The following is a 72,089-nucleotide window of genomic DNA, read 5'->3' as shown; positions in this document are numbered from 1 at the left end:
TGTAGCATTAGCCCGTTAGCCATGAAGCACAGCCTTAAACTCATTCAGAATCAAATGTAAACATCCAAATAAATACTATACTCACATGATCCAACGCATGCATGCAGTATGCATGATGAAAATCTTGTAAAGATCCATTTGAGGGTTATATTAGCTGTGTGAACTCTGTAAATGCACTGTATTATAGTCGAGAGCTCGGGGGGCAGGGAGCGCATGATTTAAAGGGCCGCAGCCTGAATCGGTGCATAGTTAATGATGACCCAAAATAGGCAGTTAAAAAAATTAATTAAAAAAAATCTATGGGGTATTTTGAGCTGAAACTTCACAGACACATTCAGGGGACACCTTAGACTTATATTACATCTTGTGAAAACTGGTTCTAGGGCACCTTTAAACTATGTTTTTCCTTGCAGATATAAAGCAACAATACCCTGCTATCAGTCTCGGACTCCGTGTCAGAGTCATCGGACGCTCTCCGGGCAGAGGATCTTTTTCTCTTTTTCTTCTTTTTCAAATTTTTCTTCTCATCCTGAAAAGGCAGTAAACAGGAGAATATTCAGTCATAATGCGTTTTAACAATGCATGCAAATAAATTAGCATATAATTAGCAAGACTTACATCATCTTCAGAGTCTGAGGGGGAACTGGAGGAGGAATCAGAACTCGATGAGGAGGAGGAGGAAGATGAGGAATGCTTGACCAAACACAACAGAAGCAGAATTTGTTAGATTTTAAGTCACTTAAAACTGACCCTGTGACCAGTGGATAACAGGCCAGATTGATCCTGAATACTCTACAAAAGCAAATGCCTCTTCCAGTAAGGAACATTATTTGAAACTAGTGATGGGAGAAATTAAGCTTTTCAAAGCTTCAAATCTATTTAACCAAATGCTTTGCAAAATGATTCACTGTTTCGAAGCGTCTGAAACACCACACGCTGGTGGCGCCTGCTGGTCAAAACTGTGTAAATGCAACAAAAACTCAGGCCAAAGAATGCATAAAAACAGCTTTTACAAATCAATTAGAAATGTTTTATTGAAAGTATAATCTATCAGATGCAATTAACTAATCATTTAATACCGTTAAGAATTAAGTGTTTTTATAATATTTATTCTTTTCAGGGCTTGTTTGACTTGATCTATGGATTGGTCAGCTAAACAGACAAACTACTATTATTCATTTTAATTATACAAATCCCTTATCACCCATCAGAGACCAGGTAATAGACACTTAATACTAAGGTAATAGACATACACTGTGTCCGAAATCGGATACTTCTCTACTACATAGTATGCGAAAAACAGTATGCGAACAAGAGTACTATGTCCGAATTCATAGTATTTTCATAGTAAATTCAAATGTAGCACCTACTCAACAGTACGCGATTTTGGATGCAGCTATAGACACTTGTTCAACGATTCACCACTGAGGGGGCGATCTCGGTTAATCCACATGATTCATAAGTTCACAGAGATCGCCCCTAGTGGTGAACCATTGAAATTTTGAAACGTTTCAAAACAGTTATGACAGAACGAAGCCTAGTTGATTGAAATCACGCGACTTTGTCAGTTTGAAACGCGCTCCGAACCACTGATTCGAAAATAAAAGATTTATAAAGGTTTTGAAGCTTCATGAAGCAGTGTTTCATAAGCACCCATCAATATTTGAAACCAATATTCCACTTTACCATTATCAATTAATTACTGGTTTACAGTTGCTCAAGATATGAACATGGAGAGCTCTCCTCACCCTACTGGACTTTTTCTTCTCCTTCTTCTTTTTCTGGAAAAACAAAGATAAATATCAGATAATCATAGCCAAGCTTTTTTACATGCAACAAACCATGAGCCTCATTTATAAAGACATGCATAGAACAATCCTAAAAGTGAATGTACGACACGTTTTTGACACAGATGCTCCTCTGAGTGATTTATATAACATCTGTATGCACAAAAACGCAAATGCATCCCACACTTCATCTTAAATTCAAGCACAATGTGAACAAGCACATCAACTCAAACATTAATATAATTAATGAATTATTTACAGTGACATAATTATCACAAAGCATTTAAAATGTTGCTCATTTGCACATATAATAAAAATAATCTATCATAACAATAATAACCGACTTTAAAAACTTCTTAAAAAGTTTCTGCCTTCATAAATCCTGATTTGTTTCTCACTTTTGACGTAGGATGAAATACATTGAAATTGGGATCAAATCTGACTGTACTTGCGTTTCATACACAAACTCTTACCTCCTTCTTTTCCCTCTCTTTGTCTTTTTCTTTCTTTTCACCTCCACCAAGTACCTTCTCCCTGTTTTTCTCCAGTTCCTTCTTCCATCGCTGAGAAAGATGAGAGAGAGCGCATGTGATCCAAACAGCAGATCTAGGTCTATTGGAAATCCACTGACTTCTGAAATGCAGAAATCATCTCTACCTCGTTCATTCTGTCCTCGAAATCAGCCAGGGCTCTGGAGCCTTTCTTCTTCTTTTCGAGCTGTTCTTTTACCTCCTCCCTGATATACAGAACAGATGCATAAAGAAATATGACATCGTAATCTCATATATCCACAACTGATTCATCAAATTTGATCATAATCATGCCTCTGTCTGTACCATGATGGCCGTGGTCTGCTGAGATAATCCTGAATGGTGGTTCCGGTGTTGGGTGCAGGTCCTCTGGCTCTGGCAGCAGCTATTGGATTCAAGTACGCCTGAAACACAATCATATTTTAACATTCAGCCAGAACACCCTTGAAAATCACAAAACAGAGGCATGGTAAACACCCTTCAGCATACAGATGTCAAAATAACCGCATACTACATATTATCATCATTTCACTTTTGATCAATTTAAACTACGAATGCATTACTTTTCACATGCTCAACAGAAATACAGCAGCAAACAGCCTGTATAACGGGACATTTAAGTTGAATATGTGCTAGCTGAGTTAGCATGTCTGAGCCACATACATTAGCCATACTAGCAAACTATCTAAGCATTAGCCACATTTTACAAGCTGCGTCAGACTGTAAACATAAACACAATGTATAACAACTGTCTTGAGCTGGCTTATTCATTCATTCTGTGAGTGGACGTGGTTAATCTGTTTGGCAAAGTGTTTTTGACGCGTTAGCATTGCGACTTAAAGGCCTCTTGATTATTTCTCTTAAAATATTAGAAAGTTGCGAGTCCGTAAACTATCTTTACTTACCACTCTGTTATCTCGCTTGCCCATCTCTGCAGATTTTTGCCTAAAACATAGAGGCCAAAATCTATTAAATTCGCTTTTTGTTTACATGTCTCTGGTGCTGGCGGTGGCTCCCAGTGTGCAGAGAGGATTTCTGAATAATTTCCAACTAGCGGTTGTTCAGCAACATGATCACTAGGGGGCGCTTCCTCCTCTTATTTGGTAATTAAAGTCACCATGAAATCCACATTAGCGTTCTTTAGAGCTTCCGCAATAATATTAGCCAGCTCGAAAACTTCCAGTGAGATGTCATTTGCTGGTGTGTTTTAACATTAGTAGTGTAATACTTAGTTTATAATCAGAATATAGTCACTTAAATAGTCAGACATAGCATTAATTTAGTTATTCAAACATAAGACAGCATAATAAATAAATAAATAAAGACGTAGCCTACCTCATTGTTCCTTCTCGGCTAAATTCAATTTGACCATCAGTTTTCACACTTTTATGTGAAAAAAAAGCTTCAAAAATTAAATATTTATTGTGCACTTTAATTAGATTAATTGAATAAAATGTGTGTTTTTACAAGTGTGCTGAAATCATTGATTTTGCGCTGCACTGACTGACAGCTGCTGTGATTGTAAAGGGAAAGCACGGTGCTGGCTTTCTGTGTCATTCATTCACAAGAAAATGTATTGTTTTTCTTAAGATTTTTTTGAGTATTTCATATTTCACATTGACAAAAATGTATTTTTAAACCTAGTTATTTTTTTAATGTTTTATATTAGATTAGAGGAAATGGCTGATATATACACAAATAAATGCTACTTTGCCGCCACCTGCTGGTTAAAGTGGTAATTATTGTCTTTTTTATTTTTAAATAAGTGTTTTCTATCAAATGTTGAATTTCCTACATTTTTAAATGTTCGGTTTTACAGTGGTGACAATCTCAGAAGGATGAACAAATAATGTTTATTGGCAAATTAGGTAAATGTGATAACTGCATTAAAATATGAATACAACATTAAAAAGTCAACCATTGAGAGGTTTGTGTCGATGTACAGCGAGTACAGAATGAACAGCTAACAGTTCTCCGGAAATCCCCGAGCTGGCTTAACGACAACCAGTAAGTAACCGTGCATATAGCCGATTGATGTTTTTTTATGGATTATTGCCGTTTTTATTATAAATGATTTATCTGTGCACATCTTTTTTTTTTTTTTTGTATTCATGTGTGATCATAATCTTTAATCAAAATAACTTCCCCTCCCTCTTGCAGTGACATATCTTCTCTTCTCTGATGAAGCGTTTACTGCTATGAGGGCGGGTCAGCCTGTCACTCACATGAGACTGACCAATAGCAAACCACAACCATTCAATCAATTCCCAATGATCAAAATAAAGTCCTGTTTAGAAGATAGAAGCTGTTTCACTCAGATATATGCAGGGTTGCCAGGTTTTCACAACAAAACCCACCCAATTGCTACTCAAAACTAGCCCAAAACTAGCCCAATGGCATTTCAGGGGGGTTCCCTCGGTAAAAATCAAGTTCCAGGGGGTAAAATTCGCGTTTTTGGAGGGGTTCCCCTGGTAAAATTCGCTATTCGGGGGCTAAATATCATGTTACTCGGGTTCGTTTCAACCCGCGAACATGAAAAACAATCCGCGCCAACAGTGTAAAAGTAGCCCAATTCTGCAGGAAAACTGTGGACACTGGATATATGTCACAATAGGAAACAAAAAAAAAAAAAAAACTCTCGCAACTTTCGTTTCATCTCGAATTTAAATGCATTGTATTTGTTTTTTCAATTATGTCATTATAACTAGACCTCGTGTGGTAAAACTACATATTGTTTAGCAAATATTATGTAATCTGGTAAAAATGTTTTTTTTTTGAATTATTAATATCATAAAAAGACATATTAGTCTATAATTAAATATTCTGTCATAAAATGAGAAATGATCTAGTACAATTATTAGATAATCTGTGTTAAAATATGATCTGGAAAAAATCTTTATTGAAAGAAACTAATACTTTTATTCAGCATTAAACTGATCATAAGTGACAATAAAGACTTTAACATTTAAAGTTTTTTTTTATTTTTTTATTTCAAACAGCCTAAATGCTGTTCTTTCGAACTTTCTATTTATCAAAGAACCCTGAAAAAAAGAAAGAAAGAAAAAAAATCACAACTGTTTGCACTGATAATAATCAGAACTGTTTCTTGAGCAGCAAATCAGCATATTAGAATGATTTCTGAAGGATCATGTGACACTGAAGACTGGAGTAATGATGCTGAAAATTCAGCTTTGATCACAGGAATAAATTACATTTTAAAACATATTCACATAGAAAACAGTTATTTTAAATTGTAAAAATATTTAACAAAATTACTATGTTTATCAAATAAACGCAACCCTAAACCCCAAAAGTTTGAACAGTAGCGTATGTCGTAAAATGATACATTTTTGTTTGAAAATAATTTACTTGTTATTATTTATAGAATTACTGTATGAAAGCAATATCAGTTGTAATTGCGCTGTAGCAGCTACTAATATTCTGCTAATAGCGCTAATGATAAAAATCCAGAAGAATGGATTCAGTTTCATATACCCCTAAGCCAAAGTGACACAAAGACTCCTCAGACAGTTGATCTTAGTCCTGCTTTCATAAAAGCCCTCAGAGAGACCCTTGCAAAAAATCAATGTGAAAGCACAAAAGGAAAACTACTGAAGACTGGACAGAAATTACAACACAAAAGGGTATGCTGTCCCTAACCAGAGAACGCCTGACCCTACAAAAAGTCCCTTGCTGTATATTCTTCCCATTGGATAAATAATTCTGGCTTTGGTCTATACAGCTAATTTTGCCCTTCATGACAACTGTGAGGGAGGTGACATTTTTTATAACTCAATGTTTAGATTATATTAAGCCTTAAACTTCTGCATAATTAAAGGCGTGGCCACTTGAGTGACAGGTAAATTGCTGCTGCTTGTCACTACTAGCGCTTTGTCTGCTGTCTCAGCTTCACCCATGTCTCACCTCTTTGCCCATTTTCGGTTATCTGGGAGTGACACGTTGCCAATATAGTGATGGCCAGCTCCGCCCACTTTGGGCTTCAAAAATGCTCTTCAGAAACCTACGGGTGACATCACGCACACTATGTCCATTGTTTTATACAGTCTATGATTAAAACATTTATATACACTATATTGCCAAAAGTTTTGGGACGCCTGCCTTTACGTGCACAAGAACTTTAATGACACCCCATTCTTAATCCGTAGGGTTTAATATGGAGTTGGCCCACCCTTTGCAGCTATAACAGCTTCAACTCTTCTGGGAAGGCTTTCCACAAGGTTTATGGGAATTTTTGACCATTCATTTAGAAGCGCATTTGTGAGGTCAGGAACTGATGTTAGCGAGAAGGCCTGGCTCACAGTCTCCGCTCTAATTCATCCCAAAGGTGTTCTATCGGGTTGAGGTCAGGACTCAGTGCAGGCCAGTCAAGTTCCTCCACACCAAACTCGCTCATCCATGTCTTTATAGACCTTGCTTTGTGCACTGGTGCGCAGTCATGTTGGAACAGGAAGGGGCCATTCCCAAACTGTTCCCACAAAGTCAGGAGCATGAAATTGTCCAAAATGTTTGGTATGCTGAAGCATTAAGAGTTCCTTTCACTGGAACTAAGGGGCCAAGCCCATCCCCTGAAAAACAACCCCACACCATAATCCCCCCTCCACCAAACTTTACACTTGACACAATGCTGTTTTCCTGGCAACCACCAAACCCAGACTCATCCATCAGATTGCCAGACAGAGAAGCGTGATTGGTCACTCCAGAGAACACGTCTCCACTGCTCTAGAGTCCAGTGGCGGCGTGCTTTACACCACTGCATCCGACATTTTGAATTGCACTTGGTGATGTAAGGCTTGGATGCAGCTGCTCAGCCATGGAAACCCATTCCATGAAGCTCTCTACACACTGTTCTTGAGCTAATCTGAAGGGCACACAAAGTTTGGAGGTCTGTAGCTATTGACTCTGCAGAAAGTTGGCGACTTCTGCGCACTGTGCACCTCAGCATGCGCTGACCCCGCTCTGTGATTTTACGTGTCCTACCACTTCGTGGCTGAGTTGCTGTTGTTCCCAATTGCTTCCACTTTGTTATGATACCACTAACAGTTGACCGTGGAATATTTAGTAGTGAGGAAATTTCACGAATGGACTTCTTACTGCACAGGTGGCAACCTATCACGGTACCACGCTTGAATACACTGAGCTCCTGAGAGCGACCCATTCTTTCACAAATGTTTGTAGAAGCAGTCTGCATGCCTAGGTGCTTGATTTGATACACCTGTTGCCATGGAAGTGATTGAAACACCTGAATTCAATGATTTGGAGGGGTGTCCCAATACTTTTGGGAATATATTGTATCTTCTGTGGATCTTATGCTTTCAAAGCTAACTTGCTATTGCTAGCCTCTCCAAAATTGCCTACCCTACCTTTAACACTGGCTGTAATTTATCAAATTACCTCTAGTTTCATTAGAAGAGCTGAAGTAAAATAATAAAACAAGGAATTATGTGTGGGAGATTTAGTGAAGCATTTTGTTCTCTCTCATCACAGAAGTCAATTTCACAACCCAGTTTTACACAGTGGAATATTTATTTTACAAAAATATGAAAACGTCAGGCAGTTACAGATATAAAACAAATGCAAAAGCAGCTTTTTTTTCTCAATGGCAGCAAATTGGAATCTTTAGGTGGGCCAGTTTAATAAAACTCATACAGGAGCCAGAGCCTAAGACAAACATTAGCAGCAAAACCAGTCCAGAAAAAACAAAGATACAAAATACTACCATATCTCATTCACCCTTTTTCAAACAAAAACACACTAATATGGTTCTGTAAGGGCACAATGTCCAACTCTCTCTTCAATTTGGTTCTTGCAAAATCGTACAATTCTTTGCACTTTACAGACAAGAGTATAGCTCAATTAATGAATTTAGCAACAAAACATTTGCTTTAAAACTTAAGAATGTGCTGTTTTAACAAAGGAACATAGCTTAAGAGAGATTCATTTAAAAACTGAATTTCAGTATTTCATAATAAAAGGAGATACATTCTACTTATTGTATGATTAACCATCATTACTAATCATGACTAGATGAACCAGACAAGACTTTTTTTTTTTTAAACAAAATTAAAGGTATGTCACGTGCACGTGATCTACAGTAACAAAACAAACAAACAAAAATATATATATAGATGCTAAAAGCAGAAGAATGCAGAATGATTTAGCAGTAGAATTACATACAGTTGAACAAGACTTTCCAAATCAAAGCGTTGATATAGAAAAAAGTTACAAGTACTTCCATGTACACATTTTTCCATCCCCACTCTAAAAAACGAACCTGACAACATAAACCGCTAAAATCAATAATTTACACCACGGACTGGGTGCTTACAAAAAATGAAAACATCACTCTCCAGCCAATGTAAAAAATAAAAAGAAAACCCTGACCAAAACTTCCCACTTCTAATCAATGTGCACAGTTAAAATAATTACTTTTAAAATGATTACATAAAACAAAGAGCAACATATTATGAGAAATTATAAGATATACATATTATGATTATAAAATGGAGATACATCATAAAACATCAGAAATCATTCCACGCAGTTTACCTAATTATTCAACAAAAGAAGTAGAATGAACCAAATACATGTGATGCAGTCTAAAGTGAGACAACACTTGATTATCCATTAATAAAATATAATAATTAAGCTGCTGATAACATTAAAAAGTCGTAATATAATGGTAATAATTTTCATACACAGTGTCTGTGCAGCAGCTAAACTGAATAAAAACATTGTGCACATTGATTAGAATATGTATTCATTGTTGATGATTTAGCATATTAGATTATTGTGTATAGAATTTTCCAGCTTAATGATTTTCTCTGTCTGGGATACATTATAAATTACTTAAAATCAGAATGGGAAAACATAGCACAAATGGTAAAATATAATACAAATAAAATACAATAAAAAGCAACCAAAATAAAATTATAGAATATTTAAAAAGACACTTTTATTGTCGCTCTTCTCTCGAGAACAAGTTTGCCTAATTGATTACAGTTGTTCAAGTCAGCAGTGACACGAGGTGTAGCACCATTAGTTCATCACTGTCCAAATCAGATACAAATTTGAGTATTACAATTGACAGAATGCCTTCTTAAGCATTCCGGTCAACTAAAAAAGACGAAATGTCAATAAATAAGAACAAAATGTATAGGGAGCAAAACATTATGTACCAATGTCCAGCAATTTCAAGCCGTTTCAAAAGGAATTTGCTTCAAATGATATCCGATTACATAAACCGAATTGATTATAAAAATTACTAACTAAAGAATATCATTTCAAACAACAAAAGACATTTTCTTTAAAACAAAGTTAAATGATACACAACAGATTCACTAAAAAAAAAAAAAAATTCATGGGGAAAAGCACTGAGATGGGTAAATATCAAAGGTGCTATTTTTTTTTCAGCATCACATCATGCCAAAATTCAAATTCCATCACTAACAAGAACGGGTCGTACATTCGAAAGCCTAACATTTAATACATTTATAATGTTAAAACACTATGAATTATTCACCAGGCCAACCAAGCTAAAGCTAAAAAACAAATCAGATTAGTTCTATACAAGACCCACAAACATTAAGGCATACAGTTACATTGTTCGATTTCTAATGCCCTCTGAAATCACCAAATCCAATCACAGACTTATTTGGGAGGAGGGTAAAGCTGTGCCAGCGTATCATCAGTACAGTGGAGATTTGAAAAATGGTGGTGTCATTCACCGATGATCAATTGAAATCATTTGTTAGACTGATGCATTGAACTGATCACAGAATTTATGAAAATGTTAACAGTACAAAAGTTGCCACACAACAGTGATCTAATACATAAAATATAATATTAATAATAATATTATATAAATAAAAATAAATGCTGAAATGACCACCTGTATGTTTCATTATCTTTTCCATTTATGGAAATTTAAGTGAATGATATAAATAACCCAACACTATTGTATCCAGATAGCTTTGAGACCATAAGTATTACTAGTTAAGCTAAAACCTGAACCCTCGTTGAATCTAAAACTAGTCATAAATAGACCTGAGCATGGAATGTGACAGAATGAGTAAACTGATCCTGAGAGAATGAATCAAGCATCAGTGCTTAAAGGGATAGTCCACCCAAAAAGATCATTCTGCCATTGTTTACTCACCCTCATGTCGTTCCAAACCCGCATGACTTACTTTCTTCCACGGAACACGCACACAAAAAAGATATTAAATGTCTCAGTGTTTGTCTTGTCCATATATGGAAGTCAAAGGAAACCTGTTTGGTTACCAACATTCTTCATAATATCTTCTTTTGTGTTCCATAAAAAAAAAAAAAAAAAAAAAAGAGTCATACAGGTTTGATGCAACATGAGGGTGAGTACATGATGTGAGGGGTGAACTATCCCTTTAACTGTGTGAATGTTTTGTAGTACTACAGTGCCTGCCTATAGCTCCTCATCCCTCATCAAACAGCTTCACCTGGATTCACCAGGCTACATGCTAAATCCTGAAGCAGCGTCCGTCCTTCCTTCCCTCCACTTTTTCGTCACGTGCTAAACACAAAGGCACTGAATGGCCAACAGCAACCCATCTATTGCGGTTTGGTACATGTTTTGTGATGATCTATCCGGACAATTAAGTGAAATGGGAAATGGAAGGATGTAGCATTGCGTGTATTTAAATAGGACCTGGACTTAAAGGATTAGTTCACTTCAGAATTCAAATTTCCTGATAATTTACTCACTGCCATGTCAAGATGTTTATGTTTTTCTTTCTTCAGTCGAAAAGAAATTAAGGTTTCTGAGGAAAACATTCCAGAATTTTTTTCCATATAGTGGACTTCAATGGGGACCAACGGGTTGAAGGTTCAAATTGCAGTTTCAATGCAGCTTTAAAGGACTCTACACGATCCCAGATGAGGAATAAGGGTCTTATCTAGAGAAACAGTCAGTCATTTTCTAAAAAAATAAATAAAAATTGATATAGTTTACAGTTTAACTACAAATGTGCCACGCATTACGTAATTACATTGGAAAGGTCACGCGTGAGTCGTGACATAGGTGGAAGTACCGATCCAGTGTCTACAAAGCGAATGTACAAAGACTACGTCAAACGGCCTTTTAAGTTAATATTGAAGATTTTGAAGCTTACGTCACACGTGACCTTTCCAACGTGATTATGTAATGCGTGGCGCAGAGCAGTGCAAGACGAGCATTTGTGGTTAAATGACTGATTGTTTCACTAGATAAGACCCTTATTCCTTGGCCAGGATCATGTTGAAGCTGCATTGAAACTGCAATTTGGACCTTCGACCCCCATTGAAGTCCACTATATGGAGAAAAATTCTGGAATGTTTTCCTCAGAAACCTTAATTTCTTTTCAACTGAAGAAAGAAAGACATAAACATCTTGACATGGGGGTGAGTAAATTATCAGGAAATTTGAATTCTGAAGTGAACTAACCCTTTAATTGATCAATTATGGGATAACACATCACTCTCCGAGCCTCGAACGAATCTCGCAACCTGACTTCGAACATAACACTCGCCAACTCTATAGCTACATTAACTAGACTTTCATGACTACGCGCTAACTCTTTCATACATGTATTTCTGTTACCCATCTCTAAACCAACCCTAAAGTCAACATGCAACCCGGCGCGGGTCATCCTTCGACTACGTCTAAATCCCTGACGACAGGGTGCAGACTGTTTGGTACACATCAACGAGTCTTCTACAACAACCTACACCTTCAAGTTCACTAAAATTAAGACATAACATGCCAAAAAAAAAAAAAAAAAAATGTCAACAATCAACACTGACATAATAAAATAAGTGAACATGATGTGGAATTTATATGGAGAAAAAAAAAAACAAACAAGTTGAATTACATTATAATGTTAAGGAAATGTGGTGTTAAATAGTGCTTCAAAGCGTCTGTCCTGGACAAGAACACAGGACGCTTGTGACATATTAAATGCCATATTAAATAGAGCACTAAATGATTCTGTGTGTCCGTGAGAAAAAGTCACACGTGGAGATGTGTCCACACTCTCCTGCTTGAACTGCAGAGTAACACAATGGCAGAAAACAATACATAAATCCTCCTGGCCTGTGATTGAGAGGACTTCGAAAGCGAGCTCAAAAAAAAGTGAAGTGAATTAGCGATTATATCTTAAGGTGTAAAATAAGAGGTTCCGTTCAACGGGCCTGAATTTGCAGTAGTTGTGGTTCTACATGTGCTCAATCCGAGTGAGACTGACACGGTCCCACGTAAGACCTTGCTGGTTCATGGCAGTGATATGCAGCTAAGACTCAGTTTAGACCTGTACACGTACTGTGCATTGCATTCATGGAAACAGACGGACAATCCCTGGCAGTGTTGTGATGCACATTTTCCTCTGAGCAGACAAACTTCCTTTGAGGAAGGCGGGTGGGAGACGAGAGCAGCTTTTGATATTGTAAAAAATGTAACTCCAGGCAGCATGTTGTTGGTTTGTATTAGCTGGCAGTAGTGAGGGCAAAGAAAAAATACGATCGACCAATAGTTGCGGTGATATTTCTAAAAGCAGCATGTGACATTATGCTATGGAAGACTAGTTCAAAGGAGGGGGGACCGGATGGGGGTCTGTGTCTACAGCGGGGAAACCACGTCTTTCAAGCAGCTCTCTCCTCCAGGGAGGGCTTTTTGCTGGGGAAGGGTTGGGCGTACAGACTCTTGCTGGTGCTGTCGAGACTCTGGAAGTATGGGTGAGACAGTGCATCATAAGCTGATATCCTTCTGGAGGGGTTAAATGACAGGAAACGCTGTGCAGGGACAAAACGAGAAGAGAGAACAATAAGTAAACAGTCTATGGCACCTATACAAACCCACATGATAGAGTGATAAACACGACAGCAATTAAATCTTGCGTTTAGAATGACATCATCATCCTTTCATGAAATTAATTCTTCAATGACAAGTTAAAGTGCCCCTTTTATGCTATTTTAAAGGGTTAGTTCACCCAAAAATGTTAAATTCTGTCATTAATTACTCACCCTCATGTCGTTCCAAATCCATGAGACTTTCGTTCATCTTCGGAACACAAATGACGATCTTTTTGATGAAATCTGAGAGCTTTCTGTTCCTCAATTGACAGCTACGCAACTGATATTTTGACGTTTCAAAAAGTTCATAAAGAGATCGAAAAACTAATCTATATGAATTGAGCCGTTTAGTCCAAATTTTCTGAAGAGACTCGATTGTGTTATATGATGAACAGATTGAATTTAGGCTTTTATTAGCATATAAACATTAATCAGTGAACATAAACAGAAGCTCAACCAAACCTGAGTGACGCACGAGATCAAACCTCTTGCGGAAGATCAAACGCTGAGTAGTACACGAGAATGAACCTCATTGGTTCTCGCACGAGTCAAGGAAACATGCTTGAGCTTCTGTTTACCACAACTGATGTTTGAGTTGATGAATGTTTATATGTGAATAAAAGCCTAAATTCAAACCGTTCGTCATATAAAGTGATCGAGTCTCTTCAGAAAATTTGGACTAAACCGCTCAATTCTTATGGATTGGTTTTACGACTACTTTTTGAAGCGTCAAGGTGATAGTCGTCGTAGACTGTCAATGGAGGGACAGAAAGCTCTCAGATTTCGACAAAAAGACCTTTATTTGTGTTCCGAAGATGAACGAAAGTCTTACGGGTGTGGAACGACATGAGGGTGAGCAATTACAGTGCTCTGCTCTGATTGGTCAGACGGCCCACTCTGTTCTGATTGGTCGACCGCTTACAGTGTGTGTCTGAAACCAATTGCCCATTACCATATCTGAATTTCAGCTCTGGAAGCTTCCTCAGCACAGTTATACGAACAAAGACGGTAGCAGGACACTTCTAAGTGGTAAGTATTTTGTTTAGTTTGTTGTACACTGTAGATGAGATGTTCACATCCTCATCCTCAGACATTTGACATTCACATATAGCTTATATTACACATTACATAAAAGGTAACAACCGAAAAAGCATAATAGGGACACTTTAAAGTCTTCTTTACCACTTTCTTTTATTGTTATGATTGTACCCTATAGCAAGTGACTGAAGATGATTAAAAAGAAGCTACCACGTAGTTTCACAACATATAATATTTACACTGTAACAGTCCATATTTTCTTGAAGAAATAATTGCGTCCCAAAAAATAAAATATTTACTGAAATTATTCAAATGCATTCATTTAGCACAATGCAATTTATTAACAATAAAACATCATGTGATAATGTATCAAACTGGAAAAGGTATCTTTTCACAGAATGACATTCAACATATCCTCAGCTTTGATATCTCCTACTTACAAGTAAAAGTGATTTGCCCAGCTCGTCCATGTCAGGCACGAGGTCCTCTATGGGCTGGGGAGGGCGAGGGGAAAAGGCACTCTGGGGCAAACCCACCTCCTGTGGCCAGTCCTCTGGAGAAGGGACCCCAACCACACTGGAATATCACAATCAAAACAATCAGGTACTACATCTCAACGCTGTCTTCATAAACACATGGTCAACATGTTATTAGAGCATCATATTATTTTCATTAAATAGCACTTACTCAAAAATCTTGCCTAACTGGTCAACATCAGAGTTCCCACGGAAAAGAGGGCTGAAGGAAGAGAAAGGTGAAAGACTGCAATTAATTTCATGATTGATTTTACAGCAGTAACTAGACCTAAAATAGATCAATTAAAATAAATAAATAATCTTGAACAAATAAAACGGAATAAAGAAAAATAAAGAAAGAAAAAAACAGTTATTATAGTTAACTGAAACTAAAACTAAAGCCAAAAAAAGTTTTGTTGCTTGAAATAAAATAAACGTCAACTCAAATAAAATATAATATAAAAAAAATTAAAAATGGCAAATGTTTTCTTGGCAACTAGCTGAAATAAAATAAGTTTATGTAACTACATGTACTAAAATCGAAAAGAAAAAAAAACCGATATATATAAAAATTATATATAATTTATAATATATATAATTTTTTTTTTTTTTTTAAAACCTAAAACTTACAAAAATGACCAAAACACACAACAAAATTAATAATATTAATAATTAATAATAATAAAACTAACTAGAATTAAAATAAAATCGGAGATATAAAAATAAAAACTAATTTAAAATATTTTAAAAAATGATAATATTATCTCAACGACACTAAAATAACACAGAAATAATAAAATAAAATTAAAATAAAATAAATTAAAAGAATATACATTGATCTTGATCTCAATAAAATGCAAATGAATAAACTAAATTAAATAAAAATAAAATATATTATCTTAAATATATAAAACCAAAATGAATAAACAAAAATGAAATAAACAAGCAAATAAATAATTAATGCACAGATTAAAACACCATATGCCAGGCTGCAGGCCGGTGACAGTCATAAAACAAACAAAGGTTATGTGTTTAGATGTTCGCTCCTAATTCTGCAATAATCATGAATGTCTCCTGCCTGTCTGCCAGAGGCAAAGAAGGCAAAGAGAAAGAACATCCTTATAGGCTGCACTGTATAAATAAGGTCCTAAAGCCACATAACAGACATTGGTCCACTGTATATGTGTTGTTTCCTGGCCAGCCCGAGGCTGAGAAGATCTGAGGGCTTTTTCAGCACATGCTGGAGTCCACCCGCCCGGACTGCTACTGGTGCCTGTGGCTTCAGGCCAGTTAGGACACCCGTGGGCGGGCATGCTTCCCTTGGCATGCACACAAATTCCAGGAGCCACAAGCACAGGGCTCAGTCTCCAAAACACACCACACCGAGTAAAAGAGACAGAAAAAAGCTATTTATCCCTGCCGTCTGCTTTCGCTCTCCACAAACCTCTACGTGAGAGAGCAAAAATGAACCGTGTGAAAGAACAAAACCAAAGTACAGAAACAGAGACATACGTGAATTATTAACTAAATTAAGCTCACTCTTAAATAATTTCCATAGTCAAGTCTTTGAATCAGCTGCAAGAGCTGCACTTGCAATTCCCCCTGTCGCCACCAGATGTCGCCCTACAGCAAGTCAAGCAGCAAACTCTCAAAGTCACTTTCTTCACAGCCACAAAGAGCAAACTTAATCTCAACTGTAATCAGACAAAGGGCCAGAAGTGAGCACGTGCACGGTTTCCTTACGCCTCCATTATTGCATGATGAGGTTCAAAAGCAGCCCTTAAGACTTTATTTAAAGATTAGTGAGAAACAGACAGACAAAAGTCTGCATATTTTTCAGTAAAAAAAGAACGATAACTATAACGTTACTACGTAAGCGTAGCGTACACACTAACGGAAGATAACATATGGTTATCTTCCTGGCCTGACCTGACCCTTTTCACAGACTGTGATGAAGCGTTTTAACAGTCACCAATGTGGTAAATCCTGCAAAGTTTTTTTATATTTTCATTTTTTTTTAAATGTATGTACATTTAACACTATGTTTAGAATTATATTACATTATATTATAGTATCATATTATTTATATTACATTACAAAAAACTATTTAAAGTCCCCCTGAAATCAAAATTTAAGTTTTTTAGCTTTTAGTATGAATATGTTAGCCTTAAAGGTGCCCAAGAATGCTTTTTCACAAGATGTAATATAAGTCTAAGGTGTCTCCTGAATGTGTCTGTGAAGTTTCAGCTCAAAATACCCCATAGATTTTTTTAAATTAATTTTTTTAACTGCCTATTTTGGGGCATCATTAACTATGCACTGATTTTTCAGCGCGCCGCCCCTTTAAATCGCGTGCTCCCTGCCACACGAGCTCTCGACTATATTACAGTGCATTTACAAAGTTCACACAGCTAATATAACCCTCAAATGGATCTTTACAAGATGTTCGTCATGCATGCTGTATGCATGCTTCGAATTATGTGAGTAAAGTATTTATTTTGATGTTTACGTTTGATTCTGTATGAGTTTGAGGCTATGCTCTGTGGCTAACGGCTAATTCTACACTGTTGGAGAGATTTATAGAGAATGAAGTTGTGTTTATGAATTATACAGACTGCAAGTGTTTAAAAATGAAAATAGCGACGGCTCTCTTGTCTCCGTGAATACAGTAAGAAACGATGGCAACTTTAACCACATTTAACAGTACATTAGCAACATGCTAACGAAACATTTAGAAAGACAATTTACAAATATCACAAAAAATATCATGCCATCATGGATCATGTCAGTCATTGTTGCTCCATCTGCCATTTTTTGCTGTTGTTCTTGCTGGCTTACCTTGTCTGTGCACAGATCCAGACGTTAATACTGCCTTTCCTTGTCTAATGCCTTGAACATGGGCTGGCATATATGCAAATATTGGGGTCATACATATTAATGATCCCGACTAATACGTAACAGTCGGTGTTACGTTGAGATGTTTTTAATGACATCACATCTCACTTCAGTTTCTCGTCAGATTTTCCGTCCAATCAAATGCTCTCTAGAATCTGAAGTCCCGCCCCCTCCTACACTATCAACAGACGCTGAAGCTGTGGCTGAAATCGGTCACTTGTTCACACATTAACTATTTTCTACATGAATGCACTATATAGAGAATAGTGAACGATTCAGACAGTATAAATATGCTTTCCATTGACGCGAATGAAGTCCGTTTTCACTTTAGTGGCACGTGAACCACTGCAGCGCGAGCACAGTCTGCTCTGGTCCAGAGACACGAGAGCACAGAGCGGATCACATTCGCGGACCGCGAGTCGGCTCAGACCACAAAAGGTATCGGACCCATTTGAATACTGCACAGAACGCTGTATTTTAAAGTGATATGGAGGAGATTATGAGGAGAAACCATAGACTGTAAAAAAATATGGACGACGCACCTTCACTCTCCCATTGTAGTAACTGAAGCCACCTGTGTGCCAATATGGCGCTTGAGTCTCGAGTCTGCGCACAGTGAACGTGGAGCCCGAGTCTGCGCAGTAGTGAGCACGAAATGGAGCCTATCCATTCCTTGGAGAATATCAAGGTCCCGTCCAAATTCAGAACAACTCATTATTTTGGTGTGAAATAAACAGTTATGGAAATGTAGAAATTAAAGTTATAGGTCCAATCACCTCGCGAAGATCCAGAAAAAAGTCAGTTGGCGCCTCAATGACTACTTCGCTCAGAGAAGCTATCAACCTCAGCTGTCAATCATGACGTCTCACCCCTGTTTTTATAGTATCAAATAACTAACTAAAAACAAACTTATTTAAAGAACAAACACTTGAACTAACACCAGGGTGAAAAAAACAGGAGAAACCGTCTTTGGAAAAAAATGTTTAAAGTGTAAATTGATTGTTTAGTTTGTCTCGGGTCCCATTGCATTTCGTGGAGAGGGCAGGGTTTATGACCTATACTGCTTTCAGCCACCTGGGGGCGATCGAGACGCTTTGGCTTCACTTTTCAGGACTCGTGTGGCATGCTTGGGAGAAACGGTTAGATATTAGAAGGAAACTGAGGTTTTACCGGCTCTGGCCGAGCTGTGGTATAAACGAAACGCTACTGGCTATTTTTAAAAAGGGGCGGAGCTGTTTGATATGTCCCGCCCTGTCTTCCTGTTTCATGCTGTGCATTCCAAGACACTTCAGCGGGCCTTTAACACTGCTGTGAGGGTGTTTCTAATACAGAAGCTATGGGAGTGATGGTAAAAATGACATCTTTCTCTCTTCTGACTGCCATTATCATTCGCTCTATTTTTTTCCGTCTTTTTGAAAGTTGTGAAAACACTATTGTGGAGCTTTTCTTTTGCTATGTGCAAATGGAAACACACACAAAAATATATATTTAATGTAGTCTCTCATTCACCGCTATAAAAGTTTACACATTTATGACAACTTCCGCTTCTGAGAAACACCCAAGTCCCTTTCATGGAAAGTCTGTTCACTCGGCGGCCATATTTGGAATCCTGAAATCTAAAAAACTGCTGGTGAACTCACAATTAAATAACATATTTCAAATCAACAACAAAATCTGACATGAATTATCCCATAAATATTAAATCCCATAAATGATATTTGTGATGTGGACTTTGCTATTCTTTTAAAGGTGCCCAAGAATGCTTTTTCACAAGATGTAATATAAGTCTAAGGTGTCTCCTGAATGTGTCTGTGAAGTTTCAGCTCAAAATACCCCATAGATTTGTTTTAATGAATTTTTTTAACTGCCTATTTTGGGGCATCATTAACAATGCACTGATTTACACTCGGCGCCGCCCCCTTAAATAGCGTGCTCCTTGCCACATGAGCTGTCGACTATATTACAGCGCATTTACAAAGTTCACACAGCTAATATAACCCTCAAATGAATCTTTACAAGATGTTCGTCATGCATACTGTATGCATGCTTCGAATTATGTGAGTAAAGTATTTATTTGGATGTTAAAGTTTTATTCTGAGTGAATTTGAGGCTGTGCTCCGTGGCTAACGGCTAATGCTACACTGTTGGAGAGATTTATAAAGAATGAAGTTGTGTTTATGAATTATACAGACTGCAAGTGTTTAAAAATGAAAATAGCGACGGCTCTTGTCTCCGTGAATAGAGTAAGAAACGATGGTAACTTTAACCTCATTTAACAGTACATTAGCAACATGCTAACGAAACATTTAGAAAGACAATTTACAAATATTAGTAAAAATATCATGCTATCATGGATCATGTCAGTTATTATTGCTCCATCTGCCATTTTTCGCTATTGTTCTTGCTTACCTAGTCTGATGATTCGGCTGTGTGCAGCTCCAGACGTTAACTGGCTGCCCTTGTGTAATCCCTTTCATAATGTTGGGAACATGGGCTGGCATTATGCAAATATTGGGGCGTACACCCCGACTGTTACGTAACAGTCGGTGTTATGTTGAGATTCGCCTGTTCTTCAGAGGTCTTTTAAACAAATGAGATTTATATAAGAAGGAGGAAACAATGGGGTTTGAGACTCACTGTATGTCTTTTCCATGTACTGAACTCTTGTTATTCAACTATGCCAAGGTAAATTCAATTTTTGAATCTAGGGCACCTTTAAGTTTAGAACAATTTTTTAAAACTATATCATTAGCTAGCTACTATGCAGAGACATCTTTTTACGGTTCAGATGCTGAACATTCCTCACAGGTGAGACGAACGCATTAGATGCTCGCGCTCCTTTTCTCTTTGAACTCGCTCATTAAAAAGAAAATTGCCTTTATTGTGCCGTTCACATGCCGCATCAACTGCTGAAACCCTCAAAGGCAAAAAGTCAGTCCCGAGTAGTTAAGGCAAGACAAAAGCTGTTCTATTTTCTAACAGTGAAGGGGGGAAGATCTCACCTAAAGCAGTGTCATGCCAAAACAAGTATGGCTGAATATCTCTAGAGCACATTTTGCCTTCCCTTGGGCTACTTGGTAGTTTGAATGAATTAGTGGCTTTTTGCACAAGGCAGACATTATGCCTGGGCAAAAGCTTCCTGAGTGAGTGGGCACAGCACACACGGCGCTCACACCAGGCCAGTACACGCAGTTGAGTCACGCTCCAAGTGCCAGTGTCTCTATCCACATTCCACCCGCGCGACCTCTGGAATGCATCGGTGTATCTGAATCTGTGAAAACTGGTTTGCCTGGCGAATAAGAGGCAAATCTAGTTTAAAACACACATGCCAGTTTCTTAAAAAAGTGCTCATTTGTGTCCATGTCGGTTAGTTTCATATGGTTTTGAAAGACTTTTATACCATTTCAAGAAAAGTCTAAAATGTCATGTGGTATATCCATTGAGTAAAAAATTTATATTCATACACATACATATTCCTATACACATCTCTGCAGGGGTCCTCTCTATAATGTCATTTCCTGTTTTATGTTTTTTCCCCCTACATGTTTCTGATTTGGCGAACAAAGGTCAAAATCATTAACTGTAGTGCAATTCTGCATCCTACTGAAAAATACTAAACATTTAGGGAGGTGTGTGCTGGAATAAATTAATATATTTAATTCATTTTTGAATAAATTAAAGGGCCAGTGTGTAATATATAGGAGGATCTATTGACAGAAATGCAATATAATATACATAACTATGTTTTCAGTGGTGTATAAAGACCTTACATAATGAACTGTTATGTGTTTATTACCTTAGAATGAGCCATTTCTATCTGCATACTCCGCGGGTCCCCCTACATGGAAGTCGCCATTTTGTGCCGCCATGTTTCTACAGTAGCCCTAAATGGACAAACTGCGTTTGCTTGACTGGCTACTCTCTTCTGTCTCAGACAACGACATCTTTGTCCTGTGTCGGCCACCGTAGCTTCTCTATGTGCTTCAAAAGGGAAGGGTGAGTGCTGGACTAAGCCTTTGGTTGCAATTCGCAACCTCACAGCTAGATGCCGCTAACATTTACACACTGCACCTTTAATAAATGACAATAAATGACATAGTTGTTATCTATACTTTTTGTGAGAGCAGCTTAAGGTTGTGAGAGAGCAAATGAGGATCTGAAAGCCGTCGCATGTTGATCCTTCACGCAATATGTTCAACCCTTGGAAAAGCAGAATGTCCAAAGCACTTTCTGTCATTCAGAAACACACTGACTGATCACTACATCCTCCAAAAGATACACACTTGCACGAAGTATGTCTGATTCTAAACTTTGCACACTGTGAGCGTCAGACAAGTAAAGATCTTTTATAAAACCCTCAACAAAACAACTGAGTCAGAGCAGACTCTACAGCCCACATTACGCACTCCCTCTCCAGGAAAATGCTGTCCCCTCAACAGTTAAAGTTCCATCTTAAACAAAGCCATACAATATGTTGCTGGCTGAGGCGTGCTACATCTTTATAACTCTCAGGTGAATCGAAAACATCCATTACTGGGGTTGGCGCTTACAGCGCGGTGCACTTCTCAAACATCAGAGGAGAAACCTGGTCCCAGGTGCCCTTTAATCTGCAACAGGTGGCCTTTTAAAAAGCATTCTTAATCACCTGCAGGAGGAGAAAAGGTGTGCTGGTAGCAGCAATGAAAGCCCCCCTTACCCTCCCACCCCCAGGCACTAATGGAGGCATGCCAGGAGCCCAGCACAGTGGCGTTTTTATGGCACATGGCTTTAGAGAGTGGAAACCAAACACTTGAATGGATATAACTGCTGTTTTAAGGTTTCCATAGTAATTAACAAATGCAAAGCCACTATTTAAACAGATAGTTATGTGCCCGAAACTAAACATAACTTTCCTATCTGAACTATGGGATTATTGTATTAAGCACTGAGTCAGCTAATGTTTATCTACCGTTCCTGCAAAGCAAACACCATCAATGGATGGCGGAAGGCGCGGACAGGTGGGTCCGTTAGAATGTGAAACACAGGATGTGTGTGAAAGTGTGTCCGTGCTCGTGTGTCTGCGCTTTCCATTACAAATCTCCCTGTTCATCCGATTATGCACTTGTTATGGCGCGTCAGGAGAGGAAAACATCAGCCCACGCAATCGCCCCCAGCGGCACGAGGAGGGGCGGGTAATTCAACATCATCGACAGGCTAGAATGAAATGGGTTAACAATGCATTATTATCGGTGACTAAAACTTTTCTGATAATTGAAATCAGGCTGAAATAAAATATGTGACACGTGCTGGCAAAATGAGTTGCAATTATTTTCACACTCTCTATTAAAAAGGCAAAAAAAAAAAAAAAAAAAAAAATGACAGAGTTACACCTGTTTGAAGTCGATAGAGTCAGCAAAGTCAATTTTGAGAAAAATCGAGTTAAAGTTTTCTGAAGGTTCCAAAACAAAATCACCTAGCAACCATACCTTCAAATCCCTGGTAATAACACCAGATTTGGCACACACCAAGTCAAAACCAAATATCTATAGGAAAAATATATATTCAACTTATTTTTTCCATGATACCACAATTGTTTGATTAACATGAAATGAAACAGACAGCCTATTTATTAAGACCTACTGTATTGCACGGATCTACACTGCGTTCCAAATTATTATGCAAGAGACAAATCAGTAAGATTTCTGTACAATAAACATTCAGATTTTAGTTTTTCTAAGAAAATGTTTGTTCGTTTATTTATCCATGTCTTTTTAGATAACAGGTATCAATCTCAGACAAAATAATTTGCCAGATCTATGTGAACCCTACTTAGAGGTTGTTCCAAATTATTAAGCAAGTCACAGTTCTCATGAAATATGGGGAGGAAGAAAGATCTTTTTGAAGATGAAAAGCATGAAATGGTGCAATGTTGTGCAAAAGGCATGAAAACAACTAATATTGTGTGAAACTGAATGGAGATTATCGAATTATCATTATCATTAGAGCACAGCAGAACTCGGTCAGATAAAGGCTTATTGAGGAAAGTTCCTGTCAAAAAAATTAATTGTATTAAAAGGGCAGCTATAAAAAAAGCCAGTGTTGAGCAGCAAACAGGTATTTGAAGCTGCTGGTGTCTCTGGAGTCTCAAGATGCTCTCCATGCAGGTTGGCAGTTGTGTGTAAAGATGCATTTCAACCACCCTAAACCAAACCTCACAAAGAGAAACATTTACAGTGGGTTTTGAAATACATGAAGACTCATTTTTAAATAGTTTTATTCACTGACTAATGCCGTAATACAATGGATGGTCTAAATGGATGGATTTCTGGATGGTTGGTGAATGGCCACCACGTTCCAACAAGACTGCGACGTCAGCAAGGAGCTGGTGGGTGATGATTTGGGCTGGAATACTGGGAAGTGAGATGGAGGGTATTAAAATGACTTTTGCAAGATATATGGAGTTTATAACTGGCCATTTTCAGCTATGGTATAAAAAGGAGGATAGTGCATAGTACAATGCACTCTTGTACAATGCACTATGCACTATCCCATGCTGCACAAAACACCACAGCAATAAAACTGTTTGAAAATGTATTTCTACAGCCACTGTAAATGTTTCTCTTTGTTAGGTTTGGTTAGTGGTGTCTAAAATGCATCTTTACGCACAACTGCCACAACCTGCATGCATGGAGAGGTTCTTGAGACTCCAGAGACACCAGCAGCTTCAGATACCGGTTTGCTGCTCAACACTGGCTTTTTTATAGCTGCCCTTTTAATACAATTAATTTTTTTGATAGGAACTTTCATTAATAAGCCTTTATCTGACCGAGTTCTGCTGTGCTCTAAATCACTCACAAATCTTATGATAATTCGATAATCTCCATTCAGTTTCACACAATATTAGTTGTTTTCATGCCTTTTGCACAACATTGCACCATTTCATGCTTTTCATCTTCAGAAATATCTTTCTTCCTCCCCATATTGCATGAGAACTGTGACTTGCTTAATAATGTGGAACAGCCTCTAAGTAAGGTTTCCATAGATCTGGCAAATTATTTTGTCTGAGATTGATACCAGTTATCTAAAAAGACATGGATAAATAAACAAACAAACAAACATTTTCTTAGAAAAACTAAAATCTGAATATTTATTGTACTGAAATCTTACTGATATGTCAATTGCATAATAATTTGGAACGCAGTATAATGTATAATACACATCAGATGTTTCCCCCCAACAGTTAACCAAATGTTCACTTAAGACACAACAGATAATGATTGTGTAAATACTCGCCAAGACAGACAGATATTTTGAAATACTGTAATTCTGTGTATATCGGGACTGTGCGCTGTTTGAGGCATCTTTGCATCTTCGGATCTGTCAGTCGGTAAGATTGTTTTGTTTACATCAGCACGAGTTTGAAAATCACATTTCATTGGTTCAGACTCATGCTATTGAGAATTCACTATGAATACTCACAAAGTTGGAATGCGCTTTACAACAATACCAAACGTCCAGAAGTGAGCAGAGAAAAACTGCAATTTTCATGGACAAGGGAAAGGTACTCCTCTCATAAAACGTACAAATAAAGATACTTTTAGATGTTTAATTGCTATTTGGAGCGTTGGGATCACTAAACGAGGGCTTAATGAACTCAATTTTGTGAAAACCTCAAATTCGACAAAAATGTATTACTTGTTTTGCCTGTAGCTCGAAATTAGCCTGTGCGCATTCCGACTCTTTTTGCCAACATGTGACACATAAATATTAGAAGAAAAACTTAAACTAAACAATTGTTGCCCTGGCAATAACTGAAATATTTAAGTTGAAGCACTAAAGTTGAAGTCTTGGCAAAATTGATCTGCTATGCTGCTGCTGCAGATCAAGTACGGGACTTGCTACTGCCAATACAAACACGACACACTGCTGTGAGCAAGTAAGACATACTGCTGCTGTACAATATAGCATACATGAATTACCCATAGCAGATCTATACAGGTGGAGCTGGGGAAGGTGGAGGGTTTCTGAAAGCATGCTGCAAACTGCTACAGCAAATGCTGACCAAGTATTTGAAGGTTGAGCAGCGAGCTCATTGGCTGCTGATGTAACAGGAACCAATCAGTTGTGTCCTATAGAGAATGATGTGATTGCAAGCAGATTCATGACAGAATTTTGTATTAACTGGAAATAAATAAAAAAACCCCTAAATATCAATAATATCAAAACCTAATAAAATGACAAAAGCACATAACAGAATTACTACAAATTAAACAAAAATATTAACTAAGCTAATTCAAAATATTAATAAAACTAAAATAACACTGCAATGCATATACACTTGTATCTGTTTTGAAATCCGTGCCTTTCTGGTGCTTAAGAAGGGATTTCTCACATGTTTGAATTGGTCAACAATTTAATGAGAGAAATTGCTTTACGCACCTCATCTGGATATTAGCATCTCCATCTACAGTATTCTCATTGAAATAAGAAATGACAAAAAAAAAAATAATTTGCAAAACTTAATCTTTAATATTTCTCTCTTCTTAGAGCCTTATAATATGCTACAAGCTGATGAAGTACATTAGAAGCCACAAAGAAAGAACCGTTGAACCATTAAATCCTGCTGTCACTAGATTGAGCAGCTTTAATAAATGTGCCAGTGTTGAGTTGAGCAGTTGGAAAGATTCGTTAAACCGCACACAGATGAACGGATCACTCCAGGTCTGCAGTGCCTGTCACAACCACAGTGACGGTTTTTTATGTCTGTTTTAATAACCTCAGCCTCCTGCAAAAATGTGGTCAGAAGCAGTGTGGCACTACAAAATCCATTTTATTTATTTTCAAAATTTCGTTTGATCTTTTAGCATTTCTGATTTTTCTTTTCTTTTTCAGATTTTGATAAATACCATGAATATTAAAAAATAAAATATAATATTTAAACAGTTTCATAAAACTATAAAAGGGGGAAAATATCTAATTTCTCTCTTGTTAAAAAAAAAAAAAAAAAAAAAAAAAACACATACACACATACATATAAATAATAAAAATTAGTATAAAAATAGTTTTCAGAGTCTTCAACATACATGTAAAGACATATTGTGGCACAAATGTAATATATTATAAAAATGTCCAGGCTTATTTTATAGCTTTATGTCAGATCAGTGATTTTCAATTTCATATATTATTTTATGTCAGATTTCCATTTTAAAGTCTGGATTATGGACCAAAAAAAAAATATATATATATAATAATAATAATAATAATAATAATAATAATAATATATATATATATATATATATATATATATATATATATATATATAAAAATAATATTCTTCAGTGTGAATGGAAAGTTGGCCGTATCACTAATAAAGTGGACCAAAAAGATAGATATTTTTTAAAAAAGAAATGAAAGTAATATTTTGCACTTTAAAATATGTATTTAAAATATTTTAATTTTAAGCCTATTATTATTCAAGACACACCCTGTGCAATATTTATAGACACAAGGGAAATCATAACACTTGTTGCTCCCTGTGTGCCAGACACATGAAAGCAATCAGGTCATCCATGCTTGACTTTGTTTAACTGAGCATCCAACATCTTTCTTCATTTTACGGTCAGCTAGTCAGGGTTATTAGTGAGCGAGTTCGATAACGATGCTGCACAAACTTACCGGCGTCTGAACATCTCAGCAAAGATGCAGCCGACACTCCACAGATCCACAGGAGTAGCATAGCTGGACTGAAGCAGCACCTCTGGAGCTCGATACCATAACGTCACAACCTGCAAACATACAAAAAATAATGAGAAAAATTACATCACTAACCACTAGGGGCCAGATTTACTAAACAGGGCAAATTAGTGTGAGTGCGCAAATTCACAAATGCACCAATGGGAGTGGCAAGTTTTGTGTGTGATCTACTGCAAATCTAACCAACGCAATCTAACAAGAGCAGCGCAAATTAGCATTGGGTCACAAATAAGCGGAACAGATGCTCATCAGGTGCAGGTCGACACAGGCGCAACTTGTTACATGTAATATACGGATAACTTCTTCCTCTGGCATTCCAAAGAAATTAATATGAGTGGAAAATATTTTCTCCCTTCTACCACACGCTCTCTGTTCTCTGCAGTGTCTCCTCCTAGCAGCAACAATTGCAGCCATGTCACAAAATGGGTTAAGACATGCTTTTTTGGCCGTTAAATAATGCCACAAATACCAGTAATTTGACTAGCGCAAACATTAGTAAATCACATTGCGTGATTCATTTAAATACTCTCCTCCCATGAATTTTGCGTCTGAAAGGGAAAGTCCTACAAATGCATATGCAATAAGGTCAGCCGCAAAAACAACTCAGTCCATGCCTTTTCAGCGCTAATCTTGCACTGTGTGTCTTTAGTAAATCCCGACAGTAGTTTTTTTAACGCCAAAAAAGGGTTTGCGCTGGCGCAAGCTGTTAGTAAATCTGGCCCTATAAGTCTAAAATGGCAATAGATGCTCGTCTATATGATCAGTGACGATTCTTTTAGAAAATTAGAAAATATAATACCATAAACATAAAATACGATTTAAGTATCGTACAATATTATATTATATTTTGATATAGACATTCTTCTAACTTTAAGTAACTTTTCAACTACATGTCAACTAACTCTCATTAATTTGCAACTACATGTCAACTCTCAGAGTATTAGAAGAACAAGTTGACGTAGTTACTTCTGGTCAGTAAATGTCTGTTGGGAGCATCAAAATAAAGTGTTAGCAGATGTTAAGCAGACAGTCTATTAATACTCTAATGACAGCTAGTTAACGAAGTTGTAAAGCTACTTATAGTTAGTAGAATGTCTGAAGTGGACCATCGAAATAAAGTGCTACCTTATATTTTGAATTAATTTTACAATTTCTTAATTGTACTGTATAATCAATTGGAATCACAAAAGATTGAAATCACTGCTGGCAATGTCCACACAAAAGCATTTGTTCATTCTATATTGTATCTCTAACTCTAAACAGACCCCACTGACCAATCGAACTCCTTATACAGGCTGCAGGAGCCCAGGAATACTCAGTATGCATGATTCTGCTGTTAACAGCTACAGTAGGGAGAGCCTCCAGACAAAACTCAGTGACCCTGCTCCAGGGTGGACGGCTTCCAGGTGCTTTCCCTCCTCAGCGCTCTCTCGCTCTCCTCCCAGTAGGCTCTGGGCCCAGAAACCCCCAGGCTTATCAGCCAAATCAGTCAGGCCTGTGTTTGTAAGCAAAGCCTAGAGCGTATATCAGTGACTCGTATCCTAAAACGCGCAGCGCTCGAGGGTACGCCAGAGGAATTGAAGGAAAAATACTTACAGCGAAACGCGCTGTAACTGGCATTATAAATATAAGCTGCATCAACGACTGGTTTGGATTAATCAATCAATCAGACGTATCTATACTGTAAAAAAAAAAAAATTAACTTTTACAGAAAAAATACTTTTCCATATACAGTGAAAAACTGTACATTTTTTAACATTGTATTATATGTAATTTTACTGTAAAACTGTCAAATTTACAGTTTTTGAAAGTAAAAACTATGAATTTCCATATAATTAATGGCGAAAACCAGTAAAAGGACATTCCCAGAAGTCCCTGCCTGACAGATCACATATGATTATATTTTATATAAATAGTTTTGTTTCTTCTTATTTTTGTGATCTTTATTTTAGTGCCATGTGTGTTACCATGATGATGTTTTGTCTCTGTGAGTGTGACCTTGTGCATCGTCCCTAAACGAGTATTGCCAATGCAGAAGTAAGCCATTTTCTGTGAATGTGCAAGACTTCCGATTCATTAGCCGCTATAGGTAAATAACTAGAAGAATAACTTAAATTTGCAGTAAATGGTAAACTATTTGCGCTAAAATCCAGTTTGTTCATGATTGCAATCATAAATTAAATATCATAAATACTAGCTGGCAATGTCAAGCAGCATAACGAACTGTTTTTGTACAGCTAAAATAACTGGAAGTGGATGATAATGGAAGCTTTGCACATTCAAGTTACAAATGAGTTAAATGAGTCTTGTGTTAAAAATAAGGCAGATTTTACAGTCTGTATTCTGGTGGTAAGAGTGAAATATGAGATAACATTGTTAAATATAGGTCTAACAGAGAGAAAGAATTTGGAGTTGCATTGTATACAATGTTTTTTGTCTATTTTTAACATTGGGGTGGGGGTGTGGGGAGCCTCCAACTGTTTCTTTAAAATGCACCTCCGAATGGCAAAGTTGATTATCAGCGGGGATGCACATAACTTTTCTGGTCTGGTTCTCAAGGGAGCACCTGTTGATTGGTACTCACACTTTACACAACACACTTATCCTAAAAGATGTCCTCATCACTTTCCTCCTGACTGCTCTCCTTACTATCTTTTTTTCTCTCAAACATGGTAGATGATGATAATGAATTTTTTTTTTAACATTAATGACAGACAACAGCAAGAATATTAGGCTGCTGTCACTTTAAGAAGGAAAGCGTGGACCGAATAACTGATACACATCCGGTTTCTTTCTCAACTGTTCACTTATGACATAACCGAGAGAATACTTGCCGAGACAGGTATTTTGACATAATTTTGTGTGTATGTGTCCGTTCAAGTGCATGTAAACGTGAAAGAGGAATTAATTCAGTGTTTGAGCGCTGTCTGACTGTCTCTCTCTGTGTGCACACGTTTTGGGGGTGTGAGGCTGTGCTCACAGATAACAGCTCACAAGTCCCGATTTTCACCTCTTCTTCCACTTTTAAAATCGTTTGAATGTGTTAATTGGTGAGACAAAACACATCCAAATGATAAACCCCTGATTATCAGTACATTTTAAAGTGAAAAGCAGGTTTTAGTACTTTAAGTTGATTGGTATATTAACATTGTCATTTTAAAAAAAAATATACGGTACAAAAATGCTGGGTTAAAAACAACCCAAGTTGGGTTGAAAATGGACAAACACAGCAAATGGGTTGTTTTTAACCCAGCGGTTGGGTTAAATGTTTACCCAACCTCCTGGGTAGTTTACTTAACTATTGTTTAAAAATTACTGTATTGCTTGCTTAAAATGAACCCAAAATATGTTGGAAATTAACTTTTATTAATATGTTTAATAAATGAACATTTATGAAAAAAAGTTTAATTAATAATAATTAAACATTTATTAAAGGTGCCCTCGAATGAAAAATTGAATTTATCTTGGCATAGTTATATAAATCTCATTTGTTTAAAAGACCTCCGAAGAACAGGCGAATCTCAACATAACACCGACTGTTACGTAACAGTTGGGGTGGACGCCCCCAATATTTGCATATGCCAGCCCATGTTCCCAACATTATGAAAGGCATTAGACAAGGGCAGCCAGTATTAACGTCTGGATGTGCACAACCAAATCATCAGACTAGGTAAGCACGCAAGAACAATAGCGAAAAATGGCAGATGGAGCAATAATATCTGACATGATCCATGATAACATGATATTTTTAGTGATATTTGTAAACTGTCTTTCTAAATGTTTCGTTAGCATGTTGCTAATGTACTGTTAAATGTGGTTAAAGTTACCATCGGTTATTACTGTATTCACGGAGACAAGAGCCGTCGCTATTTTCATTTTTAAACACTTGCAGTCTGTATAATTCATAAACACAACTTCATTCTTTATAAATCTCTCCAACAGTGTAGCATTAGCCGTTAGCCACGGAGCACTATCAAACTCATTCAAAATCAGAAGTAAACAATATAACAGTATACAATACTCACATAATCCGACGCATGCATGCCACATGCATGACGAACACTTTGTAAAGATCCATTTTGAGGGTTATATTAGCTGTGTAAACTTTGTTAATGCACTGTTTAAAAGGCAAGCGCGAGCTCTGTGGGCGGAGAGCACAGGATTTAAAGGGGCCGCAGCATAAAATCGGCGCATTTATAATGATGCCCCAAAATAGGCAGTTAAAAAAATTAATAAAAAACAAATCTATGGGGTATTTTGAGCTGAAACTTCACAGACACATTCAGGGGACACCTTAGACTTATATTACATCTTTTAAAAACATAATCTAGGGCACCTTTAAAATTGCTTATTAATAAATATTCACCTTTTGATTATCACTGTTACCTCTATAATTATGTCTGATTATTTATTTCCAACCAATTTTGGGTTCATTTTAAGCCAGACATATTTTTAAACAATTGTTGGGTTAAATAAAACTGCCCAGCACGTTGGGCAAACATTTAACCCAACCGCTGGGTTTGTTCGTTTTCAACCCAACTTGGGTTGTTTTTAAACAAATTTTTTTGGAGTGTATATAAGTTGTAAAGTATAGATACCTCAATATGCCATCCCGTAATAACAAACACTATCACCATATTTTTTAAAAACAACCCAAGTTGGGTTGAAAATGGACTACCCAGCAGGTTGGGCAAACATTTAACCCAACCGCTGGGTTAAAACTACCCAATCGCTGGGTTTGTCCATTTTCAACCTAACTCAGGTTGTTTTTAACCTAGCATTTTAAGTGTATAATTTAATATTAAGCCCAATCCTGAATTAAAATGTAATTTCAATATAATATCTTGGGGGTCTATAGGCAATGAGAAAACACGACATGACAGTGAATCAATTCTAGATGACGACATCATCAGCTCCAATTCATTTGAACTGAATGCAAATCATTCTGATTCAGTCTGTAAATCATTTTTAGCAGCAAATGACTCATTGATGTTACAATGGTCGCGGTGCGAAATGCGATCACGTATTTCATATGTATAACAGACTATATTTAGTGAGGGGACCGCATGTGCTGTGTTGACGCTTTCTCATTTAAGTCTTCCTGGTTTAGTGGAAATGGAGAGGAAGTTGAAGGTGAAATAAAAAGGATGAAACATTTTGGCCTCTTTGTTGCCATGTGACCACAGAAAAAGCACATAACATATTCTAAAATAGATTACTCTGGTGAATTTCATTTCATTAAGCAGCGCTTTTTTTCTGACTTTTAGAAGTCCCAGATCAGACACGTGGTGCGTCAAACCATTTGAGTCAGACTTAGACTCAAATTTGTTTATTAATATAAAAAAAACACACTATGATAAGGACAACAAAGTTTATGTTGGCTCATCTAAATGCCTCCTTCAATATTAAACTCTAAAGAATTTTAAAAGCCGGTTTTTATTTAGCCAAACGTGAACAATCATTTCAGAAGGCTAGTCTGCAGGCCCAACCTGACTCTGTCATCTTTAATCCAAACATTTTGGCTCAGCTGAGTATGTTAACTGCATTTAAACGAACCCTAAGCTGATATCTTATCTAAATGTACACTACCAAAGTATAAAAAAAAGAGGGTACGCTGCTTGACTTCTAGGAAGAACCACACACCGCTGCTAACTGATGTTCAAGCTGAAGTATATCCGCTTGTATGACAGTGTTAATAAAAGGCCACACCGCAAACACAGACACGCACTCGCTGGCTCACACAGCATCTTGCTAGAAGGCTGCAGCTTACTTAGCAAGGATAAGATACACTGCAGTGATTAAACACTGTAAACCCTCAGAAGTACAAGATGAACTAACTGACAGCGCTACAGATGAATTATCATAACAAGAGGCGTAATAAAAATGCACTCTGAAAATGTCAGAATACACGCAAGAGCTGTGGTTTTCTTCGATGTTTCTTTCAAGGGTGACACTCGAAGATGGCAACAGAACATTTACCCACAGAGTTCCTCTGTCAAACGGCACATGCCACAGTTTGCATCACGACACCAATGGAAGCGCACGATGCAGTGTACTCGCGTCACTCGAGCTCGTCAAACGGGACAGATCAGAGCGGTTGTACTCTATGACCTCAAAGAACACGCATGTAAGCTTCTGACGTAAATTGACAAAGACAAGCAGAAAAAGAACAGTTTCATCATGATCATCATACTGTATGAGTTAGATGAAAGCAAAGCAGGTTATGCAAGTTAATAAAAGTTTTGGGGAAGCTTAAAATCAAGATTAATCTGACTGGCAACTAAATTTAAAGTGCCTCTATTATACTTTTGTTTTTTAGAGGTCTCCTACAATAGGTTTACATGCATCCAAGGTCAAAAAACACTTTAATGGTGCTTTCACACTTGGTTCGATTGCCTGGACCGAACCCGAGTTCGATTGCTCCCCCCTCCCCCTGCGCCCACTGGACTGTGTTCACATTATATTATTTGGGTCCGACCCGCGGTTCGTTTGCGTCATCAAACCAGCAGCTGTTTACTACGTTGCTTAGTAACGATGGCACATAGAGACAGAGCGCATTTATGTTAATCTGAAAGCCACGCCCACCGGGGGGGGGGGGCAATCCAACCGTCTCCATTGAGTTTGTATTGCGTGAGGCTGCCTCCTTGTCTTTTCTGACTTATTACAAAAAACAGAACAATGTCTAAAAGCTGCTGTGTGACAAGGTGTACAGCTAACAAACTTAAAAAACCCAGAAATAAGTTTTTATAAGCTGTCGACCCCCAAAAACGAATGTTTAAGGACATAAAAGTGGATACAGGCAGTGAGACAGAGAGCAACGGGTCATATTACTATAAGAAATGCATTGGAGGGGAACGTAATCGGCGACAGGTGAAATAATTCTTTGACATGGTAAAAAATAATGAATGGTTTGTTTTTGTTGGTTTGTTTAGCATATGTTGTCGCCGATTACGACCCCCTCTAGTGTATTTCTTAAAGTAATTATGACCATTTGCGCTCTGTCTCACTGCCTGTATCCACTTTTATGTCCTTAAACGTTCATTTTTTGGGATCGACAGCTTATAAAAACTTATTTCTGTTTTTTTTTTAGCTTGTTAGCTGTGCACCTTGTCACACAGCAGCTTTTAGACATTGTTCTGTTTTTTGTAATAAGTCAGAAAATACAAAGAGGCAGCCTCACGCAATACAAAGTCAATGGAGACGGTTGGATTGTTTTCCCCCCCCCGGTGGGCGTGGTCTTCAGATTATGACGCGTGTCGCTCTGTCTCTATGAGAAGGCGGCAAAATGCATAATGTTGCTCTCCTCACATTTATATTTTTGAACCGTTGGTTTTGTTCATAACGGCTCTTGCGTCTGCTGCGAATGTAGAATGCTGAAGGCGAGCAGAAATGAGAAAAGCTACGCTACAGCTCTCTGTTTGCAGCACGTCAGTCACGCTCGTCGGGAAAGTGAGTCAAACACACACACAAACACACATTTTTATCAAATTATACGGCATTAATAGCGGTTCACTTCCGCAATTTGGTACGTTTGCATCCATATCAGAAGCGAGCCGTACCGGAGTTCACTTGAACCGCGCCCCAGACCACCCTTTTTAAGTGGACTCGGGTACGGTTCGCGGGTGCGCACCCGAGTTCAGAAGACAGTGTTCACATCATCCAAACGTACCGAACTCTGACGTCAATCGAACCCGGGTGCGCACCAAAAGTGCTAATGTGAAAGCACCCTAATGGACCCTTCGCTAAGCCCCGCCCTCTATAGTTACTGTTGCTACGCCTGTCAAGCTTTCGCGTCTGGCAAGTCATTTACAGTGCGTATGCACCGGTGTCAGACATTTTCAAGGAGATAATTAGTCATTTTTGGCGAACAGGTGAAATATCTGAGAGAGCAAGACAAAAGGGACTGCAGTATGCTTTCGAGGGATATATCCACGACATATTATGCAACCGATTAGAAAATAATTTGATCAAAATTGAAGCTAAAGCTCCCAGCGCGAGCAGCAGCCGCTTCATACTCTGACCATTCAAATGGGAAACACACAGTTTATTGAGGAAAAGCTTTGTTCATCCACAGCAGGTTAAGTGAAATTTGTGAAAATAACCTAATACTTATAAATCAAACAGCTTATCCATAAGTTTTATGGAATAAACACATGACGTTAGCCTGACCACTTAGCAATTATAACATTCTCCCGCTTATAATTTTAGCACGCCAGGCTAACGTTACTCCGTCTTGCCTTTAATCATATTATTTCACATTCAAATATATGCATTTTGAACAAAGAACCGTCATTATTTCCAAGAAATGATGTGCCAAGTTAGCTAGCTAGCTAACCTACCCGGACTTACTGCATATGCATACATCAATATTACATCATTGTCATCATGATAAATAACACACAATTACTGTACTTGCATTATTGTTAAGGGTAGGTTTAGGGTTGGGGAAAGTGTAGATGTTAATAAAGCCATAAACCACGTTAATATCACGCTGGAAGTACAATCTGATAGGTAACGTTAGCATTTTTCAGATTTTGCTAACGTTACCCACTGTTTCAATGGGAGATAGTAAAATCTGACAGGGTAGCACAAATTGTCAGAACACTGGTACTTCTCCCCTTGGGTTTTAGGTTTCGAGAAGGAAAAAAAATTCCACCACCCCGTCTAAACTGTTAGGATACCGGGTATCAGATTAACACAATGCATAAGCACAACGCTTCGGCATGTTCCCTCGCTCGAAAGCTTGACAGACCTCCCGCGCCTAGTAACGGTTGCTAAACCACGATTGGCCTGCGGCGGTTTTCGGGTGTGGCTTAGCGAAGGGTCAATTGTCTCATAATATACACTGCACATCACCTCTTTTCTCAGAGTCATAAATGGTTTGTTCAAAGATTTAGGCTCATTAAACCACACCATTCCGAGAGCCTACTCTGCTCTGATTGGTCAGACGGCTCATTCTGTTGTGATGTAACGATGTAACGATGGCGTTGGTTTTTCCGTATAAATTCCAGCACAAGTCCTCATCCTTTTGAATAGCATGCAAAGTGGATTTGTAGTACGGAAAATGGCATCTTCTCGACATGTCTAAAACATGAACCAAACTCTTCCAGTTTCAGCTACAACTACATTGTTAAAAGTAGACGCTGTTCGCAGGCAGCCGATGAGGACCATAGACTGGCATTATGCAAATTTGTTACATTATTATGGAAATATGTAACCGGAAGTGAGAGTGGAATTGCTGATGACTCGTTTCAGAAGTTCAGAATTGATTGTTTCTTTTAGGAGACTATAACTTTATTTGTTGTGTGCACTTTAATCTTACATTTTACAACCACAAACAGCTATATTACACACTACATGAAAGGTAATATTCGAAAAAGCATAACAGGGGCACTTTAAAAAAAAGTTCTACCACTCTTTTAGCATCTGTAAGTATTGTATTCAGTCTCAGATGTCTGATGCATAAGGCACACAAAATGGGAAACACGTCGGGATTTTCAAAGTCATCATCTGATTTCCAGGAGATGTGTGTGTCGCATTCTTTAACGGTCCATCTGGAAACAAAGCCGTCATGATGCCAAAAGCCCTTGTGTTTACAACTATGACAATATGCGCTTATCAGGATCAACCGAACACTGGATTTTTAAAAGTGTGCGAAGTTCACGGCATAGACTCCTGTCCAAGAGTTTTACATGCCGGTCTGTTGTCGTAGGGACAGTGACTTTACATTTTCACGCCCCTAAACATGATGCTGAACAGAACAAACTGTGATTGGTTGCTTTATGTCAGTCAGACAGCCTCTTGGGTGGTCCTTGGCCACTGAAAGCTGCTAAGTCTTTAGCGGCTAAGAAGATCTGGCTACGCGAGACTAGGCGACTTTTTAAAGTCAACTTGCATACAAGCAGACAAACTTTGAAAGCTTTTGTACAAGTTGCTGAAGAATATGGTGGTGTTTAATTCATGCTGTCACACCTGGCATATTTAGTGACCAGTGAGGAAAATGCCAAATTATCTCAATGTCTGCATAGTTTCCAATGAGAGGTTCTATTCTAGGCATGTGTGCCCATCGGTCACTAAAGTTGCCAAATTGAAATTGTCTTAAAAATTGCACGAGAACTGTACAGTATGTTCACAAGAAAGATTGTGCAAATAATTCTAATAAAGACAAGGTGCGTTCAAAAACAGCTGCAATGTAGTGGAACAGAAAACAGGAGTTATTAGAAGTTAATTAAAAAATAAAGTTTGGGTCAGTATGATGCATTAAATTGATCATTATAATGTTACAAAAGATTTCTATATAAAATAAATACTGTTCTTTTGAACTTTCGATTCATCAAAGAATCCTGAAAAAAAAATGTATCATGGTTTTTCCACAAAAATATGAAGCAGCACAACTGTATTCAACATTGATAATAATAAAGAAACATTTCTTGAGCAGCAAATCAGCTTATTAGAATGAGTTCATAAGGATCATGTGACACTGAAGACTGGAGTAATGATGCTGAAAATTCAGGTTTGATCACAGGAATAAATTACATTTTAAAGCATTTTCAAACAGTAAACAGTTGTTTTAACCTGTAACAATATTTCACAGTATTGCTGTTTTACTGTGGTTGCTTTTGATAAAATAAAGCCTTTGTGAGCAAAAGAGAAATCGTATACTGACCCCAAACCTTTGAATGATAGTGTATATGTAGCATAGCATAACATCTAGATTCACAAGTCAATCTTATTAATTGGTTGTTGGGCTATTAGTTGAATAGTCGACATCATGAATGTGAGCATTAACATTGTGAAAATATTTCATCTTTGGATATGGTTTGCTTTTGATTTGACTGCATATAGCAGTTGCTTTTGAAAGAATGTCCTTTCAGTGAGACAATTCCAGTCTGTATCCTTTGGATTGAGCATGAATACATGCTAGCATTTAAAGTCTCTCTCTCCTCCTCTCTAAGTTTCGAACCATGCAAGTGGTTGTGCGACAGGATAGCCTACAGAGGTTTTTCTGAAACTGTCCGCTAATAAAAGGGTCAGATAAAGCAGCTCTGGCTGACTCCAGATTAAAAGAGAGCATTCTGTGCATTCCTATCTGGTGAGACAGTGTGGGCCGTCTCAGCACGAGGGAAACCAAGAAACTCTTCTCAGCGCCACTGACCAAGCATATCCACAACGGCCCAGCGGCTCAACTCTTGCACTGGGCCACCCTGCACTTCTCCATACCCCACTCCAGCTAATGCACTCTAGCACCCATTACCCAAACCCCTCCTTTTTATTCACCCCAATAGATTTAAAACAATAGAGACACAATGTGATTCAGAATAAGCCTGGCTGATGGAGTTGGCTTGGAGCCTCTGTTTACATTGTCTCTCTCAAAGGAAGCGAAGGATGAAAGGCCCCTTCAACACAAGACGTTCATCCGCATTCTTTCAGGCCGCCCCCGGACACTTTTAAAGGGGCAAGTCCACTAACTTGGCAGAGCACAATGCCGCTCGCTAAAAATGAGCCTCCATGATGACCCATTATTCAGCTGGTAATAGATCAGTGAGTGATATCATTAGCTAGCTCCTGAAAGTCCTCTGAACATTAGCCATGTACAAAACAACATATGCTCAAAACTGATAAGTTGGTTGATTGCATGAATGACCAGTCAACAAGCCAGACCTAAGAAATCCTTGCATATTTATGCATTTCTTATGGGGGAATGAACATAAGACGTTCTTATATTCAAAAACGCACTGGGGCGCACTGGAATGGAACAGAATGCAGGAGTTTGTAAAAGTTTATTACAACTATTTTAAAAGTTGTTGTTTGTAAAAAATAAGTAAAAACTGATGCATATACACATGCACCAATCAGGCATAACATTATGACCACCTTCCTAATATTGTGTTGGTCCCCCTTTTGCTGCCAAAACAGCCCTGACTCATCGAGGCATGGACTCCTCTAGACTCCTGAAGGTGTGCTGGGGTATCTGGCACCAAGATGTTAGCAGCAGATCCTTTATGTCCTGTAATTTTTGTGAGGTGGGGCCTCCATGGATCAGACTTGTTTGTTCAGCACATCCCACAGATGCTCGATTAAATTGAGATCTGAGGAATTTCAAGGCCAAATCAACACCTCAAACTCGTTGTTGTGCTCCTCAAAGCATTCCTGAACCATTTCTTATTTGTGGCAGGGCACATTATCCTGCTGAAAGAGGCCACAGCCACCAGGGAATGCCGTTTCCATGAATACCGTTTCCGTTTACATAGTCTGCAACAATGCTTAGGTAGGTGGTACGTGTCAAAGTAACATCCACATGGATGGCAGGACCCAAGGTTTCCCAGCAGAACATTGCCCAAAGCATCACACTGCCACCTTCTTCCTATAGTGCATCCTGGTGTCATGTGTTCCCCAGGTAAGTGACGCACACGCACCCGGCCATCCACGTGATGTAAAAGAAAACGTGATTCATCAGACCAGGCACCTTCTTCCATTGCTCCGTGGTCCAGTTCTGATGCTCACGTGCCCACTGTTGGCTCTTTCGGCGGTGGACAGGGGTCAGTATGGGCACCCTGACTGGTCTGTGGCTATGCAGCCCCATATGCAACAAACTGTGATGCACTGTGTATTCTGACACCTTTCTATCAGAACCGACATTAACTTCTTGAGCTACAGTAGCTCATCTGTTGGATCGGACCACATGGGCCAGCCTTCGCTCCCCATCAATGAGCTTTGGCCACCCATGACCCTATCGCTGGTTCACCACTGTTCCTTCCTTGGACCACTTTTGATAGATACTGACCACTGCAGACCAGGAACACCCCACAAGAGCTGCAGTTTTGGAGATGCTCTGACCCAGTCATCTAGTCATCACAATTTGGCCCTTGTCAAACTTTTTCCTGCTTCTAACACATCAACTTTGAGGACAAAATGTGCCTAATACATCCCACCCACTAACAGGTGCCGTGATGAAGAGATAATCAGTGCTATTCACTTCATCCGTCAGTGCTCATAATGTTATTCTTGATCATTGTGTATATACAAAAATGTTAAACTAAGATCATGGCGAGATGCATGACTGGCTGAAGTGGTGGTGCTTTAAATATAAAATGTATTAAAAATAAAATATTACAAATTACAATATGTCATGTCATGTCATGTCATGTCATGTAGCCAAGTTAAACTAGCTGACCTCACTAATTGGTGACATTCCCGTACACTATTATATATGGCGCTCTTTAAATATCATGTATTGGCCATGCCTATGAACAGGTGCATTTTTGCATTGTTTTTTTTTTTTTATCATAATTTAGTAGTTATGATGGCAAAATAGCTAAGATGAGCTATATTTTGGTGCAGAAAGTTTTCAGTAATAAAATTTTAATTATACACTCACAGTTGGACTAAAAACAGGCTATTTTTGTGTTCGCTGTGCTTGCACATTGCAGTCGTACTGAACAAGCTTCCCTCCTCACCTCCAGCCATGTTTTGTCTTAGGACAAGCCATTCTTTCCCTCCCAGCCAAACGGGCTGTAAACACTGTTATTGTGAAGCCCGAGGGTTTTCCCCTAAAAATCCATTTAAAATGGCAACAATACTACCAGGTTTGGAGATTGGAGAAAGATATATGAAAGCTCAAGTAAGCAGCATTCATAAACTGTATACAGTAAAGAAAAAAAAAAACTCCACAACTGTTGCCAAAGTATGCAGAGCTTACAGGAATGCTGTATGGGGCCCTCTCTGAGCGAACAAAGAAAGCACAGTCAGACTCCTTTTCCCCAGCGCTACCACATCCGCACATCATTAGTTGGAAAATTCCTGATATATGCTGTAATTTTTTTTTTTTTTTTTTTTTTTGCTCTGGTACAGGCAAGGCATTAATATCCAGATGCCATTGGATCCTGCAATGTACCCCCAAATCAGTTCTCTTTTCCCGGTTGGCCTGCATCCATCGGCCCGTCAACAAATAATCCTGACAAGGTCCTGGAGCAAGGGTTCAGCGCTCTCTGTGGACCGCTAGCAAACGAGGTCACACAGGAAATACCAAATAAGACCTTCCCCTGTGCATTGTGCTGCTGCACTCTTTGTGTGTCTGTTGGTGTTTGGAAGCCCCCCGCTTTTTCCGCTGGATTTTTTTTCCTCTTCCTTTCTCCTTTTTGGAATACCGGGGGAGATATCTAAACATTCCCAAAGTGTGCCGCACGTGCTCTCCTGCGTGCCATGTTTTCCTTTTTCCAGACATGCCGCTGCCTCTGAGTCTGTCCAAAGCAGAAGCACATTGTCTGGCAACGAACAAGCTGCTGCGCTCAGCTCAAACCAAGACCGGTCTAAAAAAAAATCTGGATGGATTCAGCTGAACCTAAACAATTTTTCATAATTAAGATTTATGATTTGGACAGAATGTCTTGCTAAGAAACACAACTATTTAGGAAAACTCAATGTACCAACCCCCCAGCGCTTTTCAAAACTTGTTTCAATGGCAAACACCCAGAGCTTGTTTCAGCCTGGCTGCATTTTTTGCAAGTTTCATGGTCACATGAAAGGTTTAACACGAACGAAACTCTTTTGGACAAGTAGAAACACTAAAGCGCATGTGTCCCGCGTATCTCCTGCAAAAGTGTGACCTCTTTTGAAGTGTAGGAGTGGGACAAGGGGTCCTGCCAAGCAATGATGAGAATGTGATCTCGTTCCAAACTTGTATAAAATACTTTCTTCTGTGGAACACAAAAGATGATGTGTCTGTTTATTTATTTATTGTCCCTACAATGAAAGTCAACGGAGTCCAGTGTTATCTTATTCTTATTGAAATATCAGTAGAAGAATGTTACACAGGTTTGGAACAACATTAGGGTGAGTAAATAACAGAATTTTTATTTTTAGCCGAACTATCCCTTTAAGAAATATTTAATAGAGCATCACTAGCTTTTCGTTGTCATGACACACAACAAACGTTTCCAAACACAAAGCTAAAATGGGACGTACACTGTTTAAACATGTTTAAACTATTAAGTTTCTTTAAGACTTCCGTTAGCAAGCTTCATCTGGGCATCATACTTATCCCTCGCTGATCTAGCAAGCTACATACCAGTTTAAAGGGGAAGATCTGATTGGATACAGTTGGTTTGCAGTGGACAGTGAAGCTGAGCTCAAAATGGAAATCCCATTAAGCAGATTCATTTCGTAAAAGGGGTTGAATAATTTCTGCTGTCGAACAATGAGTCATTTCCCCTGCCCACACGTGTATTGAAACAACTACAGGCTCATTTAAGGATGGCTAGCTTCATTTTCAGTCAGAGCAGGGACTTTTAAACACAACAGGTTGTCTGTGCGCCTCTTCCTATTCATACTCACATCACAATGATTATCATCTGCAACAGCCTGCATCCAGGACAGATTAGAAGAGGCGTGAGTCTCCGACTGCAAATCTGACCAGACGTGCTTAATGAGAGGACAGATGGAGTGGACCGTTAATTGCATTATCAGTTTTTTGGACTGTGGCCCTTCTCTGTCAAGCTGTTTGGATAGCCAAAAAAGCCTTGGCTCATCTCATTCATCTGCCAGAATAAGTAGCTACTATACACGATTGTTACAGTTGTCATGAAAGGATTAAGAAGTGCCAGTCAATTTTTGTGTAAGTTGATCAAAACTCAAATATTAACAAAGTTGCAAATGTATATCTTTACACATTGTCATATGAACAACAACAACCAGTCAGAAATTATATTTATGAACTTAAAGGGATAGTTCACCAAAAAATTAAAATTCAAGTCATTTGTTCATAGGGCTGTGCAATTAATCATATTTTTCGATTTTGACTTCCAACAATTATGAAAACAAGATAATCGATGTAAAACGATTACTTTACCGCTGCCGCATTCTGTCCAGCACACTGTTCTTCATAGCGGTGCGCTTTCATTCCTCCCTAACACAAACTTAACATCCAAATCAGCCGACTAAGAGAGGGATGTAAAATGCAGTCTACTGTTGCTAAACTTCAGGACGTGCTTGATATTAAACAAACAGTGCTATTAAAAGCACATTAAGCAGCGAAACGGATGCTGTTCCCTAGGCGGCCACCGAGACGGTGCAGAACGTGCATTGCAAAGGGCTTCAGATACGCACCTAAACAGTCAAATAGCCAACAGAAATGTAGAGAAATGCCGTTTTTGTAAGTATCCTCGTAAACGCAGTCAGTTATGTCTTAAGTGAACACTGAGAAAGTGCGTGTGTGTATTGCTGCCTTCTCGTGCTATTGGAAATTTGATAATTACCACCTCTGAAGTCATGATTATGAACTCATCGCATTTATGTTTCAAAAATAAAAAGGGTGTTCATGTGCAATTTTTACCTAGGAAAACTCGTATTTACCATAATTCCGAGACCTCGTGAAGGCAGCATAACAGTGGGCTTATATTGGGTCCGTGCAGCTTTTAAAGGGACAGCAGCCAACATTAATGGTTGCTAAAGTTATTGTTACTCTAACGAGAAAAGACAAAGATAAAATCTACGGAAGAGGATTAGGGCCAAGCAATAATAAAAAAAATAAAACCATCTCGAGATTAAAGTTGTTAAATTTCAAGAAAAAAGTCGAAATAAAATGTTGAGAATAAACTCATTAAATTACAAGAAAAAACTCGTTAAATTTCGAGAAAAAAGTCGAGATAAAATATTGAGAATAAAGTCATTAAATTACGAGAATAAACTCATTAAATTATGAGAAAAAAAGTCGCTAAATTACGAGAACAAATTGGTTAAATTATGAGAAAAATGTTAAATTGAGAAAAAAAGTCGAGATAAAATGTTGAGAATAAACTCATTAAATTATGAAAAAAAGTCATTAAATTTCGAGAAAAAAGTCGAGATAATGGTTGAGAATAAAGTCGTTAAATTACGAATTTGTTCTCATAATTTAACGACTTTTTTCTCGAAATTTAACATTTTTCTCATAATTTAATGAATTTGTTCTCATAATCTAACGACTTTTTTCTCGTAATTTAATGACTTTATTCTCAACATTTTATCTCGAATTTTTCTCAAAATTTAACACGTTTTTTTTTCTCGTAATTTAACGAGTTTATTCTCAACATTTTATCTCGACCTTTTTCTCGAAATTTAACGAGTTTTTTCTCGAAATTTAACAACTTTAATCTCGAGATGGTTTTATTTTTTTATTATTGCTTGGTCCTAATCCTCTTCCGTAAAAATCACTCACTGCTCTTGAATGAATAACTTTTTTAGTTTTAAATAAGAATTAGTCTATATTTAATGTATACAGCAGTTATTTTATATTTGATTACTTTATTCAATTTCTGTTGGGTATTATTTATCTGAATACCACTGTTAGTACATCTATCTGAAAAACCTAAAGCACTGTTAGTTTATTTCATTTGTATTTTTGTCTGCTTTGTTTGTAATTAGTTTCTTTGTTCTGTTCTTATTTAATTGTTGACTGTTTATTGTCTTCTGTAGATGTTTTGAGGACTTTTTACTTGAATTATTAACCTAGTATTAGGTTTTGCTGAAGTATTGATAATTGTGAAATTTCACTGACATTTAAAATTACTCATATCATGAAATAAGACTGATCATATCACCCACCAATACTCGTGTTAAATAATCGTGATTATGATTTTTGCCATAATCGAGCAGCCCTACGTTCATCTTTGAAACAGAAATGAAAATCTTTTTGATGAAATCCGAGAGCTTTCTGTCCCTCCATTGACAGCTACGCAACTGACTCTTTGATGCCTCCAAAAGCGCATAAAGAGATCGTAAATCTAATACATATGAATTGAGAGGTTTAGTCCAAATTTGCTGAAGAGACTAGATCACTTTATATGATGAATGGATTTAATTTAGGCTTTTATTCACATATAAACATTGATCAGCGAACATAAACAGAAGCTCAAACATTCTGCGTAACACGAGAATGAACCTCATTGGTTCTTGCACGTCATGTGAACATGCTTGAGCTTCTGTTTACCACAACTTATGTGTAAGTTGATTAATGTTTACATGTGAATAAAAGCCTAAATTCAATCTGTTCATCATATAAAGTGATGGAGTCTCTTCAGAAAACTTGGACTAAACCGTTCAATTCATACGGATTAGATTTACAATCTCTTTAAAAACGTTTTGAAGCATCAAAGTGTCAGTTGGTTAGCCATCTATGGAGGGACAGAAAGCTCTCAGATTTCATCAAAAAGATCTTCATTTGTGTTTAGAAGATGAATGAAAGTCTTATGGGTTTGAAACAAAATGATGGTGAGCAATTAATAACAGAATTTTCATTTTTGGGTGAACTATCCTTTTAAGCACACAAAACCTGCTTAATTTTTGAAACGGACATCACTAGCTGTGCCCGAAAGCTTAGGCAGCTGACTGAACAGATTCAGTGAGTTTATTCACTAAAGGATTAGTCAGACTAATTTAGATTGTAACGAGTCTTTTCAAACTTCCTTTCAAATATCTTTTCGATTTATTAAAGGAATTGGTTCACAATGTCATTTGTTTGTGAATTGAACATTATTTGCATGATTTAATCATGGAAGAATGATTCAAACCAGTAAGTTATGAGTCTTTTTGAACAAGTCATTAAAATAATCATTACACAAGTGTTGTTTGTTCATGAATCGGATCACATATTTGCATGATAGTCAGAAGGAAGGAATGCAAGTCTTTGAGAATGATTCTTTAAAAGAACTGGCTCATAAGAGTCATTTGTTTCTGAATCAAACCAATCTGTTAGAGTGATTCAGTCAGAATCATTAAGTTGTAAGTTTTGCGAGTCTTTCAAAATTAATTATGATTATGATTTACTTGTTTGTAAATCAGTTCAATCAGTCTGATTTAAAACGGTTTGAGAGTCTTGCATGATTCCTTTACAAGAACTGGCTCATAAGAGTAATTTGTTCCTGAATCAATGATTCTGACTGAATCACACTAACAGATTGGTTTGATTCAGGAACAAATGACTCTTACAGTATGAGCCAGTTCTTGTAAAAAATCATTCTCAAAGATTTCTCCTTCTCATTACTTATATCATGCAAACAACATGTGGTCCAATTCATGAACAAACATTTATATAATGATTATTTTAATGAATTGTTCAAAAAGACTTGTAACTTACTGGTTTGAATCAGTCTGACTTTTAAAAACATGCAAACAGATTAGTTGATTCAAAAACAAATATTTATGAGCCTGTTCTTTTTATGAATCGTTTTCGAAGACTCATAAACTCATGACTTGCAAGTTTGAATCATTCTGCCTGATTAAATCATTCAAATAATGTGGTTCAATTCACAAACAAATGACATTATGAACAAATTCCTTTAACATACATTGTGATCAGTCTAGCCTTATTCACGAATAAATGAGTTTTGTCTTTTTTAACAAATAAGAACTACCTCTTAAGAGTCATTTGTTTGTGAATCAGTTCAAACAGTCTGATTCAAAACAGTTGCTCTTAAGTTCGAGAGTCTTGTACAATTCCATAAAAATCACCTCATAAGAGGCACTGATCGGTCACACTATGTTTCTGAATCACTAAAAACAAATGGCTCATATAAGTTATTTGTAAATTGAAGCCCCAACATCATTAGATGTCAAATGACACAATCTGCATCATATTTAAACACATCCATCGTCCACATTTGTTCACTGAAACTCAATCAGCATCGAATTGTGGGATGGTTTGGGTTAGAGGACGAGAGTCTAGCAAGCTATGAGCACTAGGTGATACAAACATAAGGGATTCATTCTACCATCAGAGGGGAAGGAAGTGACAGGGCCCACAGGACTCCCACAGCACAGACTGTTATGAAGTTTGTGGTATGCAGAAAAACGGTTGCAGGAAAAGAGGGATTCTTTTTTATCTCAGCATAATTTGAGCCATGACAGCCACTTGTACAGCAAATCTACACAACCCACTGAAAGCAGCCTGGCCTTGCAGGATACTCCTGCACTTTTGGATCACTTTTGCAGATGGCAACTACTTCAGGCCTATAAATATGTTTTATAAGATGATAAACGGCCAAGGGAAGCCCATTCACTTTGTTTAATGCAAAAATGTTTGGAGGTCTTGCAGAAGCAGCATAGCAATAGATTAAAGTATGTTTACTTAACACTTAAAAGATGTAAAAATTGTACAACAATCAGTCGGATAAATGATCCGAGGCATTCGCCTGCTGTTCCGTAAATCCAATTTCATGAGCAATGTGGTGCACATGATGTTTGCTTGAGCAGGATCCTAATCGCTTTCATGGGACAATCCCAGCTGCCTCCATTTTTACAATAACTCCATTTGGTATTAAGGAAGAGGCCGCAATCAATTTCAACCCCATAGAGTATAGCTAGATTACAGTTTGCATGCATCGTAGTGTCAAGTGCAGCTTCTGACTGAACATGAGCTGAAATAAAAGCAACCTATAGGCTAATTAGAAAAATATGCCTGTACTTATATTTCTAAAAAAAAACCTCCAAAAACATACCTATACAATTAGCTGCAGTTTCCAGCTGAAATGAATATTATTGGCAGTAAAACACCAACTTTTATACCTTTTCACACAAATTATGATTTCAGAGGCAGATTATTGTCGTTTAGTGTTTATTTTCAAACGCGATAGAGAATTAACCTTTACGAGCCCCTCACTAAACATTTCATACAGCCACCGATGTAATAAAATGTTGCCAGATTCAAGTTTATTTTTTCAGATAAAAATTAACGCTCGTTTTACAGTGAGCTTGCGCTCGGAAAAAAAACTGCATCTTAATGCACCCAAAAAGGCAAAAGGGGGGAAATAAACGTTACTGTGTTTTGTGTTTGTGCTTTAGGCTGTCAATCAGAGATGGACAAAAGCCACCGAGAGAACCAGAGTCATTCTAACAATCAACAATGCGACAGACCCATGAGATTTGTAAGGTCAGGTTAATCTCCACCTCTTAAGGCACCCGATGGGTGGTCCATCCAGTCTTTGGTCACCCCGTGTCAGAGATGTAAAGAGTACCTTAAAACCATACTCGAGTAAAAGTACAGATACCTTACAGTGAAAATGACTCCAAGTCACCAATTCCAATTCGACTAAAGTAAATTTGAACAGTACTTGTACTGAATGTTGGCTCAAAGATGCACTAGTCCTCAAAACCTAAGAGACATGTCAGTGAAAAACAAGAAACAGTTGAGTGGTGAGGAGAGCAATCACATTTATTTTCTAAAATCAAATTAAAATTGAACACCTCAAAATAAAACACTCAACTCTCAGTTAAACTTAAGTGCTCAGAAAAGCATAAGTAAACCGGTATATCCTTCAAAAATGTCTCTTCAATATAAGTCAAAGCCTACTTGCACTGGACGTACCACCTTCTAATGCACTTGCATACACAAAGTAGCCTCGTTGACAAGTTTGGGTGGGTAAGGGCAAAACGCACAAGATATACCTTCAGTGCCCTTCTTTTGCATATGGCACACTTAAAGAGATAGTTGACCCAAAAATGAAAATTCTGTCACCATTTACTCACCCTCAAGTAGTTCCGAACCTGTATGAATGTCTTTGTTATGCTGAACACAAAGGAAGATATTTGGAAGATTGTCAGTAACCAAACAGATATCGCCCCCCCCTTGACTACCATAGTATTTATTTTTTCTTACTATGGTAGTAAGTGGGGGCGAGATCTGACATTCATACAGGTTTGGAACTACTTGAGGGTGAGTAAATGATCACAGTATTTTCATTTTTGTGTGAACTATCCCTTTAACTGGAAACTCTTCAGGATTTTCAAAGTCGTCATCTGATTGGTTGAATTCTACAGGATGCCCTGGAGATGTGCGTGACACATTCTTAAATGGTCCACCTGGAAACAAAGCTGCCTTGACGCCAAACCCCCTCATGGAAGTAGTAAGCAATCGTGTTTACAACTGTGACAATGAGCGATTACCAGGATCAACTAAACACTGGATTTTCAAAAGTATGTGAAGTATGTAAAGTTTGTGGCATAAACTCTTTAAAATAGGTCCAAGAGTTTTAAACATTATTGTAGGAACATTAATTTTACATTTTCATGCCCCTAAACATGACACGTAACAAAACGAACTGCGATTGGTTGCTTTACATGTCAGTCAGACGGCCTCTGGGTGGTCCAATTAAAGCTGCAATGGATTGCAGACCTTCTACCGCCAGGTCAGACTACACGAGACAACACAAAATGTAATGAGTAATTGTATTATAAGATACTTAAGAACAGCAACTACATACGTTACTCAAATACTTTTAACACTGCTCAGTGTTTCTCATCTACATGGCGTGGGCAGAGTGGGAAACCTCTAAAGCGGAGTTTCATAGTTCCTATTAACATCTTTAACAACAATGACAAAAAGAAGTATATTCTGTAAATCGGTGTGAAATATATACATATAATATTTGGTAAGAAGTGACAAACACGGCATTGCACAAAAACCCCCAAAGGGGATATTTCTTTATGCTTTATGCAAAACAGATATCATTTACTTCATATAAACAGCCTGACTGAACCCCTTTGCATTGAGAACGGTAGTCTGTTTTGAATCATCTTAATTCCGCAAGAGTTCTGGTGGGCAGTTATGACTCAGCCAACCGTGTTTGGTCCATTCAGCAGTTCTCAAGTCTTCTAATGTACAGTTTATGTCAGCATGGCAAACTAGTAGCTAACATTGTATGTTGTCATAGAACAAGGAGCCAAAAGCCATAACAGCACGTCTGCTTTTGCATACACAATAACGACATTCCTGTAACTGCCAAGAGAGAGAGGAAATGGATTTTTTTAGCTGCTTGAAGGGCGGGTGATAGGGGGATTCCAGGCACCGGAACATTAATCAGGAGAGCCAGAGAGTCCATGCTCACTGTAAGCACCCCCCTGCCTTATCTACTGCACGATTTGTTTTTTTTTCTCAGTATATGTGGGGTGGGGTGAAACGGTGGGGATATTTTCTAGTGGTAGATTCCCAGGTGAACTCACAGAGAATCACCCGCCCAACGATTTAACAGCCAGCAGCCCCTTATTAAAGAACTGAAACAACGTTATTTTGCTCAGCAACCAAAACCACCGAAACCGCACAACTGACAGAAGGCGCTGGCAGTCATTCAGAATCTGCAAACTGAATGAGATGTGAAAAAAGTGGATTAATGTAGCATGCTCTTGCACTCCCTTGTGCATGTGATATGGCCATGGTAACGACTATAATTAGATAGGAGAAATGCAATATTCGCTGTAAACATCTTGACTAAATGTACAGAATGTGATAAATCGGCCATGTAAAATATATGCAAAATATAAAAAAAAATAAAAATAGCCACTGACTTAACTTGCACAAGATCTCTAAGCAGCATAAAAAAAAAAAAACCACAATGACTGTTCAAAGCCTATGTGCTATCTTTTGACATCAGAGCCGTCCTCAAGAGATTGTGACTTCAAAGAATGGCAGGAGGGAATTGATGGGACTCAATCGCAGTCCGTTTCATCTCAGCTTAGGCCACTTTGTGAGTCCAAAGACATGGGACAGCCTCTGCTGGGATCACTTACACATTATGCGCTCGCTTTCAGGCACATGTCTGATGGGTGGCCTTTCAGTTCTACCACATCTGATTGGACATCATCCATATGTGTCTCAAGGGATCTATCTGTATGATGGCATGTCACACCCCTAGAAGCTATGAAGAGGACATCAAATACATCGAAGATGTCTATACTGTACTACAGTAGACCAAGACAGTGTTTGCTGTGTGTCATCTGCATACTGTACATGCAAGGGGAATTAAAGGGGTCCTTGATTATGATTTCACTTTTTTAAACTTTAGTTAGTGTGTAATGTTGCTGTTTGAGCATAAACAACATTTACAAAGTTACGACGCTCAAAGGGAGTTACTTTCTTTTACAGAAATCACTTTTTAAGGACCACAACAACAGGTGGTAGGGACTACGCTGAGCTTTTTCCTGGGTTAGTGACATCACAAACCACAAAATTTACATAAACCCCGCCCCTGGGAACATGCAACAAAGTGGGTGGGGCCATGTTGGGCTGCTTTAGAGAAGAGGAAGAGTTGTTGAAGTAGAGTGTTGTTGACATGCCATCATTTTACGCCGGACTGCTTCACAAACGAGGGTCAATTCAACACTGGATTTGCACAAAAGATTAACATGACGGCACATGCTAGTCGATGAGTTGAATCAACACCACAGCAACTACATAAATTTATCCACTAACCATTCAGAAACGTCCAGTTGCATTCTAAAACTTCTTCCTGAGTCTCTCCATCAGTGTCGACTCCGGTTTGAACAATGTAAGGCCGAACACCGTTACTGACAATCCTCATTTTGACTGCGTGAGATTCTCCAGCTTTGTTGTTGAGCTGTTAAAGCTCCGTTCTCTTCTGGAAAGGGGACCAGGAGCAGCAGCTCATTTGCATTTAAAGGGACACACAAAATGGCGATTTTTGCTCTCATCTAAATAGGGGCAAATTTGACAAGCTATAATAAATGATCTGTGGGGTATTTTGAGCTGAAACTTCACAGGCACATTCTGGGGACACCTGAGACTTATATTACATCTTGTAAAAGGGGCATTATAGGTCTCCTTTAAGGTACAGAAGGAAGGAACGGTGGAAAAGGATGACACTTAAGGCCAGGACACACCAAACTGACAATTCAGCAAGTTGAATTGGCGTTGGGCCGTCATTTAGAGAAAGAACTCTGATTGGCTGTTCAGCTTAGCAAACGAGTCAGTGCATCTTACACGAGAATTCAATGCACGAATATTTTCATAATAACATGAGCTGACTGGAATGAAGAAATTGATTGGCATAATTGATATTCAAAATGGTAAGCTTTGTTTACGGTTTGTATATCTGCAGTCCTAGTTTCCGTTTCCATTTTTGAATGTTGTGAAAATAGACTAATAACACCTGCTGATATAGACAGATATTTACGTGCAGGCGCAGAACACACATGCTAGTTGACAGTCGCCTTTAGTCCTATTGGTGTGTTCAAGCGTAGCTTTTTGGCCAAGACGCAGCCGACGAGAGGTGACAACGCAGTCAGCTTTCGTCACTGCAAGTTCTTTGACGTCAGCTTGGTGTGTCCCAGGCTTTACACATTGGGACTCATCCATTAATTATTGTGTGTGTGTTTGGCTATACTTGTGAGGGCCAAATGACCTCACTTATATAGTGAAATATTGTGAGGACACTTTACTGGTCCTCACTAATTAAAATGTTAAAATGCACGTATCTTTGATGGGTAGGTTGGTTTAGGGCAGGGATGGACAACTTCAGTCCTGGAGGGCCACTGCCCAGCAGAGTTTAGCTCAAACCCTAATCAAACACACCTGAACCAGCTAATCAAGGTCTTTAGGATTAGTAGAAAGTTATAGGCAACTGAGTTTTTATCAGGGATGGAGATAAACTCTGCAGGACACTGGCCCTCCAGGACCGGAGTTGCCCATCCCTGGTTTAGGGGAAGGGGTTTTGGTTTTTTAGGTGATAGAAAAAAATCATATAAAATCAATGGAAGTCTATGCAATGTCCTCACTAATGTAGTGAAACGTGTGTGTGTGAAGCATTTTTGTGACATCCTGTAAAATTAACAAATAGTACTGCTTCATTCACTATGGAAGACACTTGTGCAACCCCGTTACTCACCACAGAAGTAAGAGCCATCTGAAAGCTGTAGATCCGCGCCAGACCAAAATCAGCCAGCTTGATCTGTCCTCCACTGGTGACTAGAATGTTTTGAGGCTTAAGATCTCGATGAACCACACGGTGAGAGTGGAGGAAATCCAGACCCTGCAGCAGCTGGTACATCATATCCTGCCAAAACAAGACCAAAAGACCTGAGCCACTCCAAATATATTAGTCTAAAATATATTTTAATAACCTGAAGTGGATAAAAAAAAACAGATGGAACAGTACTAAGAGAGGCTCAAGAGAATATCTAATATTATATATATATATATATATTTTTTTTTTCTTTTTTTTTTTTTTTCTTCAGTGCTCAGCGTTTTTAAACAATATCTCAATGAACACAAAAACAATTTCCAAAATGTTGACAAGACTAAGTTTTATTTAACATTTGTTTAACTTATAACATGAAAGTAAGGTTAATTATATAACTTAGAGAACAAAATTTTCAGTTTTACTCAAATTAGGGTGATGCAAAAATGAGTACACCCCACTGAAAGTCTTTGGAGCAAAGCTCAATTTTAGACTACAAATGTCTAATTTAACAAGAATTCAACCACAGGTGAGTCTAATTATTCATTACACAGGTGTCCAGCAGACAGTTGACTATAAAAGGGTGTTAAAACCCCTTCCCATTTCATGCTGTCAGCAATGGCACCACATGGAAGAGAAATGTCACAAGACCTGAGAAAGAAAATAATTCCTTTACACCAGAAAGGTGAAGGCTACAAGAAGATCAGCAAAGCTTTACTTATCAGTCAGAATACTGTAGCAAAAGTGGTACAAAAGTTTAAAAAAGATGGAACTGCAACCATCTCACATAGACGTCCAGGTCGTCCACGGAAGTTAACACCTCGACAGGAGCGTCTTCTGATGAGAAGGGCTGAAGAAAATTGAAATGCAAGTTCACTGCAGTTATCTAAAGAAGTAGAAAGCCAAACTGGGGTGACTATTTCCCATGACACAATACGGCGTACACTGCAGAGGAATGGCATGCATGGGTGCCGTCCACGAAAGAAGCCTCTCCTAAAGCCCAGGCACAAAAAAGCCCGCCTAGATTTTGCCAAGGCCCATGCTGACAAAGATGAAGGCTACTGAGACTCTATACTCTGGAGTGATGAGACCAAGATAAATGTTTTTGGAACTGATGGCTTCAAAACTGTATGGCGTCGCAAAGGAGAGGAATACAAAGAAAAATGCATGGTGCCTACAGAGAAACATGGTGGTGGCAGTGTCCTTATGTGGCGCTGCATGAGTGCTGCTGGTGTTGGGGAGCTGCGTTTCATTGATGGCATCATGAATTCACAGATGCACTGCTCTGTACTGAAAGAGAAGATGCTACCATCACTCCGTGCCCTTGGTCGTTGTGCACTTTTCCAACATGACAATGATCCTAAACACATATCTAAGGCCACTGTTGGATTTCTGAAGAAGAACAGGGTGAAAGTGATTCAGTGGCTCCTGATCTGAACCCAATCAAACACCTATAGGGAATTCTGAAGAGACAAGTTGAGCATCACTCTCCATCCAGCATCCAGTCTCTAAAAGAGGACATTCTTGAAGAATGGAAAAAGACAGATGTTGCAAAATGTCACCAACTTCATTCCATGCCTAGAAGACTTGGTGCTGTCATTAAAAATCATGGAGGCCATACAAAGTACTAGATGTAGTAGTTTTTGTTGTGGGGTGTACTCACTTTTGCATCACCCTAATTTGAGTAAAACTGAAAAATGTGTAATCCAAGTTATATTATTAACCTTACTTTCATGTTATAAGTTAAACAGATGTTATATTAAACGTAGTCTTGGAAATTGTTTTTGTATTCATTGAGATATTGTTTAAAATGTTACTTTTCAAAAGGGGTGTAATATATATATGTGGAGGGGGGGAAAGTGAGCATGTCTCTTTAAAGTTCAAGTTTGGCAGATGTTAATAACGAACACGATGGCTGAGCAGGAAAGACACGCTGCCGTAAGGCTCCATCCCTGTAGGCCTCCGCTTCCCTGCAGCTGTTCCGGGATCACAGCTAATTGTGAATAGCCTCGTTCTGCCTAAGGGCCAATATGAAATCAGACCATGATACTGAAACTCAAGAGAAGGTGGGGAAAAGACAGCAACCTAACTGCCATTTCCTTTGGTAGAAACTGACAATAATGGCCGTGGAAGCCCTAACTGACAAACAGATAAGAAAAAAAAGGGGTTGTGCATAAGAAAGGGAGAGAAAAAGAAGTGGAGTTGGAGTGCCGAGCGGGGAGCGGGGAGCATTTGCTCACAGTTGCTGCTTGACTTGTTCCAAAGCAGAGGTATCAAGCGGTGGCAGCCTACCCCTGAGAAACCCGCTGCCAAGACCTCACAAGTGACATGGATCTGAGCCCACAGCACTGTTCATTCCCCAACCAGCTGGTGAGTGATTAAAACCACTGAAACAATGGGGTGCACACTCAAGCAGAAAACTGCAAACGGCGCGAGTCAGACCAGGCGAGGGGAAGGGGACAGAGGTCCTCACAATGTGTGTGCTGGGGGCCTGCACCAGGGAACGCGCGTGTGTTAGAGTCAGGCAGCCAGCATAAACAAGGAGCCTTTCTGAATGCCCATCCAGCCATGACCTCTCAGACCTTCAGGCACAGGCAGTTATTCTGGGAGCTCCTAAAACGGCATCACCCCCTACCAGCTCCTCTGTCTTGGCCTAAAATGGCCCACGGTTGGCCCACTTTGCTTGAGACAAAAGTGAAAAGAAAAGGAAAGGTACACAACCACCTCAGAAGCGTGACCCGAGGATAAACACTCGTCTCCTCTAAATACTTATTAAGTACTTGTGTAGCTTTTATGGACGTGTGATCTAATTATCATGACAAATGTGCACATTTTCAGCTCCATTTTTGGAGGAAAATCTGCAGATTACGTCATTAAAATGCATAAAGTGGTGGCTGAATATAATATTATATAATAAATATGCACTACTGTTCAAGTGTTTGGGGTCGAAGAAATTAATACTTTTATTCAGCAAGGATGCAGAGTGACAGTGAAGTCACTGATAAAATTACAAAATTATTATTATATTTTTTAAACTTTCTATTCATCAAAGAATCCTGAAAAAAATATCATAGTTTCCACAAAAACATTAACCAGCACAATTTTTTTCAACATTAATAATAGTAAACATTTCTTGAGCAGCAAATCAGCATATTAGAATGATTTCTGAAGGATCATGTGACACTGAATGATATCACAGGAATAAACTGCATCTTAAAATATATTATTGCAGTCATTTTTCATAATATTTTTGATCAAATAAATGCAGCCTTGGTGAGCATAACACTTTTTTTTTTTTTTTTTTTTTTTTTTTAAATCGTACCGACCCAAAACTTTTGAACGTTACAAATAATTCATAATTAATAAGTAATAATTAGCCCCAGTGTACGAACACATGCTTCATTTGCAAATGAAGGCCGTTTGAATTCTGGAGAATTCTGCAGTTGTAGATTCCTCAATTATTAACAGCACTTTAAGGGGTGTTACTATTATCATTTTAATTATGATTGATTTGCTTTAGAGATACTCTGGAAAGCACTTTAGTTAAGTGGAAAATCAAGCATGATTTACCGGTCATACAATCTGTCATTGTAATCTCAAAAGGAGTAACCCAACAGGTGGAATCTGAACAATTCCTCGGAGACGGTCCTTTGTTGTAACATGCTATTCACACAACAGAGGAACCGCAATTTACAATCAAAACATTAATGCCTTAAATTAAAACCAACACTACCAACCTGAAATAACCAGGCTTTGTTGAGAGGCATTCACAATCGAAACAAAGGAAAGATTTGATAGCACCTGTCCTAAAGTACCTCTTCTCAGAAAAAGGGAGGAAATAAAGCCGAGGAGGATAGAGTGGAAAAAAAACCTCCCCAAAAACAGCAGTCAAAACAGAGCTTCCAGAAGGCACCCCCCTTTCTCATGCTAATTCATGAGAGGCAGCCATATTGTTTATTGTACCCCGGCACAATGCAGGACATCTGCCAGTTAGCGTTAGTGTAATTCCTTCCCCATGCTTCATTAGGCTCTCCTTTATGGGCCAGAGACAGGCTTCGGGAAGGCGCGGGGCCGGAGAGCCTAGCCGCACTCCCCAACGCAGGGCCAGCCGCTTGATCTCCTTCCAGCTCATTTGATTCCCGGGGCCTCTCTCATCAATTAGCATGCGGTGGGTCTGAAATGGGGCAGGAGTGGGCAGTTTGGGGGCTGGAATGGGGTGGAGGCTGGGACCTCTGCAATCTGGTGTCCCGAGGAGGGTGGTGAATAAGGTTGCCGGGCATCTTTGGGAGGGCCGCACAGTCTGCAACTGATGTCTGTTATCTGATGCTTGTGTGGCCCGACAAAATGAAATCTCACTAATGCATATTCACGAGCTCTTAGGTTAAAATATTCAGACTCTGGAAGCCTGTGTATTGCATAAATTGACTACACTTTAAAAAATAGCTGTAAAAAAAAGAAACAAATTTACACAGTAAAATATCGTTTCCATTGAAACAGTAATGTACTGTAAAAACAATGCATTTTGGGTAATATTTGTCACAGAAAATGACAAAAAATATTACTCAGAATGCATTGTAATATATAGACCTTATGTAGCCCCGCCCCTTTTCAACGTTGCGCTCGTTGTCTTTTGACTTCCGGCTTGTATTTCCACAGCGATCTTATGTATTTATGAATGAACTGCTCATTTTAAAATCTTCCCGTTCTACTGACATTTGTTAAGACACCCGCTTTAAACATTACAATGCTCATGATAACTTTTGTTAACTCTACAATATGTTAATCCACTTCACCAGCTAATTATTCTTCAACAGCGATGCCATAGAAATATACAGGGCTACCGCGAAAACGGAAGTTCAAAGACAATATTCTAAAGATGCCGGCGCGCATGTTTCTCTGGAAAATAAGGTCTATAGAAGTAATATACCGTAAAAACAGTGCATTCTGGCTAATATTTGTTGTTTTTCGAGAAAGTAGCCTATAAGTTACGTTTTCGAAAATGAAAAATTACCCAGAATGCATTGTTATATACAAAAGTAATATACCGTAAAAACAGTGCATTCTGGCTAATATTTGTTGTTTTTCGAGAAAGTAGCCTATAAGTTACGTTTTCGAAAATGAAAAATTACCCAGAATGCATTGTTATATACAAAAGTAATATACAGTAAAAACAGTGCATTCTGGCTAATATTTGTTGTTTTTCGAGAAAGTAGCCTATAAGTTACGTTTTCGAAAATGAAAAATTTCCCAGAATGCATTGTTATATACAAAAGTAATATACCGTAAAAACAGTGCATTCTGGCTAATATTTGTTGTTTTTCAAGAAAGTAGCCTATAAGTAACGTTTTCGAAAAAGAAAAATTACCCAGAATGCATTGTTATATACAAAAGTAATATACCGTAAAAACAATGCAGTCTGGCTAATATTTGTCATACTTTCTCGAAAATGACAAATAAAATTACCCAAAATGCATTGCTTTCACAGTAGTATATTACTGTTTCAATGGAAAACAGTAAAAAAAAATGTTTACAGCTGTTTTTTGAGCGTATAAACGGTTACTCATTTATATATATAAAAATATCATCTCTGTTAATTTCCTTTATTTTCCATTTAATTTTAACATAATGTGAGGAAAAATATATACATTTTTATATAATTTATATAATTGAAAGAAGTATCTGCATTTATTTGATAAAAAAACTGTAAAAACTATAAAATAAAATAAAAAATTATCACAATTTAAAAATAATTTTTCTATTTTAATATACTATAAAACATAATTTATTCCTGTGATCAAAGCTGAATTTTCAGCATCATTACTCCAGTCTTCAGTGTCACATGATCCTTCAGAAATCATTCTAATATGCTGATTTGCTGCTCAAGAAACATTTATTATGACGAATGTTGTAAACAGTTGTGCTGCCTAATATTTTTGTGGAGACAATACTTTTTGGATACTTTGATGAATAGAAAAATAAAAAGAACAGAATTTATTTGAAATTAGAAAATAAATAATTGATATATAACAGATCACTGGGGAAATGCAAAACCGCACATTTGTCTCAAACCAAGACTGCGTTATGTTCAAAAGTCCCTCTCGATACACAATCCTTCCTTACAGATACACAAAACTCGCAAAGGAAACCCCTTAGGAAACCCCAAATGTTTCATAGCTTCTGTTTCTATTTCAATTTGGCACAAATGACAAAGAGAGAGATACGGTTCGTTCCAGCGCTCAATGTAAGATGTCCTAGGGGGAGAGGTAGCGAAATATGATGAATGGATTTGTAAGACTACCATGTGGGAAAAAGTCAAAATAGATTACAGGAGAGTAGATGATCAGGACAAAACAAATCCAACGTTTCCGCTCAAACCTTTCCAGATGAACGTAAGAGGACACTGACACGCAGCAGGATTATTTCTAGTCTAAGGAAAATGATATCTGGCTTGAATGACTTAAGGAAGCCCCTTGTAGTTACAGGTTTATACTAGTGAAAGGCTGAGAGGGAGGCCACTTACACAAACCCTTTGCATGCACACATACACTGAAACAACATTCCTCTGGCCAATCTTTGGTGAAAGCCAGAGCTGAATGAAAATAGAGGCACACAGGCACCCAGGCCTTTAATTAGAAGCCCATCCACCACATGCACTGCCCATCAAAAGGACAAGACTCTGTGATCTGAGGGAGCTCCATCCTTCATCTGCTGACTTAGAAGGCCAAAACACCCATTTTTTTCTTAAAGGCCTCAAAGTACAAATAAAAAAATGTCCCTATTTTTTATTTTATTTTATAAAACAGCTGTTTGAAGAAGATACAGAGTAGCCTTCCTGTATCTCAAACAGTAGAGCATGGCACTAGCAATGCCAAGGTCATGGGTTTAATTCCCAGGGAAAGCAAGAAATGATAAAATGGATACCTTGAATGCAAGGCAAGTTGCTTTGGATAAAAGCGTCTGCCAAATGCATTAACGTAAATGTAAAAATACAGAGAATGGAAATAAAATCTGCTTTAAAGGGATAGTTCACGCAAAAATGAAAACGATCCCATGATTTACTCACCCTCAAGCCATCCTAGGTGTATATGACTATCTTCTTTCAGACGAAAACAATCTGGCATATATTTAAAAATATCCTGTCTCTTCAAAGCTTTATAACTGTAGTGAATGGGGGGCGTGATTTTGAAGCCCAAAAAAAAAATGTCCATCCATTGAAGAAATAATCCATACGGCTCCAGGGGGTTAATAAAGGCCTTCTGAAGCGAAGCGATGGGTTTTTGTAAGAAAAATATCCATATATAAACTTTACAAACTAAAATAACTAGCTTCCGGCAGAGGACCGTACACACACTGCGCAAGCCGACTTGTGCCACAAGAGTAACCCCCTGACGTGATGTTTGACGTAGGATGTAGGAGAAACGTAAGCTTAGACGCCTCTCGCGGTTCAAACAAACAAGGCCGTGCAACAAACTCCACCTCCTCTTCTATTGAAATTCTCTGACATTTCTCTATAAAATTTCTCATTTTACACTTCTAATTCATGACCGGTGTTTTGCTTTGCTCTATCCTCTGCGCTTCCACGTTCATCATCGTGTCATGCGTCGAGTCAGGGGTTTCTCTTCTGTCGCAAATCAATGCGTACGGATGTCTGCCGGAAGCTAGTTATTATAGTCAATAAAGGAGTGTACAACTATGTCCTGGAGGGCCAGAGTCCAGAGTTTAGATCCAACTTGCCTCAACAGACCTGCTTGTAAGTTTTTGGTATTCCTAGTAAGACATTGATTAGCTGTTCAGATGTGTTTAATTGGGGTTGGAGCTAAACTCTTCAGGACAGTGGCCCTTCAGGAGCAGGACTGGACACCCCTGGTTTAAGAGAACATAACCATCACTTCATAGGAATTGACACAAAATATCTGTAATAAAAATGGAAGCTGCTGCAATTGAGGAAGCCACTGTGGCTTTTTTCCTCAATCATAAAAGACTTGCATCTCAGAGCATGCAGACGAAATGCAATAAATGCTGTCATGTTATCATCGAGGGCACATAGGGGCCGCAAAGGGGGGCGCTCGCGAACACCTTTCTGAAAGCTAAAATGACGAATGGGACACCCTACGGTCGTGTGGACTTGCGTACGCAGTGGCCATTGTAAGTCAACAAGACCAAAAGTGCACATGAAGTGTGCCATTTGGGAAAGGGCCTTTGGCTCAGGCATTTCAAAATGATCAAACCAACATTTGAGATGCTGTGCAGTGAAACTGCTCTGCTGGTTAGGCCAGTTATCCAATTACATCCACATCCACGCATTTAGGGATTTATTTGGTAAATGTGCTTCCATCATATGTCTTCTCATCAGATAAAAAAAATGTATCCACCTCAAAAGTTATGCACATTTTTAGTAATTATACGCATCTAGGAGTTTCCATCCAGCGTTTTTTTTTTTAAATGCAATATCCCAAAATGCAAATAAAAATAGATGGATGGAAACAAAGCTAATGTGAAATTATTTGCAACTCGCTTTACTTCCATAATCACATTTGGGTAAAGGTGCAGTAAGCGATTTCTGAGAAACTGTTGATATTTGAAATCACCAAAACAAACATGCCCCTGCCCAAAAGGACCACACCCCTATCTTGATAGCTCCGCCCCCAAATCCACAAATATGTTATGCAACACAGGCACCTCCCCCCTAATGAGTGTATACGCCCCTATACAAGTGTGTTTTGGTGCTCGGTCCGATCCACTTTAAACAGTGTTTCTCAGAAATCACTTCCTGCACCTTTAAGAATAAAACTGTATAGTAAAACGTGAGAAGACATTATATAAGGAAAGTTGTTTTAGGAGGCAGAGGGAATTTTTATATTTTGATTAAAATAATATGAAACAATAATTATGAATTGTTCACAATAAGACTAGGATTTACATTAAATATGTGCATTAAAAAGCAAACAGGGTTCATTTTGATTTCATGTTGACTTTAACCTTTACAGTTCTGGGCTAAAAGCATCAGGTTACAGTTTCTTTGCTTGATCATAAGTGCTGAGATGAATCTGCTGGTATGAAGGTACCTTTATGGTTTCAGGTGGCACTCCTGGATCAGGTGCTTTCTCCAAATATGTGGTTAAATCTTGGTCCACGTGTTCAAAGACCAAAGTTAGTTTGGTTTCCCGGTCAGTCCTGGAAACTGTGCATACGTCAAACAACCTAGATGAGGGAAAGGCATAATCAAGAACACTTTCATTAAAAGCTGTTTGAGTGTTTAAGTATTTCAAGTATCAACTTTGACAAGTTCATATAGTACATTTGAATGGCATATGCAATATGATTTTACAATATGATCTTCAATGAAGAGTTCAACAGAGCAGAAACCTTCTACAAAAAGACAAGCTTACACCGTCCTCAAGATGACATTGGCAAGACCTTTCAATGCAAGAGGGCCAAATCCCCAAAATTAAATTGGTCTACAAGGACATAGATGCATGCTATATCACAAGATAAGATATTTGACAGAAGGGGATGAGTTCTCAAATTGCGAAGATAATGAATTATCCCTGACTTTTAGTGAAAGACAAAGTCAAGTATCCTTAATCTACGAAAAGATTCTTTCATGGTAAGTTACCCGATCCCATGACATCATAAACTGAACTTCTCCAGGAAACGCTTCTGCTGGAATCCAGATTGTGCCTCCACAATGAAGCCTCTTAACCAACAAAACATATGGCATGAATAATATTCTCATTATAAGCATTGAGAGGTTGCCTGCACTTTCACAGCATTCCAAAAACACGACCCTATAGGAGTCCCTACATCCTTTAGTGTTTAATTTAAAACAAGTTTCTTGCATTCTCTTTTCCACTTTGCACTCTACAAAAATATACTTTATGTACTCAAAAATACATTGGGGTTCAAAAGTCTGGAACCCCAACGAAAGAACAGTTTTAAGTGGATGAGAAATAGGTCACTAATCAAATGTGCAAATTTATGACACAAATCATGTTCTTCCATTGAACCTCAAGAACATGATCATCAGGTTTTTTGACAAGTTCATGCACCTCAAACTCTGTTGTCAATAATGCAAAAGGGAAAAACAAACTGACAACCTATATGAAAAAGATCCATCTGCATCCATGGACAAATTACAAACCACCAAAATTTACATTTGCAATCCAGACCTTGTCTGGTCTAGTCAAAAGAATGAAGTGCGCATGTTCAGCAGCTTTTAGTGCGCAATGCTCCATGGCAAGGTTAAGGCCTTGAGTTAGGCCAGCCAATGATGTGAGTTCTGTCATCAATTGAATGTAGATAAGCCCTTCAATCCATTAGTTGCAAGAACTCTCCTGATAGGGACATCAGTGATTTTCCACCTCCCCATTTTGACATTCATAAGCTACCAAGCTAAAAAAAAAAAAAGTCAACACACATTACCAAAACAATACAAGACGACCTTGATGCCAGACACAGACAATGAGGAATTAAAATGCATCTATTCGCTGTCGAGAAAGACGGCCGACTGCTCACAGATATTTGCGCATCAATGGTTTCACATCTGCACATAAAGGTCAACAATGGATATCGTTTCAGTTGCCCAGGAAAGGTGAATTGTCAGAGAGGTGCATGCGTCAATGGTACCATTTGCATTTGACAATCTAATTAGCAAAACAATGGGACCCGCATAGCTGTTCCTTGCAGACATCCTAATCCTAAATGTTTGGGTTGACTAGATGATCTTTTGCAGAGATGCTTAGCTTTTTTAACATGTTTATACATTGGAAAGATGACTTATTTAATCATTATGGTGGCTAGTGATTGACAGATATGGTTACATCAGGGGCCAATGCTGATAATATTGCAAAAGATTTGCATAAATGCTCAAATTAAAGTAACTCTAAATGTGCATCATATTTACTCAAAATTCAATAAAAAAATCTGAAAACTACTCATTGCTCTTAAGTTAGCATGACTATCATCCAATGCCAGTAATCTCAAATTGCCCAATATATCAGCCTATTGTGAATTTAATTACAAGCTCCCCACACTTGAGTTATTTCAGTACCTGAGAAAACCCACACATTGCTCCACAACAAAACAAACTGATGGAGATTAATCCACCAAATTTTGCAGTTATCTTCAATTGGAAAAAACGTGTCTTCTTAGGGGAGTGTCTTCGAAGTTCTTCGGGGATCTCCCTTGAACAAGGGTCGATGAGGGCAAAATGATGTGACAGGAAATAATGGGTGTGAAATGCCTACACACTAGAAATTATTCTGGTGAAGTGTTTTATAGGAACGTGTGACAGCTGCCACACTATCTCGCCTATTACTAGATCTCCCGTTTACATGACTGCTAGTACTTAAAGTCGGCATGAAACGGAAGTTGCGATAGTCTTTTCTTCACTATTGTGATGTATAGCTGAGGGAAATGGCTTCTTGAACAAGAAAAAAATGTAGGAGGGGACTTCATTTTGTACATTGGGGATTGATTGGATCATTGTGGTTAGGTTTAGATGCCACATTGAATTTGATGTAGATTAAAACAAGGATGTGAGGGATAAATTTGTGGTACTTACAATGGCAAACACTGTATAAAGGTCCTAGATCACATAATTTTCACAACTAGTGTTGTCAAAACACTTTGAGCGCTGTTGAGCAGATTCGTAACCACCTCTGATTAGCAATTGTGTTCATGCGCTCAACCTGTCTGTGATTGGCTACAATGATCAACACTTCAAAAACATGTTGTAAATAGACATCAATGACGGTCTTCACCGAGCGCTTACACAGATACACATGGGAGTGTTTGAAAGCAGGCGTCTATCAGCAGACCAGCGTTTCAAACGCTCCTGTTCTCGCTTTCAAGATGTTTTCAAATTCAAACACTCCTGTGCATTGATCATTGTAGCCAATCACAGACATATCTGATGAGCACATGAACACAAAGGCCAATCAGAGGTGTTTACGAATCCGCTCAACAGCACTCAAAGTGTCACATTTTAAAATTGTTGCACCAAAGAACACGTCATCAGAGAAGATAAGACACTGCAATTGGGAGGGGACGTTATTTTGATTAGATATTACGAGGGCACAGGATTTTAAAGAAATAATGATGTGTACAGATAAAATATTTATAATAAATACTGCAATATTCCATAAAAATAAGAATGGTCAATGTTGATTTCATGGTGAATTTAATGTAACCTACCTAAACATTTATAACAACTGGTAGGGACAGGATTTTGAGGGAAATACCCTCTGATATCAGCAAACATATTTAAAGGTGCCATAGAATGCTTTTTCACAAGATGTAATATAAGTCTAAGGTGTCCACTGAATGTGTCTGTGAAGTTTCAGCTCAAAATACCCCATAGATTTTTTTTTATTAATTTTTTTAACTCCCTATTTTGGGGCATCATTAAATATGCGCCGATTCAGGCTGCGGCCCCTTTAAATCCTCGTGCTCCCCGCCCCCGAGCTCGCTACTCTATAATACATTGCATAAAGTTCACACAGCTAATATAACCCTCAAAATGGATCTTCACAAAATGTTCGTCATGCATGCTGCATGCATGCATCAGATCATGTGAGTATAGTATTTATTTGGATGTTTACATTTGATTCTGAATGAGTTTGAGGCTGTGCTCCGTGGCTAACGGGCTAAAGCTACACTGTTGGAGAGATTTATAAAGAATGAAGTTGTGTTTATGAATTATACAGACTGCAAGTGTTTAAAAATGAAAATAGCAATGGCTCTTGTCTCCTTGAATACAGTAAGAAATGATGGTAAGTTTAACCACGTTTAACAGTACATTAGCAACATGCTAATGAAACATTTATAAAGACAATTTACAAATATCACTAAAAATATCATGATATCATGGATCATGTCAGTTATTATCGCTCCATCTGCCATTTTTCGCTATTGTTCTTGCTTGCTTGCCTAGTCTGATGATTCAGCTGTGCACAGATCCAGACGTTAATACTGGCTTGTCTAATGCCTTGAACATGGTGCTGGCAGCTGGCATATGCAAATATTGGGGGCGTACATATTAATGATCCCGACTGTTGTGTCACAGTCGGTGTTATGTTGAGATTCGCCTGTTCTGCGAAGGTCTTTTAAACAAATCAAATTTACATAAGAAGGAGGAAACAATGGTGTTTGAGACTCTCTGTTTGTCATTTCCATATACTGAACTCTTGTTATTCAGCTATGCCAAGGTAAATTCAATTTTCAATTCTATGGCACCTTTAATATTGTGGGGTAGAAAAATGTGCAGGAAATGAAACTACTCATATGAGGAATAATGTTATTTTCATTTTCTTAACAGCATTCTGGATGTGATTAATGTCCTCTGCATCAGTCCTTTAATCACTGGTTTGTTTTAAAAAAATTATAATATCAGGGTTGTCTCCTTGTAATATGTCCAACTTTCAAACAAACCTACACCCTAGCAGGAAACGCATATAACAAGAGGAAGTATGTGAAGTTATCATTTATAAACAAAATAAAACAGGACCCCCCTGCCCTCTCCTCCCCTTCCCTTCCTTTACCTGACCACATTGGGATGCTCAAAGGACTCCAGCTGCCTCAGCACCGCCACCTCGCGGATAGTTGACAGCGGCATTCCCTCTTCCTCGGTCTGCACCCGAACTCTTTTCAGGGCTACAAAGCGGCCCCCGTTCTTCAAGTCCCGTGCTTTGTACACCTTTCCGTATGCACCTTCGCCGATCTCAGCCACCGGCTCATATTGTTGGGTTAAGCTCTCTTTGTCCATTTTTTTTTTCTCACACGGCGAGGTACTGCGGGGAATCCCGAAACGTGACGAGCGCGCGGATATTTCACAAAGGCATTATTGGGAGAGCGGCGCTGGCACGTGCACTGCCTGTAGAGCGCGAGCACAAAAGGAGGCAGAGGTAAACACCAATGTGATCAGAGTTAAATCAAAGCTTATCTAAGAACTTAAGATAAAAGATATGTGTCTTAAACCATAAATATACAACATACACAAAGCTAGTTAAGCCGCTTTTATAGCCAAATATAAAGAAAAGTCAAGTTAATATATCAACATATCTGGAGTCCACACAGTAATAAAGTATGTGGGTGAATGATGAATGATGTTTCAAATAATATAAAATAAAACACTTTTAAAAGGTCTAGTTTGGGCACATTTGCTAAATTCTTAGAATTTAAACCTTTGCATTCAAGTTGGTTTCATCTACAAATCATAAGCTTAATGACATGTCAAGTGGCATAACCATAAAGAAAAAAATATCTATACTATATATGCAGCTTAAATATGTGATGAGATTGTATACAGCTTAATCATTTTCAAAGATTGTTTATTTTTTCAAGTGTCCTTTTTTTCCCCACAAATATTTTTCAGTTATTTTTGTTACTCAATTTGACTTGAACAAAACATGCTTTTTCATTAAAAAGTCAATATGTACATTTATATATATAAAAAAATAAATGATGACAGTTATGCGTCTATACAGGGGACCTCACTGTGACATCATTTCCTGATTTATAATTTTTTTCGTGTCACATGACAACAAAATGGCTTCTTGCATGCTGGTTAGACCACATTGACAGAGTTTTTTTTTTTTTTAAATCAATCAATCAATCAATCAATAATAAGCCTACTGTAAAAAACACAACTTTAAATAGTCTAAATAATTCAAAATACTAAAAAAAGTAAAAAGTAAGCTAAAATTGTCTTTTAACAGGACTTTTTCTCCAGAACGGTTACACCACCCTGACGTTTTTTATTTTAAGCCCCACAAATATAGATACATATATATTACTCAAAGTAAAAATGATTTTAAATATATAATCAAATTTATTTAAATAAAATAATCAAAATAACATCGCCACAGCGTTTAATTCGGAAGTTAACGTTCACCACAGAAAAATAAATCTATTTAAATCATGATTTGCATTTTTTAATTATTTTTTTTTAATAACTTGAAGTCTTCACGTCACTAACACAGAATTACTCGTTAACCTTTGAGTCAACTCAGGTGTGCTTAATATAACTCGTCTCCGTACAGTAAGCGATTGCAATAAACTCAAGTTTTGAATCTAACACGTGCGCATATTGTCAATAAAATATAAACGATCTGAGTTTTCTAATGACAAGTCCTACTCTTCTTTGTGCCACACAGCCTTGAGCACGTGGTAATCTACTGATTGCATTGTTTAGCTGTGCATATCAATAAACTCTGGAACTAAAGCGCCTACTTTTGCTTACTCTAATAAACCATCTCGCGTGCGTGCATGCATGTACAAACGCGCAATGAACGTCCAATAATATAAGTAACACAAGTGAATAGGAGTTTGGCCAGTATAGTTACCCCGTTTGTTAGCCTATATTCCGCCCGGAGAGTCGCGTCATTCATAAACTTCAGTAACTTTCCCAGCGTCTCCACACGCATCACAGCTCGTGCAGTGTCCTCGCAACGGGCCACACAGGTAGTCGGATGGTGCACGCGCTAAGCCCCATCTCCCAGCAGTACCACTGCAACAGCAGATCAAGTGAAAGAACGTCTGATCAGTCCCTCAAGAAAGCAGAGTGTATACAAAAAAAGTGACTGATTTTCATCGATCTGCTGTGGCCGTCCTTCCCCCTTTATGTTTTTCCCATCTATGCAGGAATATGCAGCGTGTGTGTGTGCTCGGTCTCCTCCTCGCTTTCCCACGCTGGCTGAATGTGCCTTGACCCCCTTCAGAGCAGTTTGACACAGAGCAGGAGCGTTTCCGCATTCCTCACCGACTACAAAGACTAACCGCCTCCTCTTGCTTTCTCCCTGCCTGCTCGCTCCTTCACCATTCATACTGCTTTTTTGTTTTTGTCTCGGTGTCAAAACGGGATCACCGCGGGGGAAAGAGCTGGGACGCGGAAAGGTTATTGGATGCATCTAATGGAAACTTTGTGGATCTGAAAATCCACATTAGTGAGGCAACGGATTACCTCTTCTAAATAATGCATACAGTAAATTTACCTTATCAATAACTGCACTGCAATACTTGAATCGTATCATTGGTTTTCTTTAACGTGTTAAATCAGGTTGGTAAAAATAAAGCTTTTGCACTGCGGATTGACAAGCTGAGATCTCACTCTTGCAGTGCAAAATGTGCATGTTTTATAGGGGGAAATGCTACAGTAAAAACTTTATTAGTTATAAACCTACAGTAGTTTAACAGGAAATTGCATGTGATTTTACTATAAGGGTTATAAATTGCATAAAATATTGTTTCTTTGTGAATGAAAAATGATGGTAAATAATTTGTATATAGTTATCATTTTAGCAGATATGTTCATTTATTGTGTTTTATGTTACATATTATGATGTTTAGTGCATTATTTTACTGTCACATGTGTTGATAAAACTGCTAAATCTATTCACAAGTTGTTGGACACTGTTTATGCACCTATTTTGTCACCTACAAGTTCGATTAAGCCATCAAAATATGAGGTAAATAGTTTAATTTTTTCATATTTTAAATAAGAGGGAAGAAGAAAACTTGGTTAAAGTATTTATCTGACAAAATTATTTGGTAAAAAAGGACAAACTACAGCAACAGTATTTATTTTATTACACACAAAAAAAAAAAATACATAGAAAAACAAAAAGCTCACATTGACTACAACATAACATCAGTTATTAATATTTCATTGGTTCTCTCTTGTTTTCACATGTGTTCATAATTTCCCGACAAAAAATTGTCCTCGCATTATCAGAAATAAAACAATTTACTCCAATCACAACTACGCAATATGCTTACAAAATCTTTTAGCAAATTTTTAATAATATTTGAATAAATGGTGAAGATGTCAATTTTCCTAAGCCAGACATCACTTTTGACCACTACTGTATATGTGTGTGTATATATATATATATATATATATATATATATATATATATATATATATATATATATATATACACACACACACAGGCCACTTTATTAGGTACACCAGTTCAACTGCTTGTTAACGCAAATATCTAATCAGCCAATCGCATTTCAGCAATTGCATTTAGGTTTGTAGACGTATATCTGCTGAAGTTCAAATTGAGTTTCAGAATGGGGAAGAAAGGTGATTTATGTGACTTTAAACGTGCCATGGCCAGACTGTTGGTGCCGTTGGTGCCAGACTGGCTGGTCTGAGTATTTCAGAAACTGATGATCTTCTGGGATTTTCATGCACAACTGTCTCTAGGGTTTACAGAGAATGATCCAAAAAAGGGAAGATATCCAGTGAGCAGCAGTTCTGTGGACTAAAATGCCTGGTTGATGCCAGAGGTCAGAGGAGAATGGCCAGACTGGTTCGAGCTGATAGAAATACAACAGTAACTTAACCACTCATTACAGCCGAGGTCTGCAGAAGAGCATCTCTGAACACACAACACATCCAACCTTGAAGCAGATGGGCTACAGCAGCAGAAGACACACCGGGTGCTACTCCTGCTAACTGAGGTACGATTCACACAGGCTCAACAAAATTGGGCAACAGAAGACTGGAAAAACGTTGCCTGGTCTGATGACACTTGATTTCTGCTGCGACTTTCAGGTGTTATGGATTTTTGTCATAATTTGGCGTAAACAGCATGAAAGCATGGATCCATCCTGCCTTGTACCAACGGTTCAGACTGGTGGTAATGGTTTAATGGTGTAGAGGGTATATTCTTGGTACCAGTTGAGCCTACCTGAATATTGTTGCTGACCATGTCCATCCCTTCATGACCACAGTGTACCCATCTTCTGATGGTTACTTACAGCAGGATAACACACCATGTCACAAAACTCAAATCAACTTAAACCGGTTTCTCTCTACTCAAATGACCTCCACAGTCAGCAGATCTCAATCCAATAGAGCACTTTTGGGATGTGCTGGAACAGGAGATTCACTTCATGGATGCACATCCGACAAATCTGCAGCTACTGCGTGATTCTGTCATGTCAATATGGACCAAAATCTCAGAGGAATGTTTCCAGGACCTTGTTGAATCTATGCCATGAAAAATTAAGGCAGTTTTGAAGGCAAAAGGGGGTCCAAACCGATGCATGGTGTACCTAATAAAGTGGCTGGTAAATGTATGTGTGTGTGAGTGTGTGTGTTTGTTCCACTGAAAGACTTGAAAAGCTTTTTTCATTTATATTTTATTTGAAAGCCATTATGAAAGCCAGGTTAAGCCTGTTCCTCTATTGGACTTTAAAATAAAAAGAAGTAAATCAGGCAGAGAATATGGGTGAATCTTCCTAAATGAACTGTATGGTGGGGGGGCTTTGTAGTTCGATGAGGTGAATGAGTCTGCTCGTCTTCAGTATTCAGAGAAACTGAACGCTCGTTGATTTGAGTGAGAGCAGTTCGGCATGGGGGCAGATGATGAGTTTGAAGTGGGTTTGTCTGCCAATACAGTTTCCCCATGCATGCCCCCTCTTGTCAACTTAAAATTCAACTTTTTTGCATCACAAAGCACACTTTACACACAATGGGCTCTAAACCAATAACTGCAAAGGCTTCCCTGTACATTTATGCATCATGATTGTTCATTTTAAATGAGCTCTGAGAGCCATTTCCCAGATTGAATACATTACCATGCATACACATGCTTATTAGGCAGTGAAAAACAAAACAATTAAATTGGTTTGTGTGTGGTATGCTCACTGTCCTTTGAGCCATGCCAAAGTAGTCATTTTGAAAAAGATGAAACAGTTGCACGTTCTGTGCGAGACAGATGTCATAAAACAAGACTCAAACGAGTCACTGCATGGATACATAAAATAAGACTGCAGCAAAAATGCAGAAAATATGATCAAAATGTTTAACATTAAATCATTCTTGGGGACAAGCATGCTGTTTTAACGTTTGTCTTTGTGTGTTAGGATGAAAAGGAATTTTGTGGTTGAGATAATTATCTCTTACCAAGGCATTTTAATTGTCTCCCAGTAAAAGCTTTAATGGTTTATGAAAACAAACACATGCTTCAAATCAAAAGT

General features: G+C 38.1%; 2 protein-coding genes and 1 long non-coding RNA gene across 3 annotated transcripts in view; 1 reads left to right on the top strand and 2 right to left on the bottom strand.

Annotated features, from left to right (window-relative positions):
- Positions 1–3,385, bottom strand: part of fam133b (family with sequence similarity 133 member B) — a 7,147-nt gene extending 3,762 nt beyond the window's left edge. The window contains exons 1-7 of the mRNA XM_048201561.1: positions 3,223–3,385; positions 2,624–2,721; positions 2,445–2,523; positions 2,261–2,350; positions 1,749–1,781; positions 619–693; positions 431–529 (exon numbers count right to left, since the gene is read on the bottom strand). Of these exons, the coding sequence (XP_048057518.1) occupies positions 431–529; positions 619–693; positions 1,749–1,781; positions 2,261–2,350; positions 2,445–2,523; positions 2,624–2,721; positions 3,223–3,246 (498 nt within the window). The 5' untranslated portion in view covers positions 3,247–3,385. The remainder of the gene's footprint in view (positions 1–430; positions 530–618; positions 694–1,748; positions 1,782–2,260; positions 2,351–2,444; positions 2,524–2,623; positions 2,722–3,222) is intronic.
- An 8,493-nt stretch (positions 3,386–11,878) lies between these two features.
- cdk6 (cyclin-dependent kinase 6) lies at positions 11,879–68,853 on the bottom strand. The gene is made up of 8 exons (XM_048201560.1): positions 68,441–68,853; positions 66,638–66,969; positions 62,162–62,297; positions 53,025–53,192; positions 27,298–27,407; positions 14,921–14,971; positions 14,674–14,809; positions 11,879–13,135 (listed from the first exon to the last, which is right to left on the bottom strand). Exons 2-8 carry the CDS (start codon positions 66,859–66,861, stop codon positions 12,986–12,988), a joined length of 975 nt encoding a protein of 324 aa, XP_048057517.1. The 5' UTR covers positions 66,862–66,969; positions 68,441–68,853; the 3' UTR covers positions 11,879–12,985.
- Positions 42,540–51,436, top strand: LOC125274971. Its single transcript, XR_007186361.1, has 3 exons — positions 42,540–42,988; positions 48,190–48,277; positions 49,165–51,436. It is a non-coding gene; the product is annotated as an uncharacterized LOC125274971 (long non-coding RNA).
- Positions 68,854–72,089: the final 3,236 nt, after the last annotated feature.

This window comes from Megalobrama amblycephala, linkage group LG9 (genome assembly GCF_018812025.1).
Source record: "Megalobrama amblycephala isolate DHTTF-2021 linkage group LG9, ASM1881202v1, whole genome shotgun sequence".
Classification (NCBI taxonomy): Eukaryota; Metazoa; Chordata; class Actinopteri; order Cypriniformes; family Xenocyprididae; genus Megalobrama; species Megalobrama amblycephala.
The sequence above is the reverse complement of the archived record's forward strand: the minus strand, read 5'-3'. Positions and strand labels throughout refer to the sequence as shown.

Coding starts and splice junctions, on each gene's coding strand:
- cdk6 (XM_048201560.1), bottom strand. CDS start 66,861: ATGGACAAAGAGAGCTTAACCCAACAATATGAGCCGGTGGCTGAGATC. Junction 62,298..66,637: donor GAGCATCCCAATGTGGTCAG/GTAAAGGAAGGG, acceptor TCCCTCATCTAG/GTTGTTTGACGTATGCACAG. Junction 14,972..27,297: donor GCTGAGATGTTCAGACGCCG/GTAAGTTTGTGC, acceptor CTCTTCCTTCAG/CCCTCTTTTCCGTGGGAACT.